The following is a 72089-nucleotide window of genomic DNA, read 5'->3' as shown; positions in this document are numbered from 1 at the left end:
TTTCGGCGTGTAGTTTCTTTTCCCTGGTGCGAATTGATGGCTGACAGGGGCCCGTTCTAGCGGCGATCGGTTCCCCGGGCCCCCCTCCGATCACCCTTTTCCGGGGCCCGAGGGTGGCGCATGATGGATTATTATGACGATATTGTCCTCCAGGGATTTTCACCGTGCCGCGTCGCTTGCGTCTGAAATTGAGCGAAGAGAGAGGGAAAAAGAAAAAAGAAAACGGTTAACAAAAGATTTAGCAACACAAGAAACATAAAAATAAACAAGGCAGACCGGGACGGAAGGAAGAGCGGAAAAAAGTACGATCGCGCGGTCGCAAGGAGCTTCCACACCGAGGGCTAGCCGTCTTCGAATGCCTTCCGCTACGGACGCGACTAACGGGACTCGGCGAGCGGTGGAAGAATCCTTGCTACGATCATCCATCCCCCGTCCGTCCTCGTGACGCTTCGGAAGCGCTGAGGAGGCGATGGGGGAAAAACGGTGCGGCCACGACGAGAAATGATGGGAGTTCTTACAGATTTTCACATCGAAGAAAATTAAATGGGACGGCTTGCGCGCCGAAATATAAAAAATGGGAGATTTAAATTAAATTTCGCCCTTTTACCGACAAAAGAAGCACCATCAGAACTCGTAACACTTCATCCGGCGGTTTGAGTGTGCAGTTCGGGGGCTCGAGGCGAGGTTGTGGTGGAGGCAATTCCTTTGCTTTTTTTTTGACGGCCACCAGCGCCAACAACAGCCAGCTAATCCCGGTGCATTCTGCCCCATCTTGCGACGCGTGATTTCACACATTCGGCTGAGATAATGTTGAGGGAATCTGCAGTGAGTCGTTTTTGCGTTGTTGTTGCTCACTTCTCGGCCGCTTTCTCCCACGGGCGAAAGCCATGGGTAGTTCTTTATGACAGAACTAATTTAAAACGCCATCACAATTACGATCTTACTGCAGCGGACTCGGAGGGTAAAAAATTGCGCCCTGCCTAACCGGGGCCGGCGGTTTTCAAGGAATGATTTATAAATTACCATCCCCATTTAATCATCTTCTCTCCGTGCACTGGGGGTATTTAAAAGAAAATGTTGTACTTTGGCACCTATCGAACATCTACATTGTAGCGATTCGGGGCAAATCGGAACTCGGCTTGCAGAGTCAAGCATTTTCCAAACGGTTTTTGTTCTCGAACAAACCAACAGTGTGTCCCATAGAAAAATGAGAAAATCTATAATAAGATTCAAATAATTTTTTTCACAGATAATGATAAAACTAATAAAAACTATTGCTGAGGAATTGTTTTTCAAGCCTTTCATGATTACGTTACACAATAGGTCTACCATTTTTCTCGATCACCCTCTCCAAACGGGGACGGAATCGAGAGCATACCTTCTTAATGTATAAGTCAGTTTTCAAGATCCATGTCTTAGCAATTGAAGCTCTCAGGGATCCAACAATGAGGTTAGAACGTTCACAGGCCTCAACCTGAACATATGCCCATATTGTTTAATACAAACGATTCAAGTACGGGCTGGTAGGAGGTCAAATGTAATTACCCAAAACTCCATGTTTTTCTTCAGTTTTGAGTCCTTTTTGAAGTATGTCACGGTGCATTGAACTATTAGAAAATTGCGTGCTTTTGTACTACAATGTAGGCTCACCTTCATGGCAGACCGTGGTCCTTCAAAATGTTCATGTTAACCTCGGTATTAAATTTTATTCCAGTTTTGATAAATGATGAAGACATTTTCAAGCTATTGGGCGCAACTGCCCTAAACGCTATGACTCCGGTCGAATGTTTGATTTTAAACTTGATTTTTAGGTTCTCTGGAACAACCTCAATCTTTTTCGGAGAAATAAACTTGCCTGTACGTGTGTTAGACACGCGATCGACGATAAACATTTTTTGATCGGAGAATACGTTGACGGTATTTGTTTATTTTAATGTTGACACCAAAGAACGCCAACCGTAGTTGCTTGATTCGGTCTGGTGCAAGATGACGTTTTACTCTGACTCTGGACGAACATTTCAAGTCATGTTTCATTAACCGATGCATGGTAGATTTTTAAATATCGGCTTCCTAAGCCAATTTCTTAACCTCTCTTTGATCTGATGACCTTCGGTGTGCGAGTGGACCGTGGATGACCACTTCCTGGCTTTCAGGGACTTCGTCCATCAAGGAGCGATCGTTGGATAAGGTAAACGGTGGCCAGGTGGCATCCCGCAATTGGTACAATTTGTTTTACGTGCTTTTGGGCGAGCAGTAAACTATTCACAATCTTCTTTGCGAACAATTTTCTCAAGTTTATTACATGAGAAGCAATTACACACACATGGCCACGGAAAATTAATATTTAAAGTTACTCAAAAACAAGCATCGAAAACTTTCGAATTTTTTAATGGGACATACTGTAAAAAACCATTGTTAGGAGAAAAGTTTCAGAAATCCTTCCGTTTGGGTTGTGGTTCTCTGGCTTAGATGCTTTTCTACGACTCCCCGGCGGACAGACATTCTTCACCGAGCAACCGAACGACTAGAAAGAAAGGTTCCGAGTGACATCGGGCGACCGGTGAGCAATCCGTCATCATTTCTCAAACCCGTCAACAACATCAAACGTCCCCCATGTTCCGCTTTCTAGACCGGCAGAGACCGACAAGTGCAAGTAGCGCTTGGGTGTAGGCCGCGGCTTGTCTAGCCCGCCTAATCTGTCCCTCCTTTCACGCATCGGTACCGTTGAATATGGACGCCGGTATGTTAACGTCGGGGCCCGCGAAGCCGATCCATCGATCCTTGTCCGACCGACCCTTACATTCTTCGTGCATTGTTTGTCAAGTGTGCCGCGGCAGCAAAGGTAGCGGATGCGACGGAAACCCATCAATAGGAAGAATGTCGGCGGCACTGGATCGGGACGGGTGGGGAAACATAAACATGGAAGCGAAGCTTCGACAAACATCGCACGGTGGAGTTTCTGCTCCTGCCGTCGACAAATACGGTTTTGACCGATCGGTGGTAGTTCTAAGTCGGTGAAAGTCGATTGAAAAGTAAACGGAAGCGAGGGTAGGCGTTGTGGATTTTATTTGGATTTAGCTTCACCATCAACCGAGGGCTTTCAGTTCCTTTAAGCCACATGAGTTAAGCAAAAGAATTTCTTCCGCGTGTAAAACAATTCCCTCACACAATTTGCCCCGACGCGCTTCATACTCGCCTGCATTCTTGAGGCGCTCAGGAAGCAACGTTCGCCAGATGCCTAATAAGGATAATTTATCTCGTCATTTGCGTGCGATGTCTGCGGACAGCCCCGGCTCGTATGTCATCGGGAACGAGTACACACGATTTATCAGCCACGGCAACGATTTTCATCGTTTTGCTGAAAATGGACAACGTCCCCTCCGCGCAGCATACACCGATGTTAACATAAAACGGCATTGGTACGACACATTCCTTGCGCACCCAATCTTCTATCAGCAACAACCCCCGGCACATAAACACACAGGTTGTCGTCTGGGAATGGCGAACGAAAAACGGAGAAGCACTCGCCCAACTCTCGGCCTTTGCGACATTTCCCTTCTTAATCCGCCCCAAAAATGAGCCACTCGGAAGGAGCAGCGCCCTCGGAGGATCCCGGGAACGAACAGGCGAACGAAGAAAAAAGCCTCAAACGGCTTCCACCCAGTGCTGTTCGATTCCGAAAGGCCTGATCTTTCGCCGTGATGACAACTTTAACGACGATTGGCGTGCTCGAGGGACGAAACGGGTACGAAAACGATATGAATTTGTTGGTTAAACTATCTTTATTCGCTCCCCACGGGCCCGGTGCAGTTCCATCCCGGTTTGCGCGTCCACTTTTCCCGGGCAAACACGTTCACTGCAGCCATGAAAACGGCTCGCACCGTCGTCGTCGTCATCGCGAAACTGCAGCAGCAGTAGCAGCGCGCGTCGGATGGCATCGACTTTTTAGCCTCTTCGATTTTTATTTATTTCTGCCATAAATTAATAAATTTGAAGCCTATCTTGCTTCCCCGGGCTCTTGCACTTCCGAACCCTGCTGCCTTCCCGGCTAACGGAGGAGCGAAGATTACGACGCAGACGTTGCCTTCGGTTCGTGGATCCGTGCGTCCTTTTGCGCGTGTGGACTATGGGAGAGAGCAGCAAGCGACGAACCCCGTCCACCCGTCGTTCGGCGCGATCGAAATTTGCGATTTGCCGGCCCGAGTCGAGGAACTGCCAGGCGAATCCGTATCGTGACACACACACACACAAACACATAAACACACCCGTACGGAGGCGTGTGGCCAAGGACATTCGCACGAGCAAGGCAAAAAAACCAGCGGCAAAAGAGAAGCGATGGTCAGAAGAGCTGGCTCGGTGAAGCCATCGGAGTGGGGTGAGGGAGGGAAGGAAGGAAAGATTAGCGCAACATGTACTGATATTTCTGTACGCAGTTTCGCATTTTGTTCGCCAAAGCGTCCATCCGACGTCCGACGGGTGGACCGTTTTCCCGGAAGGCTCTCGGGGCAGGGTGGGCGGAAAACATTACGTTCGCTCGCGTCCACTCGCTACCCGGGCGTACGTAAGTTACGATCAGCGTGGCGGCGACCCTTCCGCCCACCTACCCCTTCGAACGAACGAGACGCTCGGCGAAGGTGAACCCTTCGAGTCCCGGAGAGGGAGAGATAATGAAGATACCCGGAACATTACGCGAACGCGCGGCCGTCTCGGTTTGATTTCCGATGAAGCGATCCGCATGTATGTGTGTGTGTGTGTGTGTGTGCGGATTCCCATAAGGAATTTTTTTTGCCAGCCAAACAAAATGTCACACGGGCCCCCGGTGCCGATGGAACGCAGCAGGAATGTTGATATAAGACTTGTGTGTGGGACGCTCGCAGTGGAAGATTTATATGGCACGGTCGCGGATGGAAGGATGGACGGCGTCGACGAGGAGAGGGCGATGGACATGCGACTCCAATGCGGTAACAAAGTACAGCCGGAGTGTTTCAACGGAACGGATCTATCTCTAGGCAACAAATCAACCGGTCCCAATGACAGGTGGCTGCGCTCGTTGCGTAATCATCGACTTGGCTGCGTACACTGTGAAGGGACAAATTATGGCTCATCATACAGATTGCCAAAACCTTTGGTTAATTGTATGCACCACGGGGTCCATTAAGCTTTCGACCACTTTTGCCAAACGCGTATCTTTTATTCTATTCGCCAAGCAACTATTTAATAGCCGCTTCTGTTTGGAAGCCAGCTCCAAAAATGGACCTATTCTATCCCAAGCGGAGCCCCCATTATCATCTGGGATAGGGGGAACTTTCACTCCTCGAAAATAATTACCCTGAAAACGACGTCGGGGAACGTCAAACATGACATGCAAATTTTTCTCGCCCCAAACGATGACAATGGCGGCATTCCGAAGGGGCGACTCGTTGAGTTCGTCGTTCACTGTAGGTCCTCCTACCGGATCAGAGTTTTGGACCGCACCGTATTGGACGTATTATTAACGCTGACCGTTAAGAGCGCCTGCCCTAAGTGATACCTCCATTATGGGCCACTCTTGGACCGAATCACCGGTATTACCACACATTAAAAGAGCAGCAGCAAGAAAAACCCTATAAATTTTCTAACAAAACCTCGTTCGGGGGAGGAGTGGCCGGTTGCGAGCAGAATTCAGGAAGCAGTGAAAGTCGCCCGCTAATGGTCGCTCGCGTGACCGAAACGCGGTGGCTTCCCGGGGGTTATATATATTTGGGACACACCGCTTCCTTTCCAATCGCCATTGCTACCGAGCGAGGAGATTACGATCGCCCGTGCAGGACCCGCGTCCGGTCCACATCCGGTCCCGCGGGGGTAGAAGCATTGTTGGCGGCATGTCACTCGAACTTGCAGCAGAAGTGACCTCAGCTGAAGCAGAATAAAGGTGGGAAAACCCGAAGGAAGAAAAGGCCGAAACCAACACAAAGGTCGACGGGCCGATTTTGGGAGGAGGGATGAGAGGGGGGAGGGGGGTATGGGTGGTTGTCTTGGTTGCTTCCTGTCCTTTTAGAGCCGCCAAGCCATTTGGGTGCTGGGAAAAAAGGCACTGCTTGGACGAAAATGAGCGCGCTGGCCAGCTCAAATGGTTGGAGCTGAAGATTTATAATTAACTGCTTCAGCATACACACACACACACACATGCACTGGCCAACGGCTCTTCCAGGTCATTGAGACATTGTTCCAGAGAGACTAACCCCTCGGACGAACCCTTTCTGGGGCTTCTATCAACCGATCTATCCGAAGTTGTTTCGGACCGATCGAGGATGCTTTCCATTTCTGTTTGTTTTCCCCTCGTCACAACCCTTTCTAATCCCCCGCTTCTCTCTCGCCGTGTTCTTTTTCTCCTTTTCACACACACACACACATAGGGTGAAGCGCCCGTTTGACTCTGGCCGACCGTTTTTGGGCGGGTTATTAAAATGTCCAATAAAGCCGGCTAGAATTCATCTTCGCGGTTGAACTTTCATGCCCAACGCCGAGGTTAGAAAGGACAAAAAAAGTTCTTCACCGCGTGCCGCACAGCGCAGAGTGGACGCAAAACGCGGAACGCGTGGGGAGGGGAAAGAAAGGGGAAAGAAAACAAACAGTACACGACCTAGGAGGCGGCCAGGAAAGGAAAACCCCGGCCTAGCGGGAGCGGGCCTTCGACCAGCAAAGTTGCTACCGTTCGTTGTTTTTAATTGCCGTTGTTGTTGTTGTAGCTGCTGCTGATGGTATTCTCCTTCTTCTTCTTGCTAGCATTAGCGCGCCCTGCGGTTTTTTTTTATTTTTTTATTTTTCCTTTCCCGAAGCCGCCGTCGGTAAACCGATGGAATGCTTTGGTCCGGAGATGGATTAGCTTAGGCTCGCTCTCTGGGCTCTAGAGGCACCCCTTGAGGTATTTGGTTTTTCGTTGGACCGAGTTCTTTGTTAGCTTTTATTGATATGCTTTCGGGTAATTCAAGCCGTTAGTACGCTAGCCGATGGGTGTTTATGTTTTTTTTTTCGGGAAGTTTCATTCCATGTCTTTTGTTTTTAATGTTCACCCCCGGCTTTTAGTCGGCACTCTCCCACCCTCTTCCACGAGAGCTCGAGCTGGACGTTTTGGTTGTAAATTTCAATTTGCAACCGAGCCCGACCAAACCAAACCTGTTGCGGGAAAAACAAACATCGGTCCCGTCTAATATGCCCCGTACAAATGGGAAAAGGGGGGCCAAAAAAAACGAAACAAACCCATTTTTGATTTTTCGGGGAGGTATTTTACCGCAACCGCTTGCAACACGTCGTCGTGAGCCGGAAGTTAAGGCATGTCAGGTAATGTAAGCACGGTGCGTGCTTTTTCCCTTGTAACGCATCAAACGAGGGGGAAAACGCCCGCCGCATTATCCACCGCTCGGATGGTAAAATGTGACGATTTTCTACAAAATGCTTTAGCATCGCGCCCGTAATGTCTTCATTGTAGCGAACACCATAATTAAGCGCATTGCCGTTAGGAAATTCTCATCCCCGAGCGAAGAAAAAACGGCCCACGAGAAGGAGTGCAAGTAGAAAACCCGCGCCCTACACATATTCAAATAACGTGGTATGTAAATTAAATCCCGGCCTTTCGCCCCGTTTGTCCGTGTGTGCAGCATTTGAATGCATGCCGCAACAAAAGCGGGCGAACGCAAACCCAAAATTAAATGAAACAATCCGATCTGATCGTACCGCCGCGATTCGTGTGACAGAACGAAGGCCCCGCTTTTTTCCCTGCTCGTTGTTCGTTCGAGGATCATCATCATCATCATCATCATCATCGTCAGGCGGACGCAACAAAAAATTCGGGTTTGGCCATTTTTCTGCTACAATTTGAATAAAATGCTTCCGATTTCGAGCGACTTTTCCTCGCCCTCGCGTCAAGGATGACCGCGGCTAACGATCGCAAAAGGGACGGGCTTCGGAATCGGAAGGACTTGACGAACGGTCCCCAATCAGGCCGTGGCATTTGACGGACCCCCTGGGGAGCGCGACCCGAAACCTGGTCCCCTTCTGATAAAGCTGATAGCAGAAAGCGGACGAGATGAAAATTTAAATGAAACTACGACCGCGGCCGCATTTTTCCCCCACCCTCCGGTTTTGCGGGACTCGAGGGACAATTTACTTTTTTTTTTTTGCTTGTCTTGCCGTGATCCACGCATCCACGCTTTTCCCGGCCTTTCGGGGGCCCAACGGCATTGTTCGATGCGAGAAATTCAGCAAGGACATTCGTCGGCGAACACTGCGCAAATTTCCTCTTCAAGCCTTCCGTTTACAAACTTGCAAAACAAAGAAACGCGACACAGGAGCGGAATGTCCCGAAAAAAAAAACAAGCAAAACAAAAGCGTTGTCTTTGGGGTCCGGAAATTTGCCTTTCTCCTAAAATGCTCTCCAGCGTCAAGCGTTCGGCGTCGGGCGACATCCGTCTTCGCTTGACAGAACCTCAGATCACCGATTGGACCGAAGCCAAACCGACCCTTTACGAAGCGGTTCATTTCCCTCCAGATTAAGGTCCCGAAAATCCGCCACATTCGACCGTCCATTGTCCTGCACGCTGATGGCGATGATGCATCCCTCCTTTCTACCTACCCCGCCCTCGCAAAGGCACACGATTCCCTCCGGAGGGCAGCTTCCAGCTTGACGAGCCGATGCTGCTTTTGATGGTTTTTGTTTCCGCTCGCTCGACACTGCATACGGGCGCATTATCGATGCCCTCGAGCCGTGTGAACCGCACCAACAAGCTGCAAAGCCCAGCTCGCAGCCCGTCTCGTTTGATTGGACGAAATGTCGTACGGTCGATGGCAAGCGGGGCAAGTGGGGCAAGCAGGCACGCGGGCAAATGCGATCGAAATCGGCCGGTGGGAACTCGCGGCCACGAAAATTGGTTGCCCAATTAAATGGAAGTTACGTTTGCAAATGTGGTAGCAAAAACACACGGATCCGAACGACAACCCGGGGAAAAAGTGGCCAAATGTCACCCACATGATGGCATTTTTATTTATTTTATTTTTCTCGTCTGTGTGTGTTACCAAGGAATGCTTCACGCGTTGTTTCTATCAAGCTGACCACAAGCAGCAGTCACAAAATACAAGGCATGGTTTAAAATGTCTGAAAATATTCGTTACAGTAGCAGTTTTGAAGGTTTACGAAATATTCATAACCAAATGAATAACAACGAGCTTAACGAAAAGCAAACGCAGCGCTATTAAATAACAGTATCATTACGGGTAGAGCACGGACTACGATCGGATAAAATCCGTTCGACGGTCGGTGAAAAATGAACTCTGTGCGTTTATACCTTATATGTTCAAAGGTTCCTTTGAAGCCTCCAGCTTCGTTTATACCTAAGGCGCTCAAGTGTTTCCGTGAAGTGGATGATCATTTCTTTTCAAACGAAGTCGTTGGTAATCATTTCAATAATTACACAAAATGATGATAAATTCATAAAAAACTACAAATAGGATCCTCGTAAAAGCAATTAACACTCTTTTTTTAAATAAGAACCTTCAAATGTACGAATTCGTTGAGAATCCGCGGCTTAAAACCTCGCGGATTTCTTCCCATACAAACGGGAACGAACGGATTTGCGAAAGCAGTTCATTTCGTTCATATTCAAAATGGCAGGTAAAATGAACACATTTGAGAGGCGGTGAGTGAAACTTGACAGTCAGATTTGCCCGCGCTTTTCAACGTGAGTGACCTTTGACAACTCGATTCGAACGGATTTTATCCGATCGTAGTCCGTGCTGTACCCGATTACTTTTCCAGTCATCAAATTATCAACGATTCTTTTATTTAGTCCAGGGGTCGGCATACATTTCCTAAAAACGGCCAGATAATTAAAAAGATGGCGAAAGCGCGGGCCGGATATCTTAAATTATGATTCAATGTTTTCAAAGTAATACCTAACCATTTTGAATGGAATATTAACTTTTTAAATAGTTAGGTTACATTAAAAGGTGGTGTAGGCTAAAATCTAATAAAATATCATCATTAAACTATTTTAGACAAAATTTATTTGTTAAAAACGATTAAAATTCGACGAAAACAAGTATGGTTCTATTCGTTGAATTTTGATCGCTTTTAACAAATGTATTTTGGTTCGTTGAACTGTTTTGTTTTGGTTTTGCTGGCTTAGTGAAAATAACTCAGCTACGAGAATTGTTCAATGTTGCGAGTCTTATGTTACACCGTAATGAGTTTAAAAACTGTATTTGTTGATCGTAGCTATTTTCTATGCAAAGTAAACGAGATTTCCCTTTTAGATGAGATTCATGAGACTAGGAAATTTTACCAAGATTAACACGATGGAAAAAGTTTATTAAAAAGGTATGGGAGGAATTCACTTGTTATTGAACACCTTGTTCAACAATTCTAATTTTCATTTTTGGGAAAAAACAAAAGTGACATCGCGACAAGAAACAAATACGATAAAAATTGAGATGGGTTTTTGTATGAAGTACTAAAATTTTCTTACGGGCCGGATAAAATCAGTAGGCGGGCCGGATGCTTTGCCGACCCCTGCTGTAGCTCATGATTTTTATTGTGCTCGAGAATTTTTTATTTCACTTTAAATTTTATCACTTTAAATTTTAAATTAATAAGAATTTTACGCATGTCCTGTTTTATTATTTGGCTCACATCAAATTTGAATTTGTAAGCCAAATCAATTACCCCTAATAATTTTCACTGACGTTTGAAGGAAAAGGAATTTTGCTATAAAAATTAATTCAAACAGGATTTAGTTACCACGGAACATAAAGAATTAAAAACCTCCGTAACAAAATCTATAAAGTAGTGTTATGATGCTTCCATTTGATGGCAACATTTTGTGGCCCATTTACTTAGTATTTTTACGTGAGCCGATTGATTCTCCGGTTGACACTGGCAAAAACTTTCGAAAAGGATACTTCTTGGCGAGTTCGTAACGAGGAGTTTTTTGTGATGAGGCTTTGGTTGCCACCGACTTCCCAGGCGGTACGGCAAAGTTCTTCGGCCGAGCGCTAAGGCGTATCAAAGGCAACATCAAAACCTAGCCTTAAAAGAGGAAAAGCCGGCTCGAGGCATCATCTTTGCCCACCCCGTCTTGCGAACGTACAAAATTCGATGCCGATGCCAAAGTACTCGCGCCCGAAAAGGGGGGAGAACCATCGCCCACAGCAGAAGCAGCAGCTGTAGCAGGATCGTTGAAGCTATTGACAGCACTGATAGCAAGAAATCAATGGACTACACCGCGAAACGAAAACGACAACAGGCAGAAGAAATATTCTCTCGTGTGCAATGTAAACGGAGCAAAAAACAAAAAAAAATACGGAACAACAACAATAAAAACCAACCGTGCCACGAACCATGTTCTCCATCCATCTTCCCGCGATCTCGCATTCTTTGGCTCCGTTCCGTTTCCTGCAAAGCATTGCGACGACGATGCCTCCCCCCTCCGTCCCATTGGTTTTCCACCACCGATTCCCAAAAGACTCCCACCTCCGCGGTGGATTACGCACCGGGTTGTGCGCGGCCCGCGCAAAAGGAAACGTTATGTTAATAATGCAATTTTCATCCATATTTCAAATTATTAACGAATCAAAATGCAATGATCATAATATGACCGACGGTCCGGCGAGGTTGGGGGATGATGCTTGCAGGGGGTGGATAGGTAGCCGAAAAAGCTAAAGGTAGAAAGGGAAACAACCGCATATTGCAGTAAAAGCTGCGCCCGCCGACAGTTGGCAGGCAAGGAGTTTGAATGGGGCGGATGGAGCATCCAGCGTGAGTCGTACAAACCATGCCGGCCTGAACCCGGAGCGATCCGATTTGTCCGATGGCCGGGGTTATATTCCAGTTATTTTTTGAGTTGTTTGTTTCTGCCGTACATTCACACGTTGCACCCGGAGCGAACCACACAGTGATGTAGGGAGTCGGGTTTTATTTTTTCGGAATGGTTTCATAGGGTTTTAAGTACAATATTTTGACTTTTTTTAAATAAAAAATACCCGATTTACGAAAAATAAGTAACTTGATATTGTAAGTTTATACCATTTTTATCTTTTTTAATTTTGTTGAATAACAAAATCTTTGTTGGGTCGAATCATACTATTTTTTGCACAGTAATAACCTAGGTACCATAGAAAATGAGTAAAATAAGTGGGAAATTCATAAATTAATATTTCTTAAAGTTCCACAAACTTTTTGTGTGGCACATCATGTTCCTATCTTGGCGCATGGTTTTTGCAATGTGCCTTACTGGACGCAAAGTGTTCCTTACTTAGCGTACTTAGCTTTCAAATTCTTAGCTACAAAGAAAGAATGTTTCACGAGCTGCTCTCTTTTCGGCACAAATTTGTTCATCTTTTTGCCTGTCCGATTCAATCATACCACGCAGGATATCCGTCGTTAGTGGCGACTGCAGAAGGACGAAGTCGTTTGCGGTTCAGTGTCGAAGTCTTCGACAGGACTTTTAGCAACAAAAATCCGTAGCAGCAGCAACTTTACGAACAGAAGTGCCTCTCCGTGCCATGTCGATGGCTTTTCCAAGGACAGAATATGCAATGTAATTTCGTTTTGGCGTCACACTCTCCACTGTGAATAATTGAACCCAGAAGCGGATCAATCCGTTCGGGGGCCCCAAGCGGTTGGATAAACGAGGCCCTCCAGACATTTCCATTGCTATAAATGTTTCTATACCTGTGGCCAATATTGAACTTATTTTTTACAACAGCTTGCAATCCTTTATACACATTTTCAGCATGTAATCTCCATGATTTTTGATAGGTATAAATTCTACACATCTTTTCGTTATTATCCATAACTTCGTCACATATCTTATGGTAAATATTAATTCAAAGCATCTAAAATAAATAAACAAATTCAACAATATAATGTAATATAATACATATCCAAATCGGTTACTTCGGCGATCTGGGGGTTTCATCACGGGGCCCCCTTAAACTCGGGGCCCCCCGCGGCCGCTCAGTCCGCTCATAGGTAGATCCGCCTCTGATTGAACCCTGTGAATAATTGAACCTTCACTGTGAAGTGAACCTAACCACGATTCGTTGGAAATACTTACGTTTTGACAGTTTATGATAAAAGAAAATCATTAATAATATTACTTTTGCGCAAAAAATTATGGAAACAGTTCCACCCATTCCTTAGCAGCGTTGCTAACGCGGGTAAAAAACGGCGCACTAGTGGGATTTTTCATTTCTTTTTGTTAATTTTTGGTAACAAAAACAAATAACATGTTTTAATGCGAATGTAAGGATAAACAAATATTTGACTGCATATTTTAGGTTTAAAGTTATTCGAAATAATCTATTTACAAAAAAAATATTAGAAAGTGCGTGATTGGCCACGCGCCACGTATGGTGCTTTCTGCGCCGTTCAGATTTATTGTTCTAAAGGCTTTTATACTAGAAGTTTAGCATTTTTTCGAGTTCACAATAGAAGCAAATAGAATGGTTGCAATAAAAATAAAAACGCATTAAGTAAAGTAAATTTGTGGTTTTTCATGTTTTTACCCTCCACCACCGATACATCCCTGGACACCGAGAAGTATTTACTTTCTCTACCTTGCTCATCGAGGCAACAGTGGCGTTTGGAGCTGTTGCTTTGAATTATGGGTCAGTGATGAGATTGTTGCGGCCTCCTCCAAAGGACGCCATGCATCGGTTACTTTTCGTCGAGTTTTCCGAGCTGGCCCAAAGCGGTGCGTGTGTATTTATGGCCGGAGGAATCCTTTTATGCTACTTAATCTTTTTGTTGGTCTTCAAAAGGCAAAAAAAAAAACGGGAAACAGCTAAGCACTGAGGCATCTCCCCCGAAAGGCATCTCGAGCGATGGCACAGAATACGTGTGACGGGAGCCAGCCTCCGCCGGCGGCAACCGTGCCTTTCATAACTCTTCCCGTCGCTTCCGCCCCAACTCCGAAGTGGACGTTTTCCCGGCCGCAATGGCGGCTCGAACGACCTGTCCGGATTCAACGCCGGCTAAACCGTCACCGCTCGGAGGCTCTAATGAAGACATCTGGCGTCGTTAAGTGCACCGAAACGACGTTTTCCCCCGGGCCCGGCACTACCTTTCTCCGGCCGAACGGCAAAGGGCCATTTCCGCTCCATCTTCAAAGGCTGCTGTTTGCTTGATGGAAGCAACTGGAATGTGGGTACGGTTCCTTCCGAAACCTCGGACCGATCGAAAGGCCACCGGGGCCGGTTGGTTGGGCCCATAACACGATTAAGAAAGTGTAATGAGCTTCCCTTTTCCCAGATATTGTTTTAGCCGACTCCGTGGGGATTTTCACGCCCTTCCTAATTGCATTATATTATTTGTTTTTGAAAATTAAAACGAAAAAAACAGCTTCACCCGCCGGGATGCAAGGGAGCTCGATGATAAAACCGTATGTATCGTTAATGAGTTTACAATAATTCTCACGCTACATCAGCGCCGTTTATGATATGTCCGCCCGGGGCGCTCGGGAAAACAGAGACGGCTCTCCCAAAGTGCAAGGGAGCATTAGAGGGGTGAACGTTAAAGTGGAAGTGCACAACAACTAAAAAGCCGCCCTCAAAATGTCGCTGCATGTTTTAGCCGTTCTTTTCTCTCGTGACGATCCTTTTTATTGGAGCTGGCGGCAGCTTGTGTCTTTAGTTTCGGCTGGGAGTGAATTTCGTGTTTATCACTGTAACTTTTTTCTTTACTTTTAAGCAAACAAATCAGTCTTTCTTGGGCTTGGATTCGCGGCCGTAGACGCGTATTTTTTGGGTTTCTTTATGACACTCGTTTTCGAGGGTTGATAATTAATTTATATATACCACTAATTAACGGTGCATAAATTACAAACGGCGTCCGTAAAAAACGCGCTGTGCGTCCAGAGGGTAAACCTGCCCCATGTTCGGTCTCCCGTGATGGTTTCCGCGTTCGTGCGTTGTTTGGTGAAGATTTCGGGTGCCGGTGACATTGAACTTGGCTTAGTACCGACCGACATCGTTGCCATTGCACCGCATGCGCTTGCGCGACAGCCAGGCGGAAGCAACTTCCGTTAAAGTTCTGATTGATCGTAAACTTAATTTTTATTGACAATTGTTGTCCGGTTCGACGGCACCACGGCGAGTGTAAGGAGGGGAGGGGATGAAAATGCGCCACGGCGTCCACGTGGCCGATGGTTGGCGCTGACAGCGAGAAGGAGCGCCTTTCCCCGTCGCCCCGCGCGAAATGTGCCCGACAACAGCGTGGCGGAAATTATTATTTTTCCACTCAACAATTCGTTTCGCGGAAAGGGTGTAAAATATTCGCCACGCCAAAAAACCACCGCGGCCTCATGGGAAGAAATTGTTCAGCGTACACAATTCTTGGCTTTTTTCGTCTTCCGCGCGTGGTAATTGCAATCATATAACAACCCATTCCGTTGGACGCGTTGTTTGTCCATCGAAGTAACTTGCAGGGGGAACAGTAAAAAAGCCAAAAAAAACACTCACCCCTACACAAACACAAGCGGTAATGGTATCTGGGAACTCGTTTGGTCGATTTAATCGAACATCTTCTGACAGGGCAGCCAAACAAGACAACGAGCCAAATCTAATCCGCCAGAAACTAGAACTTAATGACTGTGACTAACTAGGGCACGATGGACGATGGAAACAAGCTCGCTGCCAAGCGGGCATGTTGGGAGGGTCGTCTGCTTTACCACCGGCGGCGGCGCCGGCGGCGGCGGCGGTTTTCCGTTCCGTACCGCGAGGAAAACGGAACCGGCGACTAATAAAAGCGGGTTGTTCCACCGTTTCCGATTACAATTCGGCGGATTCATGTAAACTTGTGCGAATGAGATTTTATATCTTACAACAATGTGCGGTTTGCTCTTTCGCTCTCTGTTGGTGATTCGTTTTGGTGTTTCTTTTTTGCTACAAAATTCTAGAGATATGATTTTCTTGAACCAGGTTCCGCTAACAAGGTCATCCCCGATGGGCGAAGATTACTGTCCTATTTTAGTTTCGGAGAGGGTAATTTTAAATCCGATGGTTGGTACGATGAACGACAAACAATGAGCGGCGAAAATTATTGGATTTCCCACGCCTGCTACATAAAATTTCGTACCTAAGGCATGTAGTAAACACTCTGTGCTCCCTTCATCAAATATCAGGGACTTTATAGTACACCAATAAAATAGAAAAGCGTTGCTTCGATGCACTCAAAAGCCCACTCAAAGCACAAATGTAAGGGATTCGAAACTCGTCAGACATAGGAAAAAATCTTTGCGCCATTGCGCGCTAACCACGCTGCCAGTCATCGAAAACAACACGATATTAATAATAACAGCAAATGAGTTTTTAATGCCCGCAGTGTTTGTTCTGCCTTAGCATCCGACACGACGGGTGAGATAATTCTTTTCCTCGCCGTTTCTTTTCTTCGTCACCATCGCCATCATCGTCGGCATCATCATCGCAAGAAGCTCCCCCCTGCAACACGGGAGGAGTATTCCGTACACCGTGCTGTTATGCCAGCACGACAGCACAGGTTCGTCGCTTGTCGGGTTGAAGTCACCGCGCTACAACGCGGGCAACGCGGGTCGACCTTCCGAGTTTCAGGGCAGTTGTTGTTGCTGCGCCGGGCCTGTCGCCGCCTTCTGTCATCGTCCAACTGTCAGCCGCCATGTGTCGGCGGCACGGCGACACATCCGAAATGTGCTGCTAGAGCGTAGGCCAGTGCTTGGGCCGGGCTGAGAGCATAGACATGCTGCCATGGCGGGAAACTCTTTTCGATCCCTCCCTCTGTTCCATTCGCTCATCCAGCGGCGCTCGAGCAGGTTCGGGCCATCAGTTGCGTGCCGTTGCGAGGAGCCGTTTTTCCCGCAGATTGAAGCCGTCAAAAAACTGTCGATAGCGCTTCGATTGGCTCGCGGGCGGGGCGAGGAGGAGGACCGCGCGCCAGCGATGATCTAGCGGAATTTGTCTTTCCCCTAGCGACGAGGCCACCTCCTCGCCACTCTCCCAAAGTGACGTCGTCGCCCAACGACGGGCTGACTTAAATTGTCCGAACCCGAGCAACCCGACGACGTTGATCTGACTGATTCGATGAGATTTGGTCAACCCTTCCTCGCGTGTGAAAGACACGCCACTCCCCCACGCCCTGCTGGGGTGTCGACTTTTAGCTGTGTGTGTGTGTGTGTGTTTTTTTTTTCATTTCTTGCCACCGAAAGGAAAGAACTTCCCCTCGTTCTCCCTCGCCCGCACGCGGGTGACTCAACCCGCGGGAGAACAAATAAACTAGCGCGGAAGGAATGATAATAGTAATGACGATAATGAGAAAAAATATGATTGGTTTTTAATTTCAAGCACCAGGTTGCTTCTTTTTTTTTGCTCGATCCTTTCCTCTCCTTCCCACTGCAGAGCGCAACCCAACGCATTCCGCCGGCCAGCTGTGCGTAGGATCACCCGATGAAACCCATTCCGGCCGGGGCTCGATGTCTAAAGTGAGAAGAAAGAATAATAACAAAAAAGCCAACCAAACACACACACACACACCCAGCAGTCTCTTCTTCTCCTCCCACCCTGGCCCTGGCGGTCACCCCGGTCTCGATCGCCGGTGCTTCGATCCCACGGAGTTCGCGCCACGATCGAATTCCGCCACCAAATTGCCAGAAACAGAACGGGATCTAAGGGTTTGTGATATCATTATTCTTGCTCGGTGCTTTTTCCGCCGCCGCTCGTTCTCTCGGTTTTTGTTGTTTTGCGAGGACCCCTTGGGTTTTTTCCTCGATCAATTTACTTCCCCCACCCAAAGGCCGGACCCGGAGCGAGTCCGGAGCGGAGCGGAGTGTAATTTAGAGATTTCTGTCTCCCGTTTCGCGACGCTGCGAGTGTCAAGCGACGGTATCCGTAGGGAAAGGAAGGGAGGAAGCCTAATCATACGGCAGCTGGTGGTTTTGTCTTAAAGGAAAAGGAAGGACTATTGTGAATGTTTAAAGCGTAATTTTGCACACGTCCTCAACGCTGGACGGAACCGCTTGAAACGAAATAAGGCCGAAGTTTTGATTTCCGAAGGAACGTATTGGTAGGTTTGCTACTAATAAAAATGTTTGAACACACCATACACTGAATACTTTTTCATTTCATTTGATAGGCTGCTTAACGAAAATAATTTCTGGTATGATTATTTAAGAAACCACATTCTAGCGTAAATCGATAAAAAAAAACCCAGTCTAAATACAACGAAACAATGTGGTAACAACCGATCTTCTATGATCTTTAAGCTTTTAGCTCTTCTAAGACATTCGACAGAAAAATATTGACACTATAAATTTATAATGGGAGAACATATGTGTGTAGATAGTAATAGCAATACATTCGCAAGCTCGTTTCGCAGTTAGGGTAGTAGTATTCCAACATTTGGCGAAGGTTGGTTGAATAGGATTGTGTTGTATGTTTCAAAGTTTTTTTTCCTGTTATGCAAAATGTTGTCACTTTTCGGTGGAGGGTAACCTTTTTGTTTGTATTACACCGTTTTCGAGCCCAGACAAAACATTGTCCAGCTGTATCTGTGTACTGTTCAACCGTAAGTAAACATTTGAAGTCCAACCAAAATGCTGCTGCCCTATCTCTGTATAGTCCAACAGTAAATGAATATAGTTCAAAAACACAACAAAACATTTGACACTTCCATAATTTATAATATGCACATTAACATTTCATGATAAACTGCAAAAAGCTCGATCTTCGACGGAAGTCGTTTTAAGATTTCGTGGATTTCGGGACTGCATTTCTTCATTATTTTGGTCTGCTATATTCGTAAATAACTTACTTGAAACATTAAAAAATCTCTTCGTGCTCAACAGCTAATTATTTACTATACATGTAACATTTCCCGCTCAATGGTTGTTTATCATCGATTGCTAAAAGGGATAACAGGACAAGAAACCAACCCAGGCAATATAAACGTGTATTTATATCCTGGATGCCAAATGATTAGTTGCCACATAATTGCCAGATTAAAGGCCACATGATAAGCAGTATTATCTCGAATAAAAAAGGTCAAGTACCGTAGAAAGGATGCACGCAATTTTGATCTCCATGAATTGTTTCAAAGTCAAACCACATTCGCAGCATGAACAGGAAGGCAAAAGAAGAACAAACTCATGGCAAAATAAATAATGAACGAAATAATCGATCATTTAATTTAATCAACCCACAATGTCCGGCATTTGTATTGAATTTCCCAGCTGCTACCCTCTGCGTCGCCTCCTCCCATTCCGTTGGATGCGTCGCGCCCAAATCATCACCCATTGTTGCCGAAATAAAAAGGAGGACATGTAAACAACCGTGTTTGTCACTTTGGTTTCCGATGAGTCAGCGGCTATTTTGTAGAATAAAACCAGAAAAAAGAGCGGAATAAAACATTCTTTCCTTCGCCAAACCCACCCAACCCGGCTCGATCTCTCCCAAAGGCTCCGGTGGACGCGATCGAGCGATCTTATATTCTCGCGCACATCGTGCGGGTGACGAGGGACATGACATTTTATTTCCACCCCACCGTCATTCCCGTTCCTACCCAGCGCTCTTCGTAACCCTCCTACATCGGCGATCTCGCGCGCCTCGCTGCATTCGTGCCTCTTGTTATCAATCGCTTTAAATCGGTTTTGATGCACTGCGACACATTCTCACATTCTCCACCTGCTTGCACACGCGTGCACCACCCCCTCGGCAGGCGATCCGAGTGGTTCATGCATAGGTTGAAGCGTTCCCTTCGTTTCCCGCTCGCTCATCCAACCGCATCATTCCCCGGGCCGTCTGGTTGGCTCGGCTTGTGTTTCAAGCAACTCTCCAACTCCCGCAGCGCAGGTTATCTTCTGAGCGTTGGTTTAGCCGGCAGACGACGGGAAAGGTGGGTGGAGGGGGGAGAAGCCGGTGTGGAGAACATTAAACTTTAAGGCAAGATATTCATCAATTCTCATTACTTTCAGTTAATCGGAGAACAATGTACATAAAAACCGATTCCGGGCAGCATGAAGGAGCGTCGATCAAGAGGGAACCCTTAGCCTTAGCCTCGTAGGGCCCGCCGAGTCGTCCCGGGACAGTGGTGTGCGCACACACCGACACGGTAGAGGAAGAACCACGTGAAGCCGGGTTCGTGTTCTGGATGCATGCATTGCATGCAAGTCGCTGCAAGACGAGCGTGAGTGAGTGCACTTTGAATTACAGCCGTCGCTCGGTTTTGGGGCGTATGATCGGGCGGTGTTTCCCCTTTTCATGTTGTTCCCCATCGTTCATTGATTGAACTGCCAACCCTTCCATCCACCCCCCCCCCCCTCCGCTCCCGCCGGGCTCTTTTTTTCCTTCCTACAGCTACAGGACGCCAGCGAACAGCTTGCGCGGAGGCCGTTTTTATCCTCTTCATTTTCCTTCTTCCCCCCGTCACAGAGAGCACAATTTTTGGGCCACTCCCTTTTTCTTTGCTGCCCATTTATCTTCTTCCCTTCCACGTGTTGGTGAAATTGCAATCGTTGGATGCATCTGTTGGCCAACGTTCGGTTACCGGGGGGGGATCGTTCCTTGATCAACAAAGCTGAAATAAAAACAAAATCTAAAGAAACAGGGAAGCGCGCTGACGCTTCCGACAATGGCGACGATTGGCGAAATAATAGCACAGATCAATTTTCACCCCAACCTTCGCGCAATAATGGCCGCCAAAGTGGCCCGCCGCTTCGGCACGGCGGTTCGCTGTTTCACTAGGAAAATCAAACCACAAGCTCGCCTTAATTGATGCTAACGGCGTCATTTTGCATTTCGCGATTGTTAGCGTGGTTCGGCTTGGCGACAACGATAATGTTCCCCGGGGTGCGTGTGACAATTGGAATCATCTCGATTAGTCGACGCAGGCCCTGCGTCGGCCGGATTCGGGTCACCGGCATTAAGTCCGGCAGTCAATCAAGCTGTTATGGCCCCGTGATAAATTAGTACAAGGAAATTATCGGCTCTCGGCTATCGGGAAATTAATTAAAAATTAACCACATTCGATCGCAGGATGCAGATAGTGGCCATCCCGACCCGAGAGCCGACGGTTGATTGCCGATTTTCGCAAGGATTTGCCCCGCCCGAGGGGCAAAGGTAATGAATCGTGCCCACGATCGATTGACACGCGGGATTCTAAGAACATAAATCGGCACGATCGTTGCGGGCTGGATGCTCGGGGGTAATTTTTCTTCTTTACCCGGTGGTTGATGGAACGGGAGAATGCTCCAAAATCGTTGGCGGCTCGTCGAGGGCCCGTTCGGTCCATCCGTCCCCGAATCAGAGCCGAATGATCTTCGTCCATCCATCGAGCAGAAGAGTTATCCGGAATCAAACAGAATGCAACGAGCCAAAAATCAAAGACACACACGGTTGCGCGAAACTGCGTTTAATGATGACATAAATTCTTGGACAATCCTGTTCCTCTCCCTTCGTCCCCTTCTCCTCCCCCTTGCCCCTCACACAAAACACGGCCGGCAGATCGCAGCCTCCCGTCCGGCTGAAATATTGATCGCCGTTAATCCCGTGGGATAATGTCGCAACCGTCGTGCCAAACCCGGAAGGGATCGGATCGTTACGAGACTCGGCCGACCACAGCCGCCTGCATCTGCATCTGCATCCCATCACAATCGGCCTGACAATCGATCGCGATAAACGGAGCGACATGGTTTTGCGGATCGATCCGGGCGGCCGCGGTGTAAACTAATTAAAACGGAACGGCAGCAGAGTGACGCTCATTGCGTTTGATCGAACCTGCCCGAGGGCGTCCTTTCGATCACTTTGGGAAAGGCAAACGAAAGGTTTCTTGAGCTTGCCCCGTCAGGATGGGCACAGGAAGTTGTTATGAAAAAAAGAAAGCGAATAAGAAAATATGAGATATCATCAAACTTTTTTGTTTAACGAAAAATGAATAAAATTATCAGTAAGAGGAGGGAACCACCCGGCAAAACAGTTACTGAAAACACTCACTCGGATAAAAAATGATTTGCTCAAACTCCTCCGTGAGGATGTCGGCCCAAAAATGACAGTTAAGAATCGTCCCGTTTTCACACATGTCCGTCAGCATCGATTGCGGTTTGTCATGTTGCCAATGATTGATAATTGAAAAGGACAGAATTCTTGCTAACAAACATGTTAGTTCTTTCGCTTCGTACAAAGTGGCCCCAATTTCTCCCACAACACACACACACATGCAAATAAACAAACTGGGCGTAGTTTTCGGCACGTATTTTGTGGCTTTGTGCAAACCGTCGAATATGGAACAACCAGTCTGAGCCTTGTGGTGGAATCGAGTGGAAATCTGAACGGGGGCGCGAAAAGAGACGATAAGACCGAAGCGATCTTGGTGATGAGTGCCAGAATGGCCGCGTCGGTCCCTGTCAGATCCATAAGGACGGGAGACTTCGGACGCTAAGTGGAGCTGGCTGGTGTTGATGAAGTTCGATGCACACGATAATGATCGGCGTCGGTGTCGATCTGGATGGCATTGTACGATTGAGGCTTCTAATAAAGCTATTACCGCGGGCTGCACCGCTACGACGCTGGGTAATTATGAGCACGCTGGAAATGATGATGAAGATGATGATGATGAGGGAGAGATTTGGTGCATTTTGATGCGAAAAGAGACCAACCAATTTAAATCACGCCGGGAAGACTCGAACATCCGGAAGAAAATTGCGCACGGAACTGGGCGGACAAAATGTGTCGTGAAGGTTTTGAGTGAGATTGTCTGGGAATTATAATACAACTATAAATTGTCAGTCAAGAGCATCGTTCGTTGCCGTTTTTATGCAGAAAAATAAGAAGCTCATGCTGCATAAAAGTTTATAATTTTGAGTCATTTGATACTAAACATAAAATCAAGACTCTTGATAAAACTCCCGGCTACACTTTTTTTTAATTATGTTTAAAAAACTATAGAACTATAGAAAGTCATCATAGTAAACATTTTACAAAACTTTAATGGAGTTGTCATGTATCTTTTTTGACATCCATTAGCAATCCAAAATTTAGATAAAAAAAATTGGTGTATTAGGACATGGCATCTTTTTGAGTTTAATAGAACTAAAATTGCAGTCAAAGCACACAAGGAAAACCTTATTCGATTGGCAAATTACAAAATTGAAAATAGTCAAGCACTTTTATTTGAATAGTTTTACATTATCAAAGCAAATGAAAAACAATCAGCTGATTAAGCACTTTAATTGAAGAACTGATCGTGAAGTTTATAAAAATCTCAATTTAAACTCATAAGACTGCAAAGTTAACCATTCCGGTGTCATATTACACTGCTCTTGTTAGCTCATTGTATTCCTGCCCGTCCAGAACCGTTTTCAATAACCCCAATCGTTTCGGTGCTGCATAACAAAAGAGGACCTGGCGAGCCTTAAATCCGTGGCATCATAAGGCAGCAGTAAGCGCAGCATCGCTGTTTTTTGTAAACAAGACGAACGTGGCGCGCACGGTTATTACCTAGGCACGATCGGAGCAATCTTCGTTCTAACCATACGGTTTTGTTTTTTGTTTTGTCCGACGAGAGAAAAGCGAAAAATTGGAAAGAAAACGAAGAACAATTTGGAGCGAAACTGCAACATGGAAAAAGCTGCCCCAGAACGAAAACCCATTCGAAGCCCGAAACGTATGGCTCGCCGTTTCGCATTCGCCACAGTTGCTTCTTTGGTATCGGAATCGTATGGCGCGACCGGGAGAAGCAATCGCACAAGGAAGAAGTGTACGGGAAGCATGCAATAATGGAAAAAACCGCGGCTGAGGCTGGACGGAAAAAGGGCGACCCGAACGCGCAAGGAAACCCATTTACTGCAGGAAGGGTTGAGCCCATTGAACGAAATCGGACCGAGTGATTATATGGCTCCTTGTCGGTTGGATGGATGGAACAATTTTCGACCATCGTCGATGGCGATGGGCTTCTCGGACGAGCTCGGGGAGCTGAACATCTTTGGCTGTGCGTTCTGTCGGGGTTTCTTTTCCCCCGCCACCACTCGCCGTCAGCTCGGATCGCAATGATGGCCACAAAGTAGACAGCCCCCAACCGAACGGAACGAACGAGACGATGGGCAATCCAGGCGACGAACCGCACCGGGTTCGAAGACGATGACGACGGGGAAACCTCGCGGTACTTGCCCGGAGCTGCAGAGCTCGGGCTAAAATTATAGGTTAAAACCCCCCGAGCAAGGCTGGTCGTCGGCCGGTTCGACAAATGGCCCGATGGGTACCGATTTCCCGATATCGACAATATGATCGAGCTCGTGAATCGGGCTCGTTGGCTGGTTGTGGTTCCGTTTTCGATCGACTGTATTTTTTTCTCTCTCTCTCCGCACCACACTCAAAAAGCTCTTCATGGCCCGGGAGCACTCGGTGGACGCCACAGGACTCGGGAAAATTCATTCCCGGAGGAGCCTAGTTGACTGCTCAATTTGCCCCTATCATCGCCATATCTCGATTCCGTGCTCCCGTTGCGGTCGCCATCTTGCTTTCGGTCCACCATTCGGATATGGACGACTGTCCTTCTTCTACTCTCCGTGTCGCCACTTCAACGCCACGCTACTCATTCTCCTGCGCGGCCCAGTTGGCGCACCATATACGAAGTTAATTGCCGGTTGTAAAACTATTTACCATAGACTGTTTCCCACTCATAAGTGCCAAAGCCACCAGTCAGAAGCCTACGTCGTGGAGCCACGGGCTGAAACGCCTTTCTTTGCTCCCGCTCTTGGTATGTCTTTCTTTCTTTCCATCGCACTTGCAATGTGCTTTCGCTCGGTTTCGTTCTGCCCCCATCACTAGTAGTACGTACGTGACACGATAAAAAGATAGGCAAAGCGAGAGAGAGCGAAAGAGACAGAGCCCACGGCTATCCCGTCGGCGAAAGGAGCTCTAGCCCAGTCTCTGGCGGGAACAACTACAACCAGCGCAAACCAGGCACCACCGGGAGGCGTACTTAATGCCACTCTTTCAGAGGATCAAAACATTTGAAGAAACAGGAAAAGAAGACAACAGGTCGCCCCTAGGAGTTGACATAGGATGGCTTGGTGTGGCGAGGAGAGGTAACAGCGCGATTTGGGATGATGTTTGCAATACGCCCGAGGATGATCACTTGCCATCACACGTGGCTCACGCACTTGAAAACGTCACGGTAGCGAAAGACACGCGCCTTCGCTCACCTCACAGTGTGCTCTAGCGGTGGACGTTTAATTTGAATTTTTAATTCATCTATTTCTCCGTTTGAATAATGAAAAATGAACTGTTGGAAGAAAGAACCAAAAGTAACATGGCTTTTAATATTTAAATATATTTTAAAAAATTAATTCCACCAGGATGAAAGTTATTTATTAACTTGATTTAGTTATTTTATCTTTTTTATCTCATACTCAAATAATGCAAAGCTTACCAATCGAACATAGAAGTGTAGACAAATGATTTAAAACTGTATTCAAATATATACTTCCTACTCAATATGAAACAACAGTATTTTTTGCCCGCTATATGAAATTCTTCAAAAATAAAAGAATACGCTTAAATTACGAATGCAAAGAACAGGAAGGGTTGGTTAACTTTTCCGGAGGTATAAAGGGCACGGTAAACGAAACGTAATCGCTGGTCTTTCGTGTATCGTAGATATTCGGGCCAAGCGTCACCTGTGCTTTGTTTATGTGTTGCAATTTGGTAAAAGTTGCAACATTTCTTGAAGCTATACAAAAACTACACTAAATAATCACAGAATTTCGATAAACATTCGCTATTGAATAAACTATTCATTCGTTTGTTTACGTTCAGACAAGATTACATATGCGATTATAGGGTAGGCAAGCCAAAATTCTTTTGACAGATTGAGCGGAATTACACAGTTACACTAGCGATTACGATTCGTTTTCCATACGCTTAATATCCATTTCGCTACAAATTATAAATAGGGGTACGTGGGAAAGAATAAATGTTGAAAAACGTAAAAGGTTGATTTAAATGTGGCGATGAATGAACAAACAGCAAACAATCCACAAGAGTGTGAGCAAATTAGTGCTAAAAATCGCTAGAAAGTCCATATAATGTATCCAGTCGAACCACTGTGCACCCCGCTGCCCAGGGCTGGTGCGCAATGTGGAAGCAAATGAGCAAACAAACGTTCGGGACGGAGCAATTTCTCCCATCGAGCTACCATCGTCGCCGAAGGGAAAATGGCTCCGGGGTAGAGGAAAACGATGTGCCGACCCGGAGGCTAGAAAAGTGTGTGCAAAGCGATTTTACTTTACGCAACCAAACCGATCCCCAGGCGACAGCGAGAACCATCGTTCGGTTGAGCCGCCGGCAGTGGCCGGAGACGCACCGGCACTTCCACTTTGCATGATATGTAAATCATGTCAAGTATGCTGAGTGTGGCCCTGTTCCTCGGTCGACAATTGCTGTCCGTCTTTAACGGAACCCAACGGAACCGATTCGGGAGCGCACGAGCGATGGCGGGGAGAGAATGTTCCTGGTCTAGTCATAGTGGTTGAGTGGTAGATGTGGTAGTAAAGATTGTTGTGTTGTGTTGTGTTAATGCTTTCCCGTGTCCCATGTCCGTCCTCCAATTTTCCCCGGCGGTGCAAAACATGTGTCGAAGTGGTTGAACCTGAGCTTGACATGCCACTTCAGCCTGGCCCATAAATCGCTCTCGCTTCGTAGCTGGTGGGAACTTTGGTGGTAGACCGAGCGGGTTGTAGGAGTTAGTTTCCACAGGATCGACGCGAAGAGTTGCGTAACAAAGCGCGCGCGCGCGCAAAAGAATGCTTCCCCTAGCAAACGCACACCGGTGTTGGATTGAAGGGCCAGGAAGGGCACACCTGCACATAATACACCACTCCTTTTTCCTCCATCACCCTCTCCACTGTCTGTCTTTCTTCATCCTCGCCAAAGCGCCTGTGCAACGCAAATCGGGGCATCGAAAGCATCGAGAAACCGAGTGGCAAGTCACGCAACATGCTCCGAGATTTCCCTCCCAGGTTCACGTCGATTAAAAAAAGGTTAGCATCTCCAAACGGAGCTACTGGAGGTGAGATGAAGTGTGCGGTGGAGGAGCAACGAAGCACTGCATCAGAATTAAAGACCGTATTTTGCGAATTGCGGTGTGCACGTTCTATTACGTGTTAGTCCCTACCGGTACCAATCAACTAAGTACCTTTATTCACCATGACGAGCTCAAGAAAAATTGCGCACGCATCTTTCTTGAGCAACAAACTTTGAGCAAAATCGGTTCGAAGTTTCGCACTCCACTTTAGGACACTATAAACAAGAAAATAACCGTTTTTCGCATGTTTAAATTCAAAATTAATTCCTAATTTCAATTTAATTCTGCTGGTTTTATGACATTAAACACTTACATTTCCATCTTTTTAAAAATAAAGTGAATCAATAAAAAGACACATGGCCAGCTTTGATCAGGGGTCGGTAAAGTCAGGCTTGCGAGCTAAATTTTTAGTTGAATTTACAAAAAAAATCATTCCTTGTTGTTCCTCCATACGTCAAAACAACACTAGGCAAGTTCATTGAATTTTTTTACTTTCATTCCGTTAACTTTTTCAAACGTGAATTTCGTTGGAAAACGAAGGAATTCATTAGAAAATATCATACAATTACACAGCCGCTTAATTCAATATTCGTTTTATTGCACAATAAAGTTTGATCATATTATTATTCCAAAATTTCAGAAAGTGAGCGATGTTATTCGCAAGTTGTACGTAAATTAGACCACGTTTTAATAAATCAATCAGAGTTGATAGATAGTTTGAAGGGGAATAAAAAATGAAACAGAACAGCTGTCTAATATTATACTTTCATAAAATTGCTAAACTCCATCTGAAAATAGTTTATAACCCGTACAACATTGTTTGGGGAATCTTGCCCCTGGTTTTGTACTCCTGCGCCTTGTGCCGACCACAGGCTCCAATCGTTCTATAGCAAATCAAGTAGAAAGTCAAGTGTTCAATTCAAAGAGCCTTCTAAAATCTTGAAATGAACTAATTAAGGAACAATGGAAAACTGTATCCAACTATAATTGGTTACTTAGAGGGAGTAAAATTATCAACCCGATATAATCATATAATATGATTAATTAAAAATTTAGAAATAGGCTAATATGGGTTTTGTCATTGAACAAAATAGCATCTATAAAAATTTTGTAGTAAAAAGCTATACTTCAAAATATGGCTTTGGTAAAGTGGACCCTACAATTCGTTACACACGGTTATGTTATCGCCAAGCTCGCCGTCCCTCCACGCCGGACTTTGCCCGGTTTGGGTTTTCTCTTGGAAGACCGAAGACCGGTAGCACGTCATCCTCTGGCAAGCCAGCATCGGACGCATCGGAGATCATGCCCGGAGGGGCCACTCAGCATTGCGAAACGGAGGCTTGTGAGAGCACATTAGCATCACCATCGATCTTCCTCCCCATGGCCACAACGGGCGCAACAGACCTTTCCCTCTGCACAGCGAGGTGCCTGGGTTTGTTTGTTGCTGTTGCTTGCTGTATTCCTTCGATTCTCATTTTCGCTTTCAAGTGGGCCCAATTTAGCGTTTGCTGCCGATGATAGAAATGGCGAGGTTTCTCAAACCACATGCCGATAGAAAGATGTCCCAGTGGCTTCGGGGGCTGCGAACACGCAAGGGGTTTGAGATTTTCCTCCACCACGTGCAGATTTGTTTTTCCGTGCCGATTAGCATGGCATTGGGTTGGAGGGAAAAGCACGCAAAGGACAGGAGGGTCGCATCAATCTCCATCGCGCGGGTTTGGGCTCGCGCTCGAAACCCCTCCGGAGCCCGGACCACGTGCTTATCAATATTCATCAGCACGAGCGCGTCGACGGCCAAAAACGGAAATGTGACCCAAAATACGCGCCGCGTCTCTTAACCTCTTAACCCCGCCGCGGCTGGAAGACGCTTCGCAAACAGCATGCAGATGTGACCGGGCATGCAAGATAACAAGAAACTGCTGAGGCCGTGGTGTGCGCAGATAGAGGACATGAGCCAAAGATTGAAGTTATCTAAAATAAACTGCACTAACACACACACACACACACACACCGGACGCACTCCGAGCCGGGCCGTCCGAGGGCAGCGGAAACGCAGCAACGCAACGGGCAGCAATAGCCCGCGGCAGGAAAGTGATCCTCGGTGACTCCCGGAGGGGTCATTATTTTCGCATAAAAAACACTTTATACCTAAACGAACTGCCACCGATCCCACCGTGGTGTGATGATTCGCATAATACCGCGCATATGTTGCCCAACGCCTTTGGGGACGTCGTGAGTTGGACAAACGCGAAAGAGAAGGGATAGGGAGGGACAGGGAGAGAAAGAGAGAGTGAGTACGAAAAAAAGGCGCGAACGCGACTCCGCCAAAGGGGCGCACACGGACGATCGGTGAAACTTAATCCGTCTTATTGGCACCCCGACGTGAATAACGCAGCATCCGTCCGGGGAAACTAAGGGGCCCGCCTGGGAATGGTTTTGTCTTGCTCTTCCTTTTCGACTCTCTGAGATGGTAAGCAAATGTGCAAACACGGAATGAAACTGTTTTATAATATGAGAGCTGCACAGTCTCTGGCAAATGAAGTGGAACAGTCAACTTTCGCAAGGATTTGCCGCCCGAGTTTCCGAGAAAAGACATGATTAGTAAAGCAACTGATCTTCAACCGGGTCACATACTATGCAAACAATCTGAAATATGTTGTTCGAAAAGTAATTGTTTTAAGCTAACATCGTCAAAACAGTCATTAGACAAAACTATTACGTGCGTACAAAGGAATTTCTATAAATTACTAGCTGATTCTGTTAAACATTTTTGTGAGCGACATACAACTGTTGAAAATATTTGGTTTTTAACTACACATGTTGATTACTCATTCCATCGGTGCTATGCTCTGTAAAAATCAAAGAGTTCAAAAGTGCTGTCGAATAACTTACAGCTTCGTAGAAATTGCAAATTGGATCCATGACAATATATGACATCAATTCTAGCCTATGTTTTTTATTTAAACATTTAACTCTTCGCCGTTTGAACGTTTTTGCATCGACGTTTGCATTCACTTATACGTCATAAATACCAAAACTTATCAAAATGTGACAAAATCGACAAATTATTTTTCTTGCTACTGAAAAGAAAAGATTTGTTCGAAATCAACTCACAACGCTCTGTGAGAAGGCATGCTGTTGTAACCGTTTATAGTTGCGAGTTGAGATTACACTTTATATGTCATTACTGAATGTAAACAATGAAATGTAACCAATATATGACGATAGAACATCGGAATTAATAAAAAAAGTATGTAGCTTCTAGAAGTAAGATGAAGTTAAAGCCTATTCTCATGCCTAAGAAACATTTGTGGAAAGTTTAATTAAAAATGGTTCAGCCGTTTAGGAGGAGTTTAACCACTAACACCATGACACAAGCATTTTATAGATAGAGAAGATTGGGCATGACCGAAAATGTTCGTTAACAATTGCAATGCGATTAGTGACTATTGATTTTTAGTCAGCAGTGTCAAGTTAGTTGCAAAATAATTCAACCGGAAAGCTCAAGCTTAGTGTAAATCATTATTTTTTTCTTAAAAACAGAAAACAGTTCGATTGAAACAAAACAAATGCTTTCTTGTTCGGTATGAAATTATATCATTCCTGATTCAACTTTTTTCATATCGTTCAGCTGAAGACTTAGGTCTATACATTTTGTTGATAACTTTTTTTGGTCTTATCATGTGACAGGGCAGAATTGCTACGATTATAGTCAGAACGGAAAACGATTGCATGAAATTTACTCATATACTTAACGAAGTAAAGTACAAGAAATTTTAAGTGACATAAAACATGGTTGAAAGAATGTCAATTGAAAAGTGTACTAAAACTAATCATATTAATGTAATGGAAGTTAAGAACATTGAAATCAGCTACTAACGCTTACGAATCGTACACTAAGCGCTCTCCTTAGTTGCCGGGTTGACAAATATGCAAAGAATGTGAAACCCCTTCCCAGAGGACACTCGACGTTGCGCCGCGGGGCAGACATGAGCATTCCGTTAGCCGGCCGCTCCGGCAGGAATGTCGTGCGGTTCGGGCGTGTGAAGAATTTGCCTGCAGGGTTGAAGTCCCTCCATCCCCTCCCCAACTCGCGTCCCCTACGTCGAGGACTCATTAGCAACGGTTATGATTTTTCGGTAGTTCACCGAAAACAACAACATCGAAACCGAAAGAAACCGACCCCAAACTGTCCCCAAGCGGTATTTGGCTTCTTTTTTCTTTCCTCGTACCGTTCGCCCCACGAGGGCGGAGGAAAAGGATCCCCGCCGAAACGTCACCCATAACCGTAAATTCGGCTTTTCACTGTGCCTTCGGCCGTGTTTAGACAAGCTGTCGACGATGGGCTCAGTTTTATGAGCCTTCTTTCGCTTCCCGGACGACATGCGTCCGCCCGTCCAGCCTCCCGCCGAAACGGAAAGGCGCATCGAGATGATCGTTTCCTCTCTCCCCCCCCCCCCCCCATCCCCTTCTCGATAGCACACACACACACACATACACACACGCTGCATGCACTCGGTTCAAACCGGATCGATGGGACCACCACCGTCGTACGCACGCACCGAAAACCCCGGACCGGGGCCCGGGTTTCGGAATTAATTCGGTAGTATGTGGCGGACCGCGAAAAGCGAGCGTTATCGTCATCGTTTAATGGAGCAACGGACCCCAAGCCCCAGTTTGATAGTGTGTATTGTCTCCCCTCTGTGTTTTTTTTTTAATCCGTTATTAGTAATAGACGGGACGTCCAGCGGCGTTCGGCGTCCGACGATGCGGTTCATAAAGTTCGATTTCATAATTGCTCGGCATCGAATGCGATCGATTGGTTTTCGGCGCGATCGAACCCCGGACGGTAATAAAAACGGGCCGCAACATGGAGAAATTTATGCGAATCAAATCAACCTCCATTCGATAATCGATCGTGAACGCCCCAAACGTCGGTTCGGTTTGGCGAAATGCGAAAACAAAAACTGATTAAGACCGAGGTGATTTTCCTAAGACTCTCACGCGCCACATTCATCCCAAAAATACATCCATATCACACACATACACACAAACACACCTTTAGATGAGTTAAACAACCCTTACGATTAATGATCGGTAAAACCATTGTAAGTCGAATCGAAACTACGGAACCTTTTGCTACCGAATCGGTAGATCAATATCAAAGCCGGGTTCCGTTTTTCCTTCGCTCCCCCCGTCCAAGCTTCTAACGGCACCACCACCACCACCATCACCCTCCGGTCTGGCGCAGATTTGAAGGGAAAAAGAATAATAACCCCCGTCGATGCGCGATGATGGAGATTTTTACGACTTGCGTTCCAGCGTTTTTATTACTTGTCATCGCATTACAAGCGGCTAAACGTGTATTCAATTTACATACAGTTTAGCTTTTCGGGTCCGACCGATCCGGGGCCGGTTCGTGATGATTGCTTACATTGCCATCGGTCGGACGCGAAACGGAACCGCGCGCAAGGAAGTCGCAGGACTGTGTGAGAAATTGCCAGCCTGCCCGGATTGGAGGACACCGCTAAAAGGGAGGTAGCGATGGGGCACAGAAGTTCCCAAGCATTGAACCGCCTTGCGACAGAAGAAGCACCGAATATGCCACCGAAAAATAAAGGGAAAACCAATGCCGGTCGTGCGGAGTGAAACGAAATAACGCAAACGGGCAAAACGCCACCGAACGCCACGGCGGAGAAACACACGCTGGCCATCGTTTCTACTAATCGCTTCGCGTACTGGATCCACGTATTCGCGCGCTCTGGGAACGTCCAGTGGTTGAGCTGTCGAGACACCCAAGAAGATGACGCCGCATCCCATCGCAACCGATGTGGGAAAAGAACCGGCACAGGGGAAGAGGGCGGAAGGTTTAAACACGCCCTGTCGGAACCGGCGAAAAAGGTAATACAATTAAATTAACATAGGTATTTACAATCATTAAAACCAAACTGAAATCTATCGTTCCACGCCGGATGCCAACTCATGCAGGCGCAAAGCGACGCTCGACGCCGTTCCTGCCGAGGGTGGGCATTTGAATATCGGATTTTCGGGGGAAACGTGCGAGGATTGAGCATTGGATGGGCGTAGGGCAGACTGGGGGCTCGTTGGGTTGAGCATCCTTGACGAGTCGCAATTGAACAAATGCAGAATCCGGTGAAGAAAGGAAATAAGCGACCGCAATTGATTGGAACAAAGCTAAACAGCAAAGAAGTTCGTTTCTCGTAACATTTGAAGATTCTCCTACCGTTTAGGAAAGTACTTCAGCCTATACCTTTGGGCCCATGGATATCAAAATTAAACAAACTGTACAATGCAAAACATATATTAGGAACACAATTAAGATAAAAGAATCGTATGAATTGAGATTAGATAAAATAAATTTATAACAATTAAGTTGTGTAACCATGAAATTTCTTCCAACGTTCTATTCGAGCAGAGTTTACAATTGAAAAAATAGTTGCTCGTAGACATGTTAATTAGACATGTTGTCCACGTAATGAAGCAATCTTAACTGATGGGAAAAAGGATGCTATATCATGTTACTTTCAAAGCGTACCAAAGGCATTTAAATTCAAAGTCATAATACATCAAAATGAGGCAAATTCTAAAACAAACAAGCCTATAGAAGTTTGAAAGAATTGTCTAGAACTTTTTAATTGATTTTTACAAAACCAATTTTTATGAACTGGTAACATTAGTTTGAAGAACGATAAATCAAATAACGTTACGCGTGAAGACACACATCGAAAGCTAAACTGATACTTATACGCAATCAGCTATCTAGCTAAATTATCGACAATGGCATTTTTCTTCCTCGATTATTCCAATGTCGCTAAATGAAGGATTTTGCACAAAACACATGTTTCATAAATCTTTTAATTTGCATTCTTCGTCCTTCCTTTCTCCACATCGGGTGTGTCGCGGTTTGGCGTTAAGGACAAGCTTCCCCCCATCCTTCCCACCCTTCTTCTAATTATGGTTTCACCAAGTATAATGAGATGCTAAATGGAAACAAGATTAAATCATTCACTTTATTTCTGCCACCGCGCACTGCCACCGGTGAAGGATTAACTGTGGCCAGAACGCGCGAGAGTAATGGCGGCCATTATTCTCTGTCAAAAAACGATTTTTCGAACTAGTGGGAGAGGGCAGAGAGAAAAAGGGGGGGGGGAGGGGGGATGGAGAAACCCTATGCGAATCCTTTGGGGTGGAAAAATAGATTTGAAGTCGTTATTTTTAAAGCTCAGTGTGGCCGGGTGCGAAACGGAATAATTTACCCGCCAGCCGAAGCCACCGATGACAGAAGCCAAATGAGCTGGCAATAAGACTTGTAAAGGAGCACTAGTATAAATAGCTTGCTCACAACCCCCCCATCCCGCGCCGTCCGCTCCCTCAGTCCATTTGTTTTTTGCCCATCAACCATAATAATCCGGCACAATGGCTCCTGATTTGCTCGGCGACAGAGAACGCGCTGCACCTGTTCGGTCCCCATGGTGTTACATTACGCGGCCAGGAGTTGTTTCCGACTAGCTTTACTTTTCCTTTTTTTATGTCGCATGATTTAATACCCTCGCAGGATGCGGCGGAGGGATTCTCGGCCAGTTTGCCATTCCAACTTGGCACACTCAAACAGCGAAACAAAGGCGGTGGAGAGAGAGAGAGAGAGAGAGAAAGAGAAAAGCATAGAAAAACCCCTCGTCAAGAGCAAAGCAAGCGAGGGGTGGAGTGGAAAAGCTTCCGCATAAATCATCCGGTCTGCCTACGGTGGCAAGAAGAAGCTGGTTAGCGTTCCCGCGCCCAAACCTAGCCTAGAACCGAAAAGACGCGAGATCCTCCGGTCATTGATAGTAAATCATTTCATATTAAAATTTCCCGAACGACACAGCAGAAAGGGAAACGAACTGACGGTGACCGACGGGAAGAAAGAAAAACGGTGCTTCGGTGTGCGAAAAGGAGGGCCCATGATAAATGATCGTAAGTCGATCGGCGTAAGTTCCGAAACCGGAACACGGGCGAAAGCAAAGTGCCCGTCGGTGGCACGTCGGCTAACGGGTTACGGGGGGGAGGGCACGCGCGGTTTCGTCGGAATTCTTTCCCGCCAGTTCTACCCTCGCCGGATTCTAGTGTCATTTAAGCACTAATCATTGCAGTTCTTTGCATATATTTTATGTTTTCCTTTCTTCCTCTCGCTGGTTTGAAAGGTCTGTAGAAGGGGAGGGCGGGGGAAGGGGATAGGTGCGTTGGGACGGGGGCCATCCAACATAAATAGCTCCCGCTCCCCCCAGTGCTCCCAGGGCGTTCTACAAAAACCATTATCTCCCTTCGCGTAGGGAGGGTTCGTCGCTTATGCATGAAATGCCGCTTGGTAAGCCCTGTCAAGCCGAACCGCGGCATTGAAGTCTTTCGTTCGCAAAACCGAACCCGCCGGGACGGCGGCCGAATGCAAAGGGGGCTGAGAGGTAGAAAAATAAACTAGAGAAAAAAGGGAACCAAACAAACGCAAGCGCCAAGTGTAAGCAAACCATTCGCACGGTGGAAGCCCGGCCAAAGGGTCGAGCGACGGGTCGGTTGGTTTAGCTCGAGTTAGTGGCAAGAAATGGCTGCAACTGTTTACTTACCGGTTACCGGAGGGTTTTTATTTTCCCTCTACCAGCGGTCCCGTCCGTCTTCGCTGCGGCAGCATGCTAATCTAGGCAGGCCGGGTCGCCGATTGCATTCTTCTTGTGCGCTGATAAACATCTCCCCTAGCTGGGGAGATTCGTCTCCTTGGGCTGCGGTGCTTAAACTGCTTCGCCCTGCTGATGCTGTTGCTGCTGCGGACGAAGATGGTAACGGAGGCGAAGTAAACGATGACGACGACTGCGTTGACAACGGCCACGATGATGATGAACCGGAATCGATCGATCGTGTCGATCCGCTGTCGCCCGGAACCCTAACCACCCCGCTGGGGAGAAGGGGCACATCGGCAGGGACAGCGACGCATCGACACACACACGCACACACGTCCCGGGCCCTTCCAGCCATCCGCCAAACGGTAGCCAAATGGCATCCCACACTGCATGCACAGCTCGCACCAGAAACGCACACTTGTCACCTCGACGCTCGGGAACGGCGGTGGCTGAGACGGGGGGAGGGGCGAGGGGACGCGTTATCTTTACCATCGACAGATCGACCGGAGGAGGAGACCCGCACCGGTGAGTTCCCGTCGTCGGTGTGCCAGTTTACCGCCCGCTCCCGGCCCTCTCGACCTGCAGCGAGAGATGCAGCCAAGATAGTCTCCAACCACATCCGTTGGCGGCCTGCTGCCATTGGAATGGCCTACTATTTTGCGCATAATCTTTAAAAAAAAAAGCTCCGGACTCCGGGCGGTCGGTTTAACGGTGACAGTAGCTAAACATTTAAATACATTCACCATCATCGGGAACCCGACAAAAAAAGATCTTCATTTAACGATTTTTTAGTTCGCATCTAGCACTGCTTCTTTTGAGCCAGTGCAGCGAAGTAGGGTTTGCAGTGCGGGTTCCGGGTGATTACCCGTTCGATACCCGTAAGACCGACGGATCAACAAACAACAAACAACTCAGTCTACTTTTGAATAGATTGCACAGGTTACTAGACCTTTTTCCGAATGCTAGTTCGCAAGCTGATTCGATTGAAATAGGGAGCATAGAATTAACATAGCAAGCCAGGGAGTCAAATGATAAACACGATGACAAGGAATCGTCTCCGTTCGTTTGATGGAGGATTGATTGTACCTTTCGGACAGTAGTATTGTCCCGTTTTATCAGTAGTGAAAATTCTTCGACAAAAAAACACATTCTTCATCTGTCTCTTAATTTCTCCAGCATGTGAACGGAGGGGAAGGAGAAATTCGGGAAGAAAAATAAAATGAATTCAACAAAAAAAAAAAAACAACTCGCCACAAACACGTTCTTTTCCCCGGGACTACAATGTACGCACGGTGTTCTCCTGCCTACACACACACCCATAACATTCACACACACAGGCACACACACACACATGCGCACACACTAGCGACGGACACCTGTACGCCTGTCAAAAGCCTATGCTGTACCGCACGCCACAAGGAGATGGATGAACTCGTGGGCTTTTACACCAATACCAACGGACGGGCACCGTTTGGCTGCGATCTTGCAGCATCTCGCGATCATCTTGTGGCGGCCGCGGGTGACTGACAGCACGCGGCAAACAAGACAGCTTGCGGTGATAGTCGCCCTAACCGCACACGAGCGAGAAAAACAGAGAATGAAACGGCGAAACAGGCGAAGAACGGGCGGTGCGGACTCGTGCGACGGAGAAAATCTTCTCCGGATGATGCAGAGAAACACTGGTCGGCGAACAAGACACACACACAGACACACACATGCGACCCGCAAAGTGTATGGGTGCGCGATGGCACCCGAGCGAGACAGATGATCGACACATTCCACAAATATTTCATCCAATCAATTTTCAACACTTCGTCCCCCTTGGCTCGGGGACCCACCGGTTGTTGTCGGATGACGGTGGTGGCGAGAGAGGGTAGGCAGGAGGGAGGGGTAACTAAAAGTCCTCCGCTTTCACGCACGATGCTCCGGGCTCGGCCAAGTCGGCGGGATGCTGGCACCAGTCAGTTCACGCACGAAACGACCGACCACATGGGCGCGAGCGAGAGAGCGAGTACGGGAAGGTTCGTGGCATGGCATGTCGTTGAAGTCTCTGCGCCCGCGGTCAACCCCCTGTGCTGAATTCGTGCCATTTGTGCGTACCCACGAACCAAAACCGGGAAAGACACCACACTCTGGCTGTTGCGTTTACCTACCGAGAAGCGGACACTGAACAATCACCGGACGAGGTAAAACACGGGGAGGTTCCTTTGCTTTATTTTGCTGTTTGCTTTGCTCTGTGCGGACAATAATAACAAACGCACGAGTGTCACACACAACCGTCACACGCAGCCGTCGCCCCGGCTGACCGCGAGTACGTTGATCGGAGCTGGACGGAATCTTAAGATAAACTGAGAGTAGGCTAAACCTTGTTTTACCTTTAAAGTGATCACTGCTACTAGCAGCGGCCAGTGTCGGTGTGTGCGTGTACGGGCACCGCGCAATGTTCTGCGCGATCACCGTCTTGACAGCGGACGGTGGCAGTATTTTTTTTTTTAGTTTTTTTTTCTGTAAACTTCAACACGCGGGTTCATCCGGAACAGCCTGGCAGGAAAACATACGTATGCGCAAACGGCCGAGTGCCGGGTGGCGCGAAATGAACGCACAAGCGCGCGCAACAGATGAGAACCCCAGCCCGTGGAAGGAACCTCCACGGATGCTGTGGGAGTTTTTCCGAACATATTGGTTTTGCTCTGCGCGGACCATTACCTTATTTTCTTATCTGCTCCATCGGAGGATCATATGTGACATTTTCAATAAAACCGCGTAGCGGAAAACCATCTTAAAGCTGCCATTTTCGTATGAAACTAATTATTGTTGGTTTATTACTCAATTGGTTGCCTGGCGAAGTATTTTCTCATATTGAAAATAAACTATCATAACCTCTTTTTGAGATAACACTTAAATTAGCGTATTGGTCACAATAGAATGCAACAATATATCCTCCACTATTTTTTCCTCCCCTTATCATATTTGCTACAATAAAAACACACTAAACAGTAGCTTGTTTGTTTAAACATTTTGGATGTGGCGCCTAGTGCTATGCTTTACAGTTAACTTAACTACCTAAAGGATAGTGTATAAAATGAAATGGTGGATGAAAATCAATATCGTCATCAGAGGCAGCTCTCTCCTATTCGTTGCCTCTCTTATTGCATCACGATCACGAAAAGGAAAAGCTCCCTGTTACATTTCAACCCTCAATACCCCGAATCTTCCCCCGGGCACATTTGGACAGTGCCAATCCTAGCATCATTCTGTTAACAGAGACACAAATTTACTTGCTCGTTTTCGAACGAAAAGTGCACTTACGGTAACGCGACGGTAGGGAGCATCGAACGAAACATGTAGGACCGGTGAAGGGAGTTGTTGTGGCAGGTGTGAGCAAGGAAAGGAAAGTACCGCGTGTACATAGGGCCGCCAGTACCTGCAACGGTGTGGCGTCACGCATCCCGGTCACGGACATTACACCTAAATGTGGGTGATGATGTTAGTTTACGATTGCTTATCGAAGAGTTTAGTTTTATTAACGGTTCCCCTTTTCCACAGGAGCCTGTGTTTTTGTTTTCTTGGCATCACCCGGATATGAGGACGGCCTCCGCTCTCTACGGCGTAGCATGTTCCTCGATTCCATCGTCGTCACAGCACTTCGTCACACGCGCTGCGCATCCTGAAAGTTCCTCTCCCAGTGTTGCTGCTACAGCTTATCGATTAAGGCTGTTGATATAAAGATTATAAACCTCGCATCGAGGCGTATTCTCGAACAGGGCAGCCCGATTCTGGCCCTCGCCCTTCTTGACCCAGTGACCGTACACCCGAAATGCACAGCCATCGATGACCTGCGGAAAATAAGCGAGAGAAGATTAGTAGAACACGAATGCTTTTTTCCCCTATACAGGCAATAGGAAAGATTGAAGCGGCACCAGCCCCCCACTTACCTTGCGCAGAACCTTCACGCGGTACGGGTCTCTCAGTGCGTCCTCGACGCGGAGCGGTTCCGGCGTGTACCGTAGCCTCTTGATGCGAATCATTGCGCGTACACATAGTATAGCAAACTGAAACTTTTTCCTAGCGTTGAACTGGCTTTGTTTGCGTAACTGTAAATGTGCGAAGATAATAATAAAAAGCGGGCAAAAACGCCAGGAAAGGAGAGAGAGAATAGAAATCGAAGCAAATACGATGGCACGTTGATTTAGTACGGGGTTTTGGGGATATTTTGTAGCATTCCAAAAAAGATGGGACAGGATTGTTTTAGAAACCGATTGGAAAAATGCAAAGGTTGCAAAAAAAAGTTAATGCGAATGATGAAATCGAAAATGGTGGATTAAAACAAAAATTTAGATCATATCACATTGTATAAGGATGGACAAAATTTCGTGTTCGAGTGGTAAAATGGAAATTATTAACCAAATTGTTATTAAAGGTGTACCGAAGAAAACATTGGGTTGGGAGAAAAAGAGAGAAAAAGAGAGAGAGAAAGAGAGAGAGAGAGAGAGAGAGAGAGAGAGAAATCAATTCGTTAATATCGCTCAAAACTATTCTGCCCGTCCTTCTGACGTGTAGTAGTAGAATGTAGCAATTTACATGAATGTAACAAGAAAGGATATTCGTGAAACAAGAGCACAAATGATGATTATTGTTTGAATTAAAGGATTCTGATTGTTTTGCTTGATAAACTGTAGCCTGCGAATGAAGAAAGAAAAAGGTAGTAGAAGAGAAAAAAAGAGAGATAGATAGATAGGCAAATTTCGGTTCGATCATTTTTGGGGATTTATTTATGGTTGCTCGCTGGTGTATTGAACAGCAAGCAAATATCTGTTCCTGCCTGTGTTATTACAACAAATAGGGAACGAGAAAAAAAACCATAGCTTCCACACGAGACGGCACCATTTGCTTCACAGTGTGTACACCCCGAAATTCGTCTCTATGCACCAAATTATTAATGGCAACACACAAAAAGCGAAGCAACAGTGCTCCCATTTTGCAGTATCGATTAAAAAAGCCAAGGAAAAATCACGAAAAACACGCCATTTATTGAACACGGAGTGCGGTAGGATACATGGAAGGCTCAGCCAAGCGAAAGCTAATGGTACACGTTCCAAAGTTGATCGGTGCATATATACTGATAGATTTACGTTTGCTCTATTATGTACAATCAACACACGGTGCACAATGCACAAATTTGATAATAATAAATTTGCCTTATCTATCCCGAAAAGTACCGAAAGTGTGCCTCTTAACGGTTATCTCTCTGTAGGAAATTATTAACTGGAATGATATGTACAACAACTAACAACTGCCAAAGGAAAGTGAGAAAAATTGTAAGCATATTATTTTTTGTTGGCAGGTATAGTACGCAAACACATTAAAGCCAGCTCATACATATATTGCAAACATTTCACCACATAAATATCAGCAAACCACTAGACCAACCAATTCTAGCAATGAGTAATAAAGCCCCTCTCTTAAAATCGTTGATAATTGAAACAGTTCTTTTAAAAAAAAATAATGAATTCAAACGCTCACTAAACGTCAACACTAGAAAAACGGAGATGTTTTACTTCACAGTGTTGTAAAGTGTAACTGTGTAGAGTGTTTTCCCCATCCACCGGGAATGTAAAGAGAAACAATATTTTGACTAGCCTTTTTTCACAGGTGTATCATCTAATGTTTCCCGTGTTCTGTAAGTGGATTGTGTTGCCCTGGCAGTAATATTTGTGGTACAGTTTTTTGCCGTACACATTGTTTACAGCACATTTTGAGAGGAGGTTCACATTGCGAACAAACTATGATGCGCTACCATCGTAGGCAAAATAGAAGCAAATAAGGAAAAATCTACCTTCACTCTTTTGGTAATACAAGTGAATTTCAGTGCCCTACATGCTTCCTGGGATAGAAAAGAAATAATTTATCGTTGAATTATAGGCAATCAAAACATGTTTGTAACGACTAATGACGATATGTGCTCTTATTTCGGCGAAATACGATGGACAAGTGCGATGAGAAGCGCTTGAAAAGTTGATGGCACATGCACGGACATAACAGGTATGAACGGAGACATATGAAACGATTTTTTTCTAGCAGCAAAACATATTTTTTTCCAGTACCACACACCAGATAACACACCCTCTCTAAGATGAGGACGTAAAATGAATAAGGAAGGGAATTGTAATCGAAGCAAAAATTTGTGAGTGATTGAGGCGACAAACGGGATGTTAGTTATGGGATTCGATACGGTGTTGTACAAGCATTGATGTCCTGGTAAATACGGCCACAAAACTGTGTGTATCGTAGTTGTTACTGAAACCGATACACACGCAGAGTGAAAGCAATCGTTAACGCCACACTACAGCAAACCACAAGTTCTCTACAGCCAACGGAATGCAAAACGAGATAGCATTAAAATATCCAGCAATCTAAGACATTTGCGGCAAGGTGCACGTAGATTATGTCCGAACAAGGAAACGTCACGAGCCTCGGAAAGGGCCAAAAAAGGACGCCAAATGTTAAACGGTTAAACAATTTTCTCTCGAGGACGTTTGCTCGGATCTTGAACAACAAAACCTACATGTGCATATGTGAGCAAGCTACTACTTGTTAAGCGGTTTATATAAAACAATTAGTTTTAAAAATTTTACGCTTCAATTTTGATTGCTAGTCGTACATTTTCCGTGGCGTTCTGGAAAACAAGTATGAAAAAAAAGAAACGATTGTCAGTATCGACCGCCGATTGATCAGACGATGCATTTGATAATTTAGATGTTTGCGTGTTTCGTTTTATCTTCGCTTATTGTTCTGTGATTTTTTTTGAAGGCATTTGATCGAAAATACATTCCAAAAAAGATAGGTATTAAAAAAAGAAGAACAATTAAAAACAAATAATGATTCCATCACCATCGTTGAAAAGAACGTCGGAAGAAAGCCGCTTAAATATCAGTCTGCTTCACAATTATATCTAACTCTAATGAAATAAATATATATTGAATCACTTTACACTGTCATTGACTGACAAACAAATTGACTTGACATAATAAAACTATCGGTTAAAAATGTTAAACTATCTCCTCTCGCCGAATGCATCCAACTGAATCATTGCTTGCGACTTCACTCCATCGATCGATCGCGCGGTTAAAACGCGTTCAAATATGACGAAAATTAGCGATACCATGACAAACGAACAGGCGAGTATTGTGACGAAATGGGTGTAAATTCCTTAACAATATTCCGTAAAACGAAAGTCCTGAGAAGGTTGTATTACATTTGTATGGTTTACGTAACACGGACATAACCTTTTGAAAACTTAGCTATGCATAAATTTTACGACAACAAATTACATAAATTCAGCGATGGTGAAAAAATCATTATTGACGAAAAACTATAAGTTAAAAAGTTGTTATATGCTCAAATGCCTACTATTAGAAAAAAAAATGCAAATTTAATTAATTGGAGGAAAAATATAACAAAATGAATTCAAGTTTCATAACAAATAATTTTGAACATAACAAAGTGAAACAAAACAAAAGGAAACATATGAAACAAAACAAAAACAGAAACATGAACGTAAACAGATCAGTAACACAGAACGAAAACTAAGAATCACAATCAGCGAAACGCGGAGAGTGTGAGAGACAGAGAGTACGAACGAATAACAAAACGAAACGAAAAATCAGTGTATCAACGTTACCAGTGCCAGATCAGCAATGCGACTGAAGCGTCTCGATTTAACCGAAAGGCTGCGCTTCAGAGGTCCAATGTCTTGCTCGAAAAGCTACAGGCGAAAACCACCCCCCCGGGTTCGAATAGAGTTGGTCGTGTGTGTTGGGATGCAATTTGTTTGGCCACCACACCACACGGTGCACACCACCGTATTCGCCGCGTCACCGACAGCGGATAGCGCCGATGCCAAGGGCACGCGGTTTGGTGGTTGATTTGGCGTTGCCCAACGGAGTGGGGATGATTTTGGAACCGCGTCAGGTTGTTGCCCAATATGTTCACGTATTCACACAGCAAGCAAGGCGGTGGACGTGAGTTGAAGGATGCAGCGCCACCGTGGTCCCCGTTGTGTGCGTGTATGTGTGCATGTGGACCAGTAGTAGACCGGGTCGTGGAAGCCGGGCAAGGAGGGATTGTCCATTGATTTTTTTTTATGTGTTCAACCGATGTACAATGGAAGAACATTTGTGTTTCATCCGAATTGTGGTCGATGATCAATGGTGCATCCGGTTGGTGCAGTACCAGGATCGATTTTGATGTTCACCATTTTGTTTGTTTATTTATTGTAATGCGAGGAAGGTAACGATCAATAGTATATGTGGGTAAGAAATAAAATAAAAATAAAAACGAAAAAAGAGGATTGTTAATATTTGGAATAAAGTTGAGTTGCAGAAATAAACTAACGCTAAACCAAGCCACTTATAAACCCATCACCAAAAACAAAAGGTTAAGGATGGTGAAAAAGCACGTAAATGCGAGTACGACAGTTGATACAGTTCGACCACAAGTGTATCCGCTCTTTATCAGCACTCGAATCTGCCACCTAGGCCCTTGTTTATCCACATGTTTTCCGTACCGAGAAGCTACCAGTACGACTATCACGCGCGCTGCTATACCATTTTATTTGAAAAAAATAAAAACTTCGACCGCCTTGCGTCAAGCCGTAATTTAATCGCAAACAAATATGAGCGCGTGGTGCTCTTGCAATGTGCGTTTCACAGTGCCACCCGAAACTAAAGAAAAAATCCTACACCGTGACGCGATAGGTTTATGTACAACGTTGAAACACAGCGGCGTAAGGGTGCTATTAATAGCTTCACAGCGGATCACGAGACACTTTCGTCAAACTGTACCAATTTGCCGGCGCGTTTTGATCGAGTGCATTTTTTTCCTTCTCCCCTTTCAGGCGCCTCTGCCATCGGTTTGAGGTAGCCATTGGTGCTTCGTGTGTTTGGTGTGCAAAACCAAAACTCATTGCAGGTATGGGTAGAAAAAAAAGATAAATAAGCTAAAGCATAAAATGTACAGAAAGAAAAGATGCAGAAGAAAGGTGAAAGCAGAAAAAAACGGCTGTTGGTTAGGCGAGAAAATGGTAAACATCTTTCTGCCGGGAAAAGTTTCACACCAACTCTCGCCAGGACGGATCCAACGCATGTGTTGGACCTCAAAAAAAGCTGCGTTCAATATCAGCATAAGCTCTCCTGCTGGAGACCACGGTATCCTACTTACTACTGTGTTGAAGAAGGGATGTTTCAATGCTTCCGTGACCGTGATTCGCTTCGTCGGATCGACGACTAAACATTTGCGGATTAAGTCCTTTGGATCCTCTGTGGAATGTTGAGATAAGATTAAATTAAGGTTATATTCCCTGTTTTCTATTCGATAATGTATACTTACCGGAAATGTCAGCCCACTCAGGGGACGTGAAGCTGTATTTGCCTTCCATGATATTACGCAGCATGACCATCTGTTTCCGGTGCCAGAACGGTGGGCAACCTACCAGCAGTGTAAACATGATAACACCACACGCCCAACTAGCCATATGCATTGAAAAACAAAAACAAAATTTAAATGATCAAATCATACTCCAACGGGATTGTTTTCGTTAATATTTACATGTCAACTTCCTTAGAATAACCTGGGGCATCCTCAAACATGTTGCATTTTAACGTTTCCGGCGCCAGATAACCCGGAGTGCCGCAGAGATCTAGAAAAGGGAAAAAATGGCGATGAAAAGGTTTATGCTTAGCTACCCTGGAGGAAACAACTTACCATACAACTTTTCACCCTCCTTCAGTACGCGGGCGAATCCAAAATCAGTAATCTTCACGTTGAGGTTGTCGTCGAGCAGAATGTTTTCCGGCTTCAGGTCGCGGTGCACAATGTTCTTCGAATGAATGTAGTCGACACCTTCGAATATCTGGCGCATGATGTAGCGAGACTTTTTCTCCGATAGCGTCACTACCGACGTCAGATAGTCGAACAGCTCGCCCTGCCGGCACAACTCGAAGACGAGGAAAATAAACGCATCTGATTCGAACACATCCTGGAGTTCGACTGTGATGGAGTTGGGGAAAGGTAGTGGAATGAAAATAGATGTAAGTAACTGCACCATTGCCAAAGCAAGCTTGTTTTAAAATACGCACTAATAAATTTGTGACCCATGACCTGCCGGAGGATCTGAATTTCTTGCCGCGTCGCCTCCAGCATGTGGTTCGAGTCACCCGTTTCAGCCGCACCGAGATCGATGATCTTCGCCGCAAACTCTTTGCCCGTTTCCTTTTCGATGCATCGTCGTACCGTGGAGCTGATGCCTCTGTGGAACGGAAGAGGGAAGCCCCGTGAGGTTTATTAATAATTACTTTTAGCGCCAAGGAAAGATGCCGCAAATTACTCGCATTTCTAATGAACCCACAGCCGCACACCCGGTTTGTCTTGGTTGGATGTTGAATAATTCAAAAGTAAACTGGCCGGCCAGTCTAGACGAGGCACGTGCCGGTTCTAAATGGACAATGGTTTTACGAGTCTTTTAGCAGGATTAAATAACAGAAGAGTTACTAGTTTTTATCTTAAATCCTATGCAAATTCCTGAAGCAAACCTTTCTCCACCGGATATCGCTCCAAGGTGTACAACTACGTAATGCAACGCGTCATAAAATGTCACCAGGTTTCAACCAATTAGCATTTAGCCGTGAATTAATCGCAGTGTTTATGTTTGAATTTGTTCTTTAAACAGACTCAACTGGTCACAAGTCACGGGATGGATAGGATGTCAGAAACCATTCTCAACCCCGGTCATTCCTATTCAACAGGAACCAATTTTCTCGTTGAACCAACTTTCTTCGTCAACTCTCTCGACCTCGCTCCTCCAAACCTTCACTCCAGAGCGTTGCGTTTTAACACACTCGTCTCCAAAGTCAAAACTACGATACGCCAAATCACGCCCAATTGGCGGAAGTGTGCACGGGACGTTCCTAACGATGATTGATTGCGACCGGTGAGTGAGACACATTCGCGGATCGTTTTGCATACGTGCATGCAATGGGGAGAAGAAAGAAGTCATTAGTGCTAAGGGCGCATTGCCTCGGCTTGCGTATAGTTTCCGACGCCGGATTAGTTGACCAGCCCGGTGGTCGGTGGGGAAGACCAGCTTCGCGGGTGGTTCATTCATCCACGCGCAAAGCTCACACGCCCGAGAGTCGTTCTAGTGCGCAGCACGAGAGTTTGACGGGGCGTCGCGTAGTCGCGCCGATTCGAGTGTCTCACTTGGCGCGTGGCTAATGCCGCTTCCACCTGCACCATCACCCGGGCCCCCACTACGGTTCCGTGGCTGTTAGTCCACCTGTCGATTGAGTTTGTTCCACGTGAAACATTGTTCGAAGCTAGAACGAGAGAGCTACGGATTAGGAGGAGTGTTTCTTGGGGTTTCGGTCATGTAGTCCCTTACGTTTACATGTTTACGTTTTGAGGCACGGTTCTTAAAAAAGAGTATATATATATATCATTGATAGACCATCGCCCCTTTCCTTCTGGGACTGGGTTTTTGGCATGGGTGGTGTAAAATTAGCAACATTATGACAACACTGCCCCGTGCCGCCGGGTGGCGGGAGGTGTGGTGCTGGTTGCCGACCGAAGCTAGCGGTCAGGGACCGTGAAACACAAGGGTCAACACAGACAAACGCACCAATACACACCTGCTGGGGGCACGGCACTTTGCGACGTCATGGCGTGCATGCCAACGACGGCACTATCGATCATTTGGCACGAGCAGTCCAAAGTATTTCATCATCTGGGCAGATGAAAAAAAGCCAAACACGGCGGAGTCCTCAAAATGTCCAAATTCCGAATGTGGAAGTGGAAGTCGTTAGGAGTCGTTACTGTCGGTAAGTCTGTGTCGCGAGGTTGATGGACAGAATAGTTTAATAATAGCTACAGAATCCGAGGCAGAAAAGAGCATAGCCGGCGAAATTGAAAGCGTTTCCTTTTTCTTTCAGCGAAGCCAATACACCTTCTCCCAAACCCCATCCCACCCGGGGTTGTCAGGTTTGGGCACGAGAGGAGGTCAACGGGTTGATTGTAAATAGAAACAAATGGTTATAAGTGTAGAATAAAACCACTGTCGCATGCACCGATGGGTCGCGCCGTTGTATCGGATTGGTCGGTCGGCTACGAAACGGACAATCTTGTAATTCATGTTTTTTCTCTTCTTGTTTTGTGCTGTTCATGGTTTCGCTGTGAAGTATTTCGCCGATCGGATTGAGGAATTAATTTTAGCTCATCTGGTCGACAATGGTCCACCGTCATTCGCGAACCGGACTGTACCGGACGGTTCCGTCACACGTCAATCGTGACGCGAGAACATACGTGGATGGCCCCCTCCCTCCTCGCTTGACTGCCTGGTACTGAGTGTGAGACGATGGTGGGCAGGAATAGTATAACGGGGACAGTTGATTTTCTATTCATTTTATATAAAAGTATCCATTTCGCGCACGCGGGAAGACACTGGATCACCTTACTGTAAGGCGTGACGACGACCACTTCAGGATGGAATGAGAGCCCTTGGGTAGGAGATAAGAACATCCATCGCCAATACTGTCCGAGCACATGTTTACAGTCGGCAAAGTTGCCCACAATCGTACCTCACTCACAGCCAACTGCGAGCGCTAAACAATGAAATAAGGTGGATGTATTTTTCTTAATTACTGCCATAAAACACTCGGTACAAGTAACCACGTAGTTAGCTTTCGTGAGTTATCACTGGCGGATTGGGTGATTGATAAGAAGTTGTTGGTCGAGGAAGCGGATATTGTAAGCAAACAATTAGGAGATGATGTTTGTGTTCCGTTTACTAGAATCTGTGTTTTCTGTGTCTTAGGGGGAGTAATATCTTACAGGATGTGTTCAAGGTTCTTCTGCCGCTCAATCGAGGCCCGGTATTAGCGTTACTACGACGCCGACATGGTATATTTAAATGGCATTGGAGTGGTGCCTTGAGAGAAAGAGAATTGTCAGCTGGTTCGGTAAAACCTGTACCATTTCACGTACGCAAGCGAACGCTCCCCAAACGTTTACGCGAAGGTAACGGCGAGACGCCACGTTCAATCGATCGGGTCGCTAGTGGCGAGCCCCTAAAAACGCGTACGTTAGGCCCATTCGTTTGTCCAATCGTCGCTGTCGAGCCGCTGCTTTGGCGATCAATTGAAATAAATTGATCGCGTTGCCAAAGGAATTGGTTACTCAACATCGCCACAAACCGTTGGGGAGCGGTGGGTGCACTGCACAAACAAAATGAAAACCTTAAAACCGTCACAAAAAAAAGGAAAAGATTGGATGTACCACCCATTTATGATGTAAGCCGTACAAGATGTTTCGTTTCAAGCAGCTTCCAAGCCTCCCAATTGCTTACCTGCCGAGGATTTCCTTCGGTTCGTATTTGGCGTAGAATCCTTTAGCGGCATCCTTGTCGGGCAGCAGATCGTCCTCCTCGTCCTTGGCCATTCTTTTTTTGAGGCTTATTTTTCGCTTTGGCTCACAGTACGTCAGACGGTATCGGTCTAGGCAGTGAAAGAACCGCTCACAGGTGGCACTATCGGCATGCCAAGGATAACAGGTGCTGCTGGGAACGTCGCAATCCGCACCGGCCTGCGCTGATGCAGATTCCGCCGATGAAGATGACGAGGACGGCGGTGACGACGGCGAAGGGTTGCTTCGATTTCCGATACACCCGTGTCAATAAGTAATACGAATTAGACTAAAGTAACGCTAAAAAGATGCACACCACACTGGGATTTCTGGTACAGTTCACACCACACCACCACCAACTTCTGGAATCCGATTTCTGACTGGGGTTTTCCCTCGTATTGGGAAAATGGAAAAACTTTCACCGAACGGTACAGTTCGCTCCGAGCAGCTGAACGCGCGTTAATCGGCCCCGACTCCCAGCAGAGGAGTGATACAATTTTCAATGTCAGAAAGGTTAAAACACACTGCCGTCGGTGGTCGAGCCGAGGAACGAATGCTGAACCGTGCGCAAGGCAAGCTGCCCGGGTATTGCGGGGAGGAAATCTTCACTGTCAATTTGACGGCAGAATTTGTTCAAAAAAAGCAAACACACGGATACGCATGCCACGATGCAGACACACGACACAGACGGCAAAACCTCTCCGTTTATGCGGTTATCAATCACGATACGGTTGAAATTTTTCCACACAACAAACGATCAATTAAAGCATGCAAATTAGCGGAACATGCAAGTAGCAATCGTAGAAATTTCACTGATTTTGCACGTAAAATAGCCAAGGTTTCAGTGTAGGACGAATGTTCTGTTTTTCACTTCTGAAAATTGACAAGTTTGACGTTAGCCTCGCGTTCATCGATTTCAGCTGTTTTTTAATAAACATTCGATGAAACTGTTCAAGAATTGAAAGCTACGTGAAAATCAGTTAAATTTTATCGGTTACAATGTTCGAACACAACAGGTAACACCACCGGAATAATTTATTCTTTGCGCATTTATTATTAACAATCGTATCCCGATAAAATGTTCTGCATATATCAAAACTGTAAACGTTTTGGAACCGTCCCACCATCGATGCTATCCAAAAGTTTTCGTTTCAACGATGGTTTCTTCTCTTGTCGGTTAGCGGGATTGTAGCTGGCCGGCATCGGCAACCTTGGGCCAACCGTTGGTGCCGGTTTGTTGGAAAAGTAGGGCATGTTCAGCGCCTCGGTGCAGGTACATCTGTGCAGCGGGCACAGCGCCAACATTTTGTTGGCCAAATCGATCAGATCATCCGAAGCAGCCGTAAAAATATCCCGTAACGGAATTGGAGGGAAAAATTTGTACTGCATGTAATCCGGTAGTGAGTTAACATCGGGCCAGTTGGCATCGGTTGGTGTTCCGAGCACTTGAAATATTCGAGTCAGTTGATCCAGATCGCTATCACCTGGCAGGAACGGCACACGCAGTAGCAGCTCGGCCAGAATGCATCCAACGGCCCAAATGTCGACTCCCACGCCGTACTGACGAGCACCGAAAAGCAGCTCCGGGCAACGATACCACCGTGTGACGACTTGGTTCGTGTTGATCCGATTCGGGGAGCCGAAAAACTTCGCCAAACCAAAATCACCGATCTTGAGCACTCCACTGCCGCTGATCAGCAGATTGTTCGGTTTCAGATCCCGATGCAGTATCCAGTGCATGTGCAGGTATTCGAGACCTTTCAGCGTTTGAATCATGTAACTTTTGATATTGGCCGGCGTGAGCACTATTGTTTGGTCCTTGATTATAATCTCCAAGTCCGTGTCCATAAAATCGAACACCAGTGACACATTGCTCTTATGACCGAACACATCCAGCAGTCCAATTATGTTCTCGTGTTGCAGTTCATGTAGCAGCTTGATCTCTCGCAGAGCGGTTCGGTTGATTCCGTCAGCAGCTTCCTCACGGTTTCCTATTTTAATTTTCTTCACAGCTACTATTTCATCTGTTTCGGCATCACGCGCTTTGTAGACGGTGGCGAACTGTAGGAAAACAACAAGAGAATGTATAATAAACGCACCGAACAGAATCGCAATACGTTACCTGTCCTTCACCCAGAAAATCAATCTTTTCATATCGATTCAATCTATTTTCCATTGCGGTTTGGTTGTGGGTACACTAAATCAACACGAGAAAACACGATGCGGAACAAAAAGTGTTTGTTTGCCGATACACAACTTTCTGCCAAAAGCAAGGTACTTCCATTTTCAGGTAGAGCAATGCAGCACGGCTTGACTTTTCATCATTTCGCCAAGGTTACTGGATCGATGCCGCACTCGCTTCAAGAGGTTGAACTCGGACGTATTTTTCTACTCAAAAAAATCACAAAATAATTATATTCGTACATTTGAGCTATATCCAGCCACATAATAGTTTATTAGGATCAGAAAGAAAAGAGTTTTAAGGACTATTTTGTACAGCCAGGCTCTTTTGGGATTGATTATATTACATGTTTATCTGTCACTGTGTTTTGTATTGACCTACCTTGAGAAGGATAGCTGAGGTAAGCTTCCTTGATTCAGTCATACCTTGAATGTGGGGAAAGGCGAGTGTCGGAAAACCATCCTCCGCTTTTACGTTTGTTCGTTCGTCGTATCGGTTGTGTTAAACAAACTCGTTTCGCAAGCTTCGCAACGTTTCTTCGCAAAAACCAAATTACTTCCCAGCGAGTTTGTAGATTGCTGAAACAGCAAATTTCCTCGCTGCCGAACGCGTCGTAGTGTGATAGCCCAATCGAACCGAAAGGCATCATCCGACGGAAACAAACGTCGGGTGGCAAGAAATTTGTTCAGTGTTCGGTACGATTGCGCTTGTCCTGTGCGGTTCCCGGTGTCCTTCGGGCAGTAGGCACAAAAACAAAATCGACATTTATCGAGGGCATCACAGTTGAATCCTCACTCGTTTGTTTGGTGTATGTGTTCCGGCGTTATCGGGGTGCAATAGATTGTCCCAAGAAAAGACGCGTTTGGCAAACGTTATCGCACAGTTGATTGCTGTTTCGTTTTCTTTGCAACGCTAACCTGAAACTGCCATAAAAGGATGTCCGACTCTGGAAAGTCCGTAAGTATCTTCAGCACAATTTCATCGTTATGAGCATCAAGGGTCAAATGGAAATGAAATAAAATCATCAAGTCATTCAATTCTCCCCGATTCCCCATGCGCCGACTACAAACAATCTCAGTGTAGCCCTAGAACTGTTGCGATGTTGTGTTTGCTTTGACGGTCAGTCGCATTTTTTGCTCTTTAATTCCTTCGGTCAAGAGATTTTACATCCAAGCCACATAGTCTCATGACTCACGCAAACTTGGTTTCTATGTTGCCGGTTGGTTTTGAAGAAAAAGTATTGCATTCCATATGAGAAACATGTAAGACTGTTGGTGCAGTATTGGTCTGATGCACTTGCAACTACATACGCACGCACACATGCACATCTTCTGTTGATTGAGCTTCTTCTACACACAAAAAATCATAAAAAACACAAACAACAAACAACCAAACAAATGTGCGTCTTTTGAACGCGGATTACGTCCAGGGTGGCTGAACTAATTGCTGACTCCGCGATCCCAGCGTACGTTGGTTGATGCATGGCATGAAAAATAGCTTTAAAAATAGTTCATATTGTCTGGTGTGTGCCACGGTGCTGTAAACGAACCGAAAGCGTTAGCAAGATCACTCTGTGTAGCTGGAACAGTAACAAGCGAGACCACGAGAAAACGAAGATCGCCGCGTAATGCAAACGAAGGAGATTCAGCATCGCTGGGGTTTAATCACTTGAAGCGAAATGCATTCATTCATGAAGCAGCTTGTTATGTGTAAACTTCCGGCCTGCTTATGCAGGCGCACGAAACCCGGAACGAGAGATGTGCGTTGTTTATTTGATTGTTGGCTGGCACTTGGCTCTAAGTAGGCAGTGATGGTAACGAGTAATACGAGTTCGCCATGGAACGATTTATGGCATGGTCCGTAGTTAGCCAGTTTTAATAGGCGCGTCTAGTAGAAATAAGAATTTAAGAGATGAAATGCCCTTGTTCCATGAATCAATATGGACGAATACTACGAACAAAGCCAATATTAGCAAAAACTTGTTCCCCATTTAATAGCGGGTTGTTAGAAATCATTCTAAACCAACACCTTGAAGTTTATTTCATTTACAATAAGTTGATTTACTATCAAATGGCCGAATCAATTTAAAAAACTAAAGTACACTACAGCAGTCAGAACCCAGCAGGCCAAAGCAGAAACAAAGGCCATTTGCTTTGTGAGGGACAATGATTTAACAAATCATGAAAATGAGGAATTGCTCTTTGCACTGTTCTCTTCATATTGAAGTATATTTGGACACGATACGAATTGGGGTTCCCGAGATATTCTCAAAAACGTAAGAACACAGCACAATATGAAACTAATTCACTTCCTTTTGGCCTGGTCGGAAAAGGAACTCGTACATAGAAGAGCTTGAACATTTTCCGATTGCATGAAAATGAATGTAAAAGGTAATGTGAAATTGGTATTTTATTAAAGAAGAACAGTAATACGGTAGCTAGAGTTGGTTAGCAATGAAAAAATGAGAGCCGTGTTGAAAATTTATCAAGAATCAATCGTCATATCGAACCGGATGGGGCGCAAGATTAAGACGATTGTGGACGCTGAGGCCAAAAATAAGGGCCCAAACTCAAACCTCGTCATTATTGCAGTACGTTATATGCTTTTACGACAGCTTTCTAGAGATAATGACCGCGCAAATAAATTTACAGTAATTGTATACCGTAAAAGAAAAAAAACAAAAACATTCGAATAAATTTGTTCAAAAATGACTTCACATAGTTTAATCAGTATCGCAAATTTCTTCATTATCTGTAAAATAGTAAGCAGCGCGGATCGCTATCACGGCGCAAATAGTGAAAATGTAGAAAGATTACCCAGCGGGGTAAAATGCAACTGAATTAAGCCATTTAATAAAAAAGAAGCCATAGAATATGTTCATTGGGGCGTCTAATACATCCATCAAGAATTTCACGGCTGTACAAAATTGCCTGAAATCATTTCAGAATTCCTTGAAATAGTTTAAGCAGTTTTAAATTAAAATATAGCCATAAAGCAGACATTCATCAAATACCTCAATAAGGTAACTTACAAAAACAGAAAAGAAATGGATTCATAATTCTTTCTTCGTTTTCCACTTGAGGAGGGCATTTTACATCACATTAGCCTGATTTATGGTCTTACAGGATTATCTATCGATGTCATGCTTACATATGTATCAACGCGAGCGTTTGAAAGGCAACTAGAGATCTGTCGTCTATATCGGTGAATTGTTTTGAAAGCGAATAAACTAGGTACCCTTTAAAACAGCGTAAGTTTTTATGCCTTTTCCCAACCAAAACAACTGCTGGAAATCTTTGAGAAATACAAGTTCATATTGTAGATTTAACTTTATTCGGCAAGACCTCTTCATGCTGTATTTTTTAAGTATTAAGCATGTATTAAACTATGATAAAATCGATTATCGTTCTGCAGAATCAGTAAGAGAGTAATTGGAAATATCCGCTATCCTTATTCCACCAATACGTGGCCGGGCAACATCACAGAATTCAAAATAATTTACATTTCGGTCATGTAATCCCCTTGCAATCAAATTATTCCGTTTCATTCTTTGTTTGTATGTATTATTGAAATTTCAGGACTTTTCTGAAGATCGCGTAACTGTGGCACTCTTTTCGGTATTTTTTTTATATATGTTTTTTTGTGTAGACATTTATGTTCAAGGGCCGATACATTTGAAATGTTGTTCAGTTTAAATTTGCTTATTGTACTCATCCAAAAATAACGAAAAGAAAATGTTCAAACAATTTGATCTTAATCAATGCTGAAAAGTGGTTTTATTCGTAAATCGTAAATTTAAGAGAACTTATGCCCCTGTGAGATTATCCAATCAGACCCTGCTTACGCACCGAAACGAACGCTTGAAAGGCAAACAGGGTATCGGCGTCCCTATCAGTCATTCTTATATCCATTCGATAGTTTCCCGATGGAATGGTCGTCAAAAGGTATTTGGACGTAAAGGTCCATGTCACGTTGTACGTCCTATTCTAGAGGGGATATAATATATTATGCAACGCATTTTTAGAAATGTACAGAACCGAAATGGCTAATTCACTTACTCCGTGTGGGCATTTGTAGTAAATCTCTGGTGCCGTATCTTCGATAACTTTCAGCATGATCCTGGTTTGTAAATTTCGTCTGTTGGGATATCGCATTGCTTGACATGCTTCCATCGTCCAGTCGATCATGAATGGACGGTAGGTCGTATACTTGTAGAAAAGTTTGAACGAAATAAGCAGATAATGTAACGGCATAGGCGTATCAATTGACACGTCCATGAAGATCGTTCTATTAGGGAGCGTTCCCATGCGGCAGACGTTGAGCTTTGTTTGCTTGTACGGCATATCGACGCACTGGATCTTCGTCACACGTAGTTGATGCGTTGCGTTTTGTTCACTTTGGAAAGCGAATTGAGCTGAACTTTGCTGGAAGACAATCCAATGAAATCCAACTAGTATTACAACATACAGGAAAGGATAACATTTTCTCGAGTAGAGGTACATGTCGGTATAAAGGTATCACTGAATACTACGAAACTTTCTGAGCAAGAGTAGTCCATAAAGTGTTACGAATTTCACTCTAAAAGACAATTTTATGCGATCTTTAGGAAGATACGCAATTACACTCAAATTACATCTGGTGTTGCTGGTGTACACAATTATTAAGATAATTAGCATAACTAAGAGATTGTCGAAATCTGCAATCAATGGTCGATTAGGTAAATATCAAAATCACAAAACCATCAAAACTAATTAACGCTTGTGTTTGCGCATTAATCTCCTTTTAATTTAACCATTCCGGTACATTCTTGTGCCAGCTTTCATAGGAACCACAGAGTTTTTTTTATAGGCGGCACATCTGGTGCACACTTTTCCGTAAGCATAGTACTTGAAATGCCATCGTTATAGCTCCCGAAATGAGCTACTACTGTCATTTCAATTGTTGTTCAGTCGTACAAAAAAGAGGAATCTTGTAGGGATATTTATTCCTCTAAAAGGCTAGCCAGTGGATAAAATTACCAGACGTTCAAAATGCCTCGGTGGTATTGTTCAAACTCCTAAACATCTTCATCATTTTCAACCAAACTTTAGGCATGCCGGTAATCGGTTAGACATAGCCAAGGTCATGAAACAGAGCAACTCTTATTAGATGAAATCCCCAAAGCCAAACACTTCCCGGTATTCCACGATCCTGCTAGGTTGATTGAATCAACGATTGCCTGTAATCCACTTACTTATACTTAACTATGCGCCTCCAAAAGCTACATAATCTATCATCTGTCACATTCTCCAAACACTAATTAGATATTAGGAATGGAGAAATGTCTACTTAAAAAGATACTGGATGCTTAAAACTGTCAACCCATTTGATTTGAACTGTGTCCCATTTGACTTTCCATCACTTTTGAGTTGGCCCCATGACTAATGCTAATTTACAATTCAAAGTGGCCATTTAGTGCATGCTAATGTGAAAAAAATACCCAATTGACAGCGTCCCATATTGAAAGTACTCGCATAACAGTCCCATATATGATTTCTTTGCTTAAATTAAAGAAAAGTCCTGGTTATTGAAACTTGAACTATTTTGTAATGTAAAGTAATCAACAAATGGTTGTAATTCAAGTGTTATTTTAACGAATTATACACTGTTAAAGTGCAAATATCCGTATGGAACGAAAACCCGAGCATCGATGTTTTGACGAGCAAGGTAAACAAAGTGTGCTATAGGATGGGAATGTTATGCGAGTACTTTTTCTTTCGCCTTCGAAAGTACCCGCATATCGTGTCCCATCTAGTTTATTTTTACCATTTTAATATTAAAAACGTCTATTTTATATAAAATGTCATTCTCAGCGAAATGTTTATGTTACAATACAATAGTTGTGATCAGCCAATCATGTATTTTGTACCACTAGTAACAGCAAAACAATATCTAATGTAAACATTTTCAATCGTTATTTTCTCAATATGGTGATTTTGCAAATGGGACTCACATGCGAGTATGGGCAGTATACGCGCGATTTTGTACTACACTGACATCATCCGTACCGGCTTGTGCTATCATCTCCCATAATTGTGATATCATCTGCCACGATTGTGGTATACCTGCCTTGGCTTGCCATCTGTCACGCTTATTTAATCATCTACTGCGTTTGTGGTATCATCTGCTTATTTTGTCCTATAAAATGGTAAATCCTGTAGATAAAATGTCCAGGTGATTTGATAGCATTTATTTCCATCGATCTAGATTAAGGCTCCAACGAAGCTGTTAACTATCCAAATTTGATTCTAAATATTGTCGACAACCAACATCACAAGAGAAAATCACTTTTCCGAGTCACCTAGTCCTGGTTCTACGATGTGCAGGAAAAATAGTCTCGGATGGCCTACCGAAATGCATGTAAATCTATTTTAATTGTTGATTATGTGGTCTGAACAGTGATTCTCTATGCGAATAACCAATGCTGAAGTATTGTTACATTTTTCAAAATATACTTCAGGAACTCCCCGTAACTTAAGGATTATCCCATTATGCCCTGCTTTCGTACCGCAATGAAAGTTTGAAAAGCGAACAGGGTAACTTCGTCGCGATCGGAAAACCTTATATCCAGCCGATAGTCTCCCGATGGAATGGTCTTAAAAATAAATTTGGACGGATACACCCATACGGTGGAGTACGTTCGATTCTGCAAGAGCAATAATGGACAGTTCCTTCAAATGTGGTACAGAAGAAGATCGAAAGCTTTACTTACCCCATGTGGACAATTGTAGGCAAATTGTGGTATCGTTTCTTTAACTAACTTCATCGCGATCTTGGTGATTAGGTTTTGCCTGTTTGGATATTTTAACGCTTTACATAATTCGATGTCCCAATCGACCATGAACGGATGGTAGGTCGTATACTTGTAGAAAAGTTTTACCGACAACAACACATAGTTCAGGGGCATCGGTACATCCAGTGATGCGTTTATAAATACCGTTTTGTTAGGAAACGTTCCCATGCGGCAGTAGTTGAGGTTGGTGCGTTTGTACGGTGTATCGACGCACTGAATCTTCGTCACACGCAGTTGATGCGTTGCGTTTTGTTCGCTTTGGAAAACGAATTGAGCTGAACTTTGCTGACAGACAATCCAATAAAATCCAACTAGTATTACAACGTACAGAAAAGGATAACATTTTCTTGAGTAGAGGTACATGTCGGTCTAAAGGTATCACTGAATACTACGAAACTTTCTGAGCAAGAGTAGTCCATGTAGTATTATGAATTTCACTCTGAAAGACAATTTTATGCGATCTTGAGGAAAATACGCACATCCGGTATTGCTGGTATACACAATAATTAAGAGAACGGTTGGCAAAATCTACCGTCAATGGTCGATTTGGTAAATATCAAAATCACAAAACCATCAAAACTAATTAACGCTTGTGTTTGCGCATTAATCTCCTTTTAATTTAACCATTCCGGTACATTCTTGTGCCAGCTTTCATGGGAACCACAGAGTTTTTTTTATAGACGGAACATCTGGTGCACACTTTTCCGTAAGCATGATACTTGAAATACCATCGTTATAGCTCCCGGACTGCGTTATTACTGCCGTTTCAATTGTTGTTCATTCGTACAAAAAAGAATAATCTTGAAGGCATTTTTATTCCTCTGAAAGGCTAGCCAGTGGATAAAGTTACCGGGCATTCAAAATGTCTCGGTGTTATTGGTCAAACTCCTCCTAAACGTCTTCACCATTTTCAACCAACCTTTGCGAGACAGAGCAACTCTTAGTAAGTGAAATCCCTTTAGCCAAATACTTCCCGGTATTCTACGATCCTACTAGGTTGATTGAATCAACGATTGCCTGTAATCAACCTACTTACGTTTAAATATGAGTCTGTATTGGGAATGGAGAAATGTCTACTTAAAAAGATACTGGATGCTTAAAACTGCCAACTGAATTCTGTTATTTCGATGTGATTGAAAATAGTAGATTACATATTTCCTGACATATAACACAAAATGAACATCATTCGTGGTTTGATGAAAGAGCTACCCTAGGTGCAATAATTGTAAACGTCGAAGAATTCATTTTCATAAAAAAAAAACTTGCCTTAGGCTTGATAGCATGTATTTTCAACGATCCTGATCAAGGCTCCAACGAAGCTGTTAACTATTCAAATTTGACTCTAAATACCAAATACTGTCGACAGTCAACGTCACAAGAGAAAATTCATTTTCCGAGCCAGCCCTTATACAGGAAAGATGGTCTCGGATGGCCTACCGAAGTGAATGTAAATCTATTTTACTTGCTGATAATTTTGTCTGAACAATGATCCTTTATGCGAATAATCAATGCTGAAGTATTGTTACACTGTCCAAAATATCCTTCAGGAACTCCCCGTAACTTAAGGATTATCCCATTATGCCCTGCTTTCGCACCGCACCAAAAGTTTGATGAGCAAGCAGGGTAACTTCTTCGCGATCGGAAAACCTTATATCCAGCCGATAGTCTCCCGATGGAATTGTCTCGAAAATAAAGTTAGACGGATACACCCATACAGCGGAGTACGTTCGATTCTGGAAGAGGAATAATGAGCAGTTCTTTCTAATATGAAACAGAAGAAGATCGAAAGCTTTACTTACCCCATGTGGACAGTTGTAGGCGAATTGTGGTAGCGTGTCTTTGAATATCTTCATCGCGATCTTGGTGATTAGATTCTGCCTGTTTGGATATTTTAACGCTTTACAAACTTCGATGTTCCAATCCACCATGAACGGATGGTAGGTCGTATACTTGTAGAAAAGTTTTACCGACAACAACAAATAGTTCAGGGGCATCGGTACATCCAGTGATGCGTTAATAAATACCGTTTTGTTAGGAAACGTTCCCATGCGGCAGTAGTTGAGCTTGGTGTGTTTGTACGGTGCATCGATGCACTGGATCTTCGTCACACGTAGTTGATGCGTGGCGTTTTGTTCGCTTTGGAAAACGAATTGAGCTGAACTTTGCTGGCAGACAATCCAATAAAATCCAACTAGTATTACAACGTACAGAAAAGGATAACATTTTCTTGAGTAGAGGTACATGTCGGTCTAAAGGTATCACTGAATACTACGAAATTTTCTGAGCAAGAGTAGTCCATGTAGTGTTATGCATTTCACTCTGAAAGACAATTTTATGCGATCTTGAGGAAGATACGCACATCCGGTATTGCTGGTGTACAGAATAATTAACAGAACGGTTTGCAAAATCTACCATCAATGGTCGATTTGGTAAATATCAAAATCACAAAACCATCAAAACTAATTAACGCTTGTGTTTGCGCATTAATCTCCTTTTAATTTAACCATTCCGGTACATTCTTGTGCCAACTTTCGTGGTAAATACGACGAGGCGTCGCATCAGTTGCACACTTTTACGTAAGCATGGTAGTTTAAGTGCCATCGAGGTAGCTACCGCAGTGCATTACTACTGCCATTTCGATTGTTGTTCAGTCGTACAAAAAAGAGGAATCTTGAAGGTATATTTATTCCTCTAAAAGGCTAGCCAGTGGATAAAATTATCAGGCATTCAAAATGCCTCCGTGTTATTGGTCAAACTCCTCCTAAATGCCTTCATCATTTTCAACCAACCTTTGCGAGACAGAGCAACTTTTAGTAAGTGAAATCCCTTTAGCCAAATACTTCCCGGTATTCCACGATCCTGGTAGGTTGATTGAATCAACGATTGCCTGTAATCAAATTACTTACGTTTCAATATGAGTCTGTATTGGGAATGGATAAATGTCTGCTTAAAAAGATACTGGATGCTTAAAACTGCCAACTAAATTCTGTTATTTCGATAAGGTGGCAAAGAAGTGTCGGGTGATGAGTAGACTGGGGAACAACCTAAACTTTTTTGGGAAAGTTCACCTCTACAAATCAATTATCTCACGACATTTTGATTTTTGTCCCTCAATATTGTTCCTCGGTAATCGGACACAGCTCAAAAGGTTGCAAAAAGTGCAAAATAGGGTAATGAGGTTAGTGTTGTGTTGTAGTCGGTACACGCCGTCTGCTGTTATGCTGAATGTTCTGCAATGGATGTCGGTAGAGCAGCGGATAGTGTACCAGACTATGATACTGATATTTAAACTCCTGAGGGCCTTGTTGCTGGGGTACTTCGGAGAAAGAGTAGTTAGGGGTTCTGACGTTCACCGGTACAACACTCGAAGGGCTCATGATCCTAGAACGGTGAATTTTTTGGCAGTATTTGCTAGAAATTCTTTGTTTTGTAAAGGTATACAATGGTATATCTAGCTGCCTAGAGAGATTGCCGAGGCTGCAAACGTCCGCGAGTTCAAGCGCTTGTGTGCCGTGTACATTAAGCAGGTTGTTGAGTAGAATCCAGTACAATGTGTAATGTCTCTTAGTTGTACATTGTGAAAATTTAATGTTTGTAAGCATCGCACTTGTCATGACGATCTCACAGATGATGATGATGAGATTTTTGTTTTGCAAATTTAAATGTAAATTAAAAAAATGGAACAACATATCTTTGGGACACGCGCGCGTAAAAGTGGAAATTTGAAGTTGAACTTTCTGTAGGAACTACATCAGTCGCTCTTGTGCAATCACGTGACAGGCGCCTCGAATTCATGCATTGATAAGGTTTGCTTAATTTGCCAATCCTGGAAAGTGGTAACTCCCCTCCATATGTTGGACAAGGGAGATACCGGCTACACGAATAGGAGAGAGCAGTTTATGGCGGTGCACTCCGGAGAGTGGTTCCACGATTTCTATCTTTTGGAAGTTGTGCTAACCGCTGTACGCAAGGAAAATAGAGCTGACTGGTCTTTTTCGTGAAGGGTCACTTTGATCTCACCACTTCGTGATTTGCTTTGAAGTTTGTAACAAATATCTTATGATAACTCCGCCATTCTCAAACCTGTGTTGGGGTAAGAGGTGTGACTCATATGTGATTGAAAATAATAGATTACATATTTCCAGATACATAAAACAAAATGAACATCATCCGTGGTTTGATTGACCCTAGGTGCAATAATTGTAAACGTCGAAGAGTTAAATTTTCATAAAAAATTGCCAGATAATTTGAAAGCATTTATTTCCATCGATCGATTTATTTCCATCGATTAAGGCTCCAACGAAGCTGTTAATTATAAAAACTATCATCCAAAACCTAATATTTGCGATGACAAACATCGCAAGGGAAAATCCATTTTCCGAGCCAGCTAGTCCTGGTTCTACGATGTGCAGGAAAAATAGTCTCGGATGGCCTACCGAAATGCATGTAAATTAATTTTAATTGTTGATTATTTTGTCTGAACAATGATTCTCCCTGCGAATAATCAATGCTGAAGTATTGCGTAATTTTCCAAAATAATCTTCGGAAAATCCACGTAACTTTAGGATTATCCAAATATACCCTGCTTACGTACTGCCATGAAAGTTTGAAGCGCAAATAGAGTCACTTCGTCGCGATCGGAAAACCTCACATCCAGCCGATAGTCTCCCGATGGAACCGCCTTGAAAATAAATTTGGACGGATACAGCCAGACGGTGGAGTACGTTCGATTCTGTAAGAGCAATAATGGACAGTTCTTTTAAATATGGTACAGAAGAAAATCGATAGCTTTACTTACCCCATGTGGACAGTTGTAGGCGAATTGTGGTAGCGTGTCTTTTATTATCTGCATCGCAATTTGAGATATTACAGTTTGTCTGTTTGGATATTTTAACGCTTTACAAGCTTCGATGTTCCAGTCGACCATGAACGGATGGTAGGTCGTATACTTGTAGAAAAGTTGTACCGACACCAAGATGTAGTTCAAGGAAATCGGTACCTCCAGTGACCCATTTATGAACACCGTGTTATTGGGAAACGTTCCCATGCGACAGTAGTTGAGCTTGGTGCGTTTGTACGGTGTATCGACGCACTGGATCTTCGTAACACGTAGTTGATGCGTGGCGTTTGATTCGCTCTGGAAAACGAATTGGGCAGACGTTTGCTTGCTGAAGATCCATGAAAGTCCAACTACTATCACAACGCACATGAAAGGACCCCATTTTTTTAGGCAGAAATACATTACGGTAAATGTATTTCCTACAGTTTGGAGTGTCTGAATTTAAACTACAACCTCTTTTTCACGATTGTTGATGATTCCTGACTGGCAGTAGTTTATATTTAGCTACGCATACTAATTAAAACAATTTTATTTTATTTTCGTCGAAGAAGAACATTAATGCTTAACAATTAAAGTTAGGTTCGTTATCGCGAAAATAATAAAACAGTATAACAGGTTTTGTTGTCTCGTTTTAATTCATGAAGTGGGAAATATACATCATTCCGGTACATTCTAGGCTAGCACGAAAGTGTGTTAGAGATAGTCCAATTTAATCGTGCTGTCAAGCATAAAAATAATTCATCTCTAAAAAGACAATAGAAATATCAAATATTTACTTCTTTTGAAACACATGGCTTTCCACGATTTCTGAACAATTCATTGAGCGAAGATGTCGCTTAAGTAAATGAGGCAGATAAAGCTGAAATTGGTGATCCTGCAGGATAATTATCCAATTATGCCCTGCTTACGCACCGCCATGAAAGTTTGAAGCGCAAATAGGGTCACTTCGTCGCGATCGGAAAACCTCACATCCAGCCGATAGTCTCCCGATGGAACTGTCTTGAAAATAAATTTGGACGGATACAGCCATACGGTGGAGTACGTTCGATTCTGCAAGAGCAATAATGGGCAGTTCCATCGAATGTGGTATAAAAATCGCACAGAAGAAGATCGAAAGCTTTACATACCCCATGTGGACAGTTGTAGGCGAATTGTGGTAGCGTGTCTTTGAAGATCTTCATCGCAATTTTGACTATTACAGTTTGTCTGTTGGGATATTTAAACGCTTTGCAAGCTTCGATGTTCCAGTCTACCATGAACGGATGGTAGGTCGTATACTTGTAGAAAAGTTGTACCGACACCAAGATGTAATTCAGGGGCATCGGTATGTCCAGTGACGCGTTTTGTTAGGAAACGTTCCCATGCGGCAGTAGTTGAGGTTGGTGCGCTTGTACGGTGCATCGACGCACTGGATCTTCGTCACGCGTAGGGCATGGGTGGCGTTTGATTCGCTATGGAAAGCAAATTGAGCTGAACCTTCCTGGTGGGTCGTCCAGTGAAGCACATACAGTGCCACTGCATACAGCAATAGGTCCGATTTGAAGCGGCAGCGATACATGATGGCCTGAAATGTGGCGGGTTCCTATGTACTAACCTGTCAAACAGGGGAAAAAACACGAAAACTACCACAATGAAAACTAGTTGAGATTTAACGGTTAAAGCAGGTGATATTTTACTCTATTTCTGTGCAAGTTGTGTGATTTTATATACATTTTTCAAAATCAACGATCGCTTACGTGAGTCTGTTGTCACCGCTAGATAGGAGGATTGTCGTCAAAATTATTGATAATTGTCGAAAATGAAATGCGATTATTTGCTAACACTATTTTTACGCTCTGCTTACTACAACACCAAAATAATGTCCATCTTTTTTTCTCTATTCGCTGACGCTGACATCTGATAACGAAGCTTAATATTGTATATCTATGGGACATTCACGTTGGATGCCGGATTCAATCCAGAAAGTTATGATTCGTATGTCGTTGGTCATGATCAAGGCTGGATGTAGTTACTGTCCAAGAGCAATGTTTTCTTTCCAATTGTCAGTCTTTTTACAGTTTGAAATTTATTATTATAATCTTCACGTAATTTCACGCAATTTATTAAGTTTTATTGTTTTATGTTTTTTTTTATGTATATTTGGGCGGCCAGGCCTGTTTTATGTTTATCGTCATGAAAAAAAACACGTTGAAAACTTAGTAATTTTGATTGTTTCTGAAACATCTAGGTTTCTAGAGCGGTTTTTGATAAAACTTCCTTAAGCCAAGATCGGCCTAATGCTTGTATTGCTACTTAAGTAACGTATCTACACAAACGATCCATGTTTACAAAGTAAGTTACATTCAAACTCCTCCATGCCACTATCAGACTTACAAACTGGTGTTGTGCAGGCACGGGGGAGCTTATGAATTAATCACGCCGCCGTTACCTCATCAACCGCAGATTTAATTCACCGCCTTTTTTTCACTCCACCACCATCAGTTGTTGGCGGTCGGTTTCCTCCTCCGCGCAAACGAAAGCAATTCATGCCTAATTTTTCGTTCGTTCGTTAAAATTTTCCTCCAATCCCTCTCCTGGTGCTGACGAATTGTTAAGAAAATAGACTCCATTGCGATGGTGGCGGCGGCGGGAATGAAAGAGAGGCCAAAGGAAACGGAATATTATCACAATTAGATCACGTAAAGCAACCATTTTGGCTGTTTTTCTGAAAGCGATCTGTTTTTCCGGCTTGGCTCGCGAAACTCGCGGCTACTTTTTCTTTTGTTCCGTGCCGTAACTAATCAAACGATTAGATTGCGGCCGTTTTCAATCACTGACTCAGCACCGGCTTTCCTATCGTCGGTCAAGTGTGTGGTAGTTCGAATTTATTGCCAATTTTAATCATGAAAATTCATCTGCACAAACGCCTAGATGGGAACGTGTAATATGTCTCACTGCGCTTTTTTTGGCGGATAAATTGTGCTCGAAATTTCGGCGAAAGGTGATTCACTTAACTATTGGCCATGTTTTTCCTGGTTTTCGATTACGGGGTTGCCGTATTCTTTTGATTGTGGCCAGGAGTTGAGTGAACTGCCGCGCAATCCTACTTAACGTTGGTGCGTTTGCGTGCACACGACGTGTTTTGCATACGCAACGAGAAGCGAAGAAACGACTCTTTCTCTAGGCCAGTATGCTACATGTGGCGCATGTACTGCCGGTTTGTCGAACCCAGTGGTGTCAAACTCAGTTGACCTCGCGGGCCGTATTTCCTTCCAAAATAGGTTTGGGGGCCAAAACGTAACATTGGTCGGATTTATGAAAATAAGCTCTTATGAGTGTGGTTTTAACTTAACAATTATGATTTTCACTTTTACATTTATCCAAGAGCATTCTAAATTAAATTATAGATGTTCAGCAAACAGTTGGCTGTAGTAATTTCGCACTTTTACTTATCTTAACTCTCTACCAAAAAGAACGAACAGTGTTTGATTGCAAAATATGTGCAAAAAACTTGGAAAACAATTGCATGTTTTGATTACAACGGAGTTCTTGCAGCTCTCCGTTTGCAATGAATGAAAATACTTTCTAAAACAAATCTTAAGAAGAAGGTTACATAAGCTGGTTGAAATACATTCTATTAAAAAAAAATATTTCGAATTATTTCAAATTCTTCAAAATTTAGTTACATTATAAGTAAAATTTTATCGATTTTTGGGAAATAGCTTTTTATCCGACCCCTCAAAAGAAATTATTCAATGTTTAAGGAAAAACTTGAAAATTTTTTTTTTTTAATTTTCATCAGTTGTAACAATGTTATACGTGTTTTAATCTCCACTCTATGATCGAATCAAAAAGTTACTACCCGTGTATAACAACCCCCTTAATCGGACTTTGATCATTTTTTAACTTAAAGGGGGTCCTTATACAAGGAAAACTACGGTTTTTTTACCAATGAATCAACACTAAGATCACGGATAACTAACGATCATACTTGTTGTATCAAACTGAGAAAAAAAGGAACTTTGAATTGATATAACTTTCACGTTTTATTTTAAAAAATTCGACCTTTTTTCTCCGCGACAATAGTGGTAAAAAGAGTTTGGCCAATACTAAAGGTTTATTCTCCGTTACAATAGCGGTAAAAAAGAATTTGGCCAATACTAAAGGTTTAAAACTTTCATTGGAGATTGTTTCAAGGGGTCGCGTGGCGCATCCAAAATTCTTGCGAACCGCACGTTTGACACCTCTGGTCTAACCGTTCGATTTTTTTTTGGCTGGTGGTTTTGTAGTTTTTTTTTTTTGTGTTTTTCGTTACCGACATGCAGTCACGTCACTAGGAGGGTGAGTTTCCAATTATACCCTCGTCGAGTGTCATGAGGCATGAAGCAGGAAAGGTTGGAATACGGAAGGTACCCACTATATATGTTACTAGTCGCCATCGGTTGCGGAATATGCCGGACGAAATGGAAGGGAAATTTCGGCGTGTAAAAACATGCCGTTAGAAATTCCTTCGCCCGTACGGAGCGTGGTTTGAAACGCCACCAAAAGCGTCCTCCTCCGAGCCGCACGATGGAAGAGAAAGGAAACCCAAAAAGGGGTCGTGCTGCTTCCGTCGCTGGCTTCGGCGAGAACTGATTAGCAATTAGTTAGCCAACTCGTCACATAATTATCCGCCAGTTATTCGGATCGTCAACGCGGAACGAGACGGTGTCGCTACGATGAGGGACTTAAGACTACTCTGCAAATCGGTGGTACGGTTTTTGGACATAATTATCATTCGTTCGCACGATCTAACGTTTTGGCCTGATTTTCCACCTTGTCAAATTTCGAACACCCCCTCCCTCCTCCCCACCGCCTTTCCGACTGTGTTGAGTAATTTCTAATCATCTGCTTCGTTTTTTCGTCTTTTCTTTTCCTTCCGTCCCAAACAGTTTTCCAACGTGGAAACGTCCGGCTATGTCGGATTCGCGAACCTCCCGAACCAGGTGCACCGGAAGTCGGTCAAGAAAGGGTTCGAGTTCACGCTGATGGTCGTCGGCGAGTCCGGGCTCGGCAAATCGACGCTCGTCAACAGTCTGTTCCTGAGCGACCTCTACCCGGAGCGTGTGATACCGAACGCGGTCGGTAAGTGTTTCCGTCGTCACCCTACCCTGGTAATGGAACTAAACCACCGCCTTGGTTTGTCCAAGACACCATTCGTAAATCGGTCGTTTAATTGGCGGTTGCAATAAAAAGTGCGTGTGGGAGAGATACCGATTCGGTGGCATGAAGTTGAAGTTATGCTGGCCCCCCACAAGGGTTTACAACGCGTTCGAGTTATGAATCGTAATATTAGATCAATTAGTGTTATCCTTTGGTTCGATCCAATAGAGTACCTGATGGCACTTCGTCCGTGAAGGAAAGCGTCCATTAACGTGATCGTAACATGTTCTAATGGGTGTTTATCGCAACTTGTAATGTGCCTTGATGTTTCTTATCTTTCCACCGACAGTGAGCATCGATAGTGAAAGGGTAGAGTTTTCCTTCGGCCGTAAAGATGACCATTACGTGTCTCGCGGTATTGTGGCTCGATTAATAAAACATACTGTCCCGAACACCTCGCGACAACGGTCCGAATAGTGAAAGTAATTGTGGACGGGAGGATAGAGTGGCGATCGTAATGATTCGTCGCGTGTAAATGAAACCGTTGCTAATTTAATTTTCCCAAACAGCGAACACCACCGAAGCGTTGCATGGGTCGGGGGATCTATCTAAACTGAAAAACAAAACAAAACCAACGGGGAACTCGGGCTGTTAGCGTCCGTCATTTGTCGCCGACGTGGGTAATTGGTCATTAAAGAAAACACTGTTCGGTGTCGTTGCAGAAAAGCAAACCCAAACCGTCAAGCTGGACGCTTCGACGGTGGAGATCGAGGAGCGGGGCGTTAAGCTGCGCCTAACGGTCGTCGATACGCCCGGCTTTGGCGATGCGATCGACAACAGCGACAGCTTCAGCGCGATCCTCGAGTACATCGACGAGCAGTACGAGCGGTTTCTGCGTGACGAAAGTGGACTGAATCGGCGCAACATTGTCGACAATCGGATACACTGCTGTTTCTACTTTATCTCCCCGTTCGGCCATGGGTAGGATGTCAAGACGTTTGGTGGAGAGTTTTTAAATTCAATTTGCACTAATTTTAATTTTTTTTTTGTTACAGTCTCAAACCGCTCGATATCGAGTTCATGAAGAAGCTGCACTGCAAGGTGAACATCGTGCCGGTGATCGCGAAGGCGGACGTACTGACGAAGAAGGAAATTCAGCGCCTAAAGTGCCGCATCCTGCAGGAGATCGAGGACAATGGGATCAAGATCTACCCGCTGCCGGACTGCGACAGCGACGAGGACGAGGACTACAAGGAGCAGGTGCGGCAGCTGAAGGAAGCGGTCCCGTTTGCGGTCTGCGGCTCGACCACGCTGCTCGAGGTGAAGGGCCGTAAGGTGCGGGGCCGGCTGTACCCGTGGGGCGTGGTGGAGGTGGAAAATCCAGACCATTGTGATTTCATCAAGCTGCGCACCATGCTTATGTGAGATAATTGCGACGTTCTCTCTTATTTTGACAAAATGAGCAAAATTTTAACAATCTTTTTTCTTTGGCCTTTGCAGCACACACATGCAGGACTTGCAGGAGGTAACACAGGAGGTGCACTACGAAAACTATCGCTCGGAGCGGTTGGCCAAGTCGGTCCGCAAGAACACCAATTCCGTGATCAAGGAGGAGAACGGGGTGACGGGCGAGGTGCTGACGGAGAAGGATCGCATTTTGCGCGAGAAGGAGGAAGAGATCCGTCGCATGCAGGAGAAGCTGGCACAGATGCAGGCCAAAATTCAGGCACAAAAGTAAGCACTGGTTCGCTGGTTCGCTGGTAACAAAGAACAAGGGCCCTTCCGCTACTATTACAACAGCAGCAGCAACAACAACAAACAACTATTTCTACTACAAATACTATTTTTGCTACCATCACCACCACTCCAGCCGTCAGTTGATGCACGGATAGGAAGGAGGGACGAACGGGTTGACGGGGGGTGAACGACGATCGACGATCGATGCGCGCACAATTTAGAAGCAATACCACTCATCATTCCCAACCCCCACCCACGCTCCCAAACCCCTACCCGAGATGGCCTGTCGAAAACCAAACAACCTCGAGTTCCAAACCTCAAAAAAACCCTCCCCCCCCACATTCGTCGGTTGTTATGAAAGTACTGTTGTTACATGTGTTTGCGCGAACCGTTCACCCAGTCGGTGGTTCCACGTCGTAGTTTGGGGACTGATGGATGGGAGGGGAAATGGCGATCCTCTCCCTGTTTCTCTCATTCGTTACGATTCCAAAACCACCACGCGGACTGGACCGCATCGACTGGAAGTCAAACAAAATTGTGTGCCATTTTTCGCCTCATGCCAAAGCCGAATAGTTGGCAACAAACTTTTCCGGTTCGTTTTCCATGAACAACATCAGCAGCACAAAACAGACAACAGACATACAACAGCGAGGGGGAGAGGGAGAAAAATTGGAATGTCAAGAATCTCATAGCGTTTGTGGGGATAACTTTTCCATTTCCACGCAGCATTTGTGTTGAGATTAGCCAGCCTGCAGCTCACGAAGGTGTGCGTGTAATCCTTGTGCTGTAGCTGGACACTGCTTATTTTCTTACTGAAACAACGATGCCTTTTTCCCTGCGTGCACACAGTTCCGGCACATTTGTACGTGTGGAAAACTTCCGCGCGGAAAGGGTGAGATTTCTTTTTTAAACGTAATTAATCGCTTAGAGTTAGTTAAGGACCCTAGTACGTACACCATATCCTTAGTGATGACGCACGGTACGCGGAATGTGCCTGCTGCAGACGAATTGCAATATATATATATATTTACCTTAAACGCGCTCGAACACAGCACAGCATTAAAACGACGTTAATTTTTTTCGATTCAGTTTTGTGTTTAGACTATTTCAATTACCAACGCGGTACTTAAATGCTGGGAGTAATAGTAAAGCAAAGGTTCTCTACAGTTGACCCGAAACTATGGACCACCTCGTGTCCCCTAGGCCCGCTTCGGTCCGTTTTATTTCCGCATTTTGGCATTCCGTTCGTCTAAATTCACTGCTCCGTTCCCCAAAGCCTCGTTGGGTTTATACTTTCACATTTTCGTCTCCACTTCTCTATGCGAGGTGACCGTACGGGGGGGGGAAAAGGTTGACTGGAGCAGATGGACGGCAGCGAAGTACGGTCGGTGTAATCCAAAGATAAAGTGCAAAAGCAAACGCAAATGGAAAAAGGCAAAAAATAAGAACAAATGCAACGTTTATTAAATACAAACGACCGAGGTTTAGTAGCTTCCTGTTATCACGTCTAAGAGTGGCAATAACTATGAAAAAAAAACAAAAAGCCGGCACGGGTAAGGTAAAAATTGCAAAGCGCATGATCGAATACGCTCGATTTGTGCTGCATCTTTGGAAGTTCGAACATTGATGACTTTGAAGAATATATAAGCGTCTCGGTAATTTAGAGTATTACTATATTTTTTTTTACATTTCGGTTTAATGTTTAAAAACCATTTGCGTACAGGAATCGATTTTCAATAAATGGTATTCTATTACAGTGAATTGCGTCTTGCTCTCATACGCTGTTTTTGGAGGGAAAGAGATTGAGAAACCATGCTACAGAAATTATGGAGAGAAAAAACAAGATACACCAAGAACTATATTTGTTTTGATAAAGTTTTCTTTTTTTCTCTTTATTCAACCACCAGAGACAATCTTACATTGTTGCATTGGTTTGCTTGTTCGTTTGTTTGTTTGTTTTTAACACAGTGTTCTTATGTTGTATGCATGTATTTTAGGTGTTTTCCCCTCTCTTTCTTCTTTCGTAGTGTACTGTACTTCTTGTAGGAATGCAATCGAATCGCGTCGATTCGCGTTTACGTTTTCTCTTTGATTTCATTTGGTTAGCATTTGCATTAGATGCACCACACCGCGCCTTTGTACAACACACATTAAATATCGAACGTTGCCGCATTTATATG

General features: G+C 44.6%; 3 protein-coding genes across 4 annotated transcripts; 1 reads left to right on the top strand and 2 right to left on the bottom strand.

The window, feature by feature from the left end:
• Positions 1-38804: 38804 nt before the first annotated feature.
• On the bottom strand, positions 38805-50053 carry LOC131261523 (phosphorylase b kinase gamma catalytic chain, skeletal muscle/heart isoform). Of its 2 annotated transcripts, XM_058263581.1 has the most exons (9): positions 49142-50053; positions 45882-46051; positions 45508-45792; positions 45352-45442; positions 45133-45269; positions 44965-45062; positions 43427-43510; positions 39681-39839; positions 38805-39581 (listed from the first exon to the last, which is right to left on the bottom strand). In XM_058263581.1, exons 1-9 carry the CDS (start codon positions 49231-49233, stop codon positions 39447-39449), a joined length of 1251 nt encoding a protein of 416 aa, XP_058119564.1. In that variant the 5' UTR covers positions 49234-50053; the 3' UTR covers positions 38805-39446. The 2 variants fall into 2 exon arrangements, with proteins under 2 accessions (XP_058119564.1, XP_058119565.1); XM_058263582.1 differs by lacking the exon at positions 43427-43510.
• A 175-nt stretch (positions 50054-50228) lies between these two features.
• Positions 50229-51458, bottom strand: LOC131272656 (cyclin-dependent kinase 7). The gene is made up of 2 exons (XM_058274478.1): positions 51320-51458; positions 50229-51258 (listed from the first exon to the last, which is right to left on the bottom strand). The coding sequence occupies exons 1-2, from the start codon at positions 51371-51373 to the stop codon at positions 50290-50292; spliced, it is 1023 nt and encodes a 340-aa protein (XP_058130461.1). The 5' UTR covers positions 51374-51458; the 3' UTR covers positions 50229-50289.
• Positions 51459-51841: 383 nt separating this feature from the next.
• Positions 51842-71662, top strand: LOC131261148 (septin-1). Its single transcript, XM_058263078.1, has 5 exons — positions 51842-52336; positions 67962-68154; positions 68895-69153; positions 69228-69593; positions 69673-71662. The coding sequence occupies exons 1-5, from the start codon at positions 52316-52318 to the stop codon at positions 69908-69910; spliced, it is 1077 nt and encodes a 358-aa protein (XP_058119061.1). The 5' UTR covers positions 51842-52315; the 3' UTR covers positions 69911-71662.
• Positions 71663-72089: the final 427 nt, after the last annotated feature.

Source organism: Anopheles coustani, chromosome 3, assembly GCF_943734705.1.
Source record: "Anopheles coustani chromosome 3, idAnoCousDA_361_x.2, whole genome shotgun sequence".
NCBI classification, from domain to species: domain Eukaryota; kingdom Metazoa; phylum Arthropoda; class Insecta; order Diptera; family Culicidae; genus Anopheles; species Anopheles coustani.
Note: the sequence above shows the minus strand (reverse complement) of the source record. Positions and strands in the feature narration are given on the sequence as shown.

What these genes read in the sequence shown, in the direction of transcription:
- LOC131261523 (XM_058263581.1), bottom strand. Translation starts at nt 49,233, where the DNA reads ATGGCCAAGGACGAGGAGGACGATCTGCTGCCCGACAAGGATGCCGCT. An exon ending in TATTCTAAGGAAGTTGACAT is followed by an intron (nt 45,270 to 45,351) that starts GTAAATATTAAC and finishes GCATATGGCTAG; the next exon opens with TTGGGCGTGTGGTGTTATCA. An exon ending in ATCCCTTCTTCAACACAGTA is followed by an intron (nt 43,511 to 44,964) that starts GTAAGTAGGATA and finishes TTTCGCCTGTAG; the next exon opens with CTTTTCGAGCAAGACATTGG.
- LOC131272656 (XM_058274478.1), bottom strand. Translation starts at nt 51,373, where the DNA reads ATGGAAAATAGATTGAATCGATATGAAAAGATTGATTTTCTGGGTGAA. An exon ending in ATTTTCTGGGTGAAGGACAG is followed by an intron (nt 51,259 to 51,319) that starts GTAACGTATTGC and finishes GTTTTCCTACAG; the next exon opens with TTCGCCACCGTCTACAAAGC.
- LOC131261148 (XM_058263078.1), top strand. Translation starts at nt 52,316, where the DNA reads ATGTCCGACTCTGGAAAGTCC. An exon ending in TGTGATACCGAACGCGGTCG is followed by an intron (nt 68,155 to 68,894) that starts GTAAGTGTTTCC and finishes GTGTCGTTGCAG; the next exon opens with AAAAGCAAACCCAAACCGTC. An exon ending in ATCTCCCCGTTCGGCCATGG is followed by an intron (nt 69,154 to 69,227) that starts GTAGGATGTCAA and finishes TTTTTGTTACAG; the next exon opens with TCTCAAACCGCTCGATATCG.